This window comes from Channa argus, chromosome 1 (assembly GCF_033026475.1).
Source record: "Channa argus isolate prfri chromosome 1, Channa argus male v1.0, whole genome shotgun sequence".
NCBI lineage: Eukaryota > Metazoa > Chordata > Actinopteri > Anabantiformes > Channidae > Channa > Channa argus.
This window is the reverse complement of record NC_090197.1, coordinates 21999902-22070842: the sequence shown is the minus strand read 5'-3', so window position 1 is coordinate 22070842 and position 70941 is coordinate 21999902. Positions and strand designations below refer to the sequence as shown.

General features: G+C 39.1%; 5 protein-coding genes across 8 annotated transcripts; 3 read left to right on the top strand and 2 right to left on the bottom strand.

The window, feature by feature from the left end:
- The first annotated feature begins 19777 nt into the window (after window positions 1-19777).
- kpna6 (karyopherin alpha 6 (importin alpha 7)) lies at window positions 19778-32032 on the top strand. Of its 3 annotated transcripts, none has more exons than XM_067507471.1 (14): window positions 19778-19936; window positions 22251-22387; window positions 22509-22601; window positions 22712-22811; window positions 22913-23007; window positions 23233-23364; window positions 23461-23549; window positions 23656-23755; window positions 25340-25503; window positions 25589-25667; window positions 25758-25883; window positions 26363-26490; window positions 26746-26930; window positions 27258-32032. In XM_067507471.1, the coding sequence occupies exons 1-14, from the start codon at window positions 19933-19935 to the stop codon at window positions 27443-27445; spliced, it is 1620 nt and encodes a 539-aa protein (XP_067363572.1). In that variant the 5' UTR covers window positions 19778-19932; the 3' UTR covers window positions 27446-32032. The 3 variants fall into 3 exon arrangements, with proteins under 3 accessions (XP_067363572.1, XP_067363563.1, XP_067363579.1); XM_067507462.1 differs by having other exon boundaries at window positions 22709-22811; XM_067507478.1 differs by having other exon boundaries at window positions 19789-19936; window positions 22254-22387; window positions 22709-22811.
- A 765-nt stretch (window positions 32033-32797) lies between these two features.
- Window positions 32798-40207, top strand: txlna (taxilin alpha). Of its 2 annotated transcripts, none has more exons than XM_067507493.1 (11): window positions 32798-32927; window positions 33578-33776; window positions 34135-34392; window positions 35036-35127; window positions 35419-35589; window positions 35707-35901; window positions 36065-36184; window positions 36302-36376; window positions 36466-36558; window positions 36643-36738; window positions 38018-40207. In XM_067507493.1, exons 2-11 carry the CDS (start codon window positions 33593-33595, stop codon window positions 38345-38347), a joined length of 1614 nt encoding a protein of 537 aa, XP_067363594.1. In that variant the 5' UTR covers window positions 32798-32927; window positions 33578-33592; the 3' UTR covers window positions 38348-40207. The 2 variants fall into 2 exon arrangements, with proteins under 2 accessions (XP_067363594.1, XP_067363603.1); XM_067507502.1 differs by having other exon boundaries at window positions 32874-32927; window positions 33531-33776.
- A 569-nt stretch (window positions 40208-40776) lies between these two features.
- Window positions 40777-45918, top strand: eif3i (eukaryotic translation initiation factor 3, subunit I). Its single transcript, XM_067507531.1, has 11 exons — window positions 40777-40927; window positions 41300-41392; window positions 41509-41596; window positions 41733-41798; window positions 41874-42023; window positions 43114-43241; window positions 43333-43443; window positions 43817-43906; window positions 44417-44490; window positions 45328-45420; window positions 45514-45918. The coding sequence occupies exons 1-11, from the start codon at window positions 40925-40927 to the stop codon at window positions 45593-45595; spliced, it is 978 nt and encodes a 325-aa protein (XP_067363632.1). The 5' UTR covers window positions 40777-40924; the 3' UTR covers window positions 45596-45918.
- A 265-nt stretch (window positions 45919-46183) lies between these two features.
- On the bottom strand, window positions 46184-52434 carry LOC137128866 (probable histone deacetylase 1-B). Its single transcript, XM_067507517.1, has 12 exons — window positions 52283-52434; window positions 51286-51398; window positions 50510-50627; window positions 50346-50420; window positions 49945-50083; window positions 49369-49510; window positions 49195-49287; window positions 49000-49108; window positions 48531-48911; window positions 48170-48325; window positions 48043-48088; window positions 46184-47128 (listed from the first exon to the last, which is right to left on the bottom strand). The coding sequence occupies exons 1-12, from the start codon at window positions 52329-52331 to the stop codon at window positions 47101-47103; spliced, it is 1449 nt and encodes a 482-aa protein (XP_067363618.1). The 5' UTR covers window positions 52332-52434; the 3' UTR covers window positions 46184-47100.
- Window positions 52435-54439: 2005 nt separating this feature from the next.
- Window positions 54440-57107, bottom strand: marcksl1b (MARCKS-like 1b). Its single transcript, XM_067507449.1, has 2 exons — window positions 56798-57107; window positions 54440-55822 (listed from the first exon to the last, which is right to left on the bottom strand). The coding sequence occupies exons 1-2, from the start codon at window positions 56882-56884 to the stop codon at window positions 55289-55291; spliced, it is 621 nt and encodes a 206-aa protein (XP_067363550.1). The 5' UTR covers window positions 56885-57107; the 3' UTR covers window positions 54440-55288.
- Window positions 57108-70941: the final 13834 nt, after the last annotated feature.

Below are 70941 nucleotides of genomic sequence, written 5' to 3'. Positions count from 1 at the left end.
AAGAAATGCACGGACAAGGGGACTTTAATTTATTTTTCGCTCAGAGTGTGTGATGTTCTTTTGATAGACTATCAGTCTTGGCGTTTACTGCCAAATCAAGATTGGGGTAAATTGATGTCCCCTTACAGGGCAAAAGCAGATTTTGTGTTCTTGCTGTTGCACTTACATCAAGGAAAGAGTGTTCATTTAAGACCGGCTAAGGTGACTTTGACTGTCCCCTAGAAAGCTCTCAGAGAAAGAAGAGAAGAAATGAGAAAATGGGATAGAGGTAAAAGACGGGAAAGCATACAAAGGAGTGGTAGAGGCCAAAAAGCAGACAGTAAAATCTGTGAATAGCAAAACCTGCAAAGAGGAGTAAATATAAAGAGCTTTTCTCTGCAGCTCTTCATGCAATTGTCCCTGTCACATTCTGCAAAGCTTTGCTCGCCTGTCACAGAAACAAGGTTAGCTGTTTTCCAGGCTTAGTGGCCCCCTTTCTGTGGCAGATACAAAATGTTTTATTAAAACCTGCCTGTTTGGAAAATGTCATGTCTTGCTGTGAAAAGAGGAACTCAAGATAGATGAAAAAATAACACCGGAGGCTGGCATACCATGAGTGACAAGAAGTTCCAGCTCTGAAATTAATTCTAAACAACAGGTTCCCACAGAAATGACCTGCATTCATGAGACAGATCCATCACGTTGATATTTTTCACTATCAATGCTGCCTGCTGCATTTGCCAGTAAAGTCTTGTTGGGTATATATATCCAATCTGCCAGTCTGTTTATAAAAGAAAGTGCCCCAGTTCAATGTGGAAAACAGCAAAATATGACAGAGAGAGACATGCAATGTGATAGTGGATATGAGGATTGGAAGATGAAACATTGTTAAAATCTGTCAAATGCCTGCTTTTAGATTTACCTGCACTGTTTGTAGTGGCAGCTGGCTTGTTGCTGTCGGCCAAAGTTGCCTGCTTACACTGAATTTTACACAAAGTTAATGCCTTTGATACATAAATCAGAACTCTGCAAGTGCTCTGAATTGACCCAGTAAAGTGCCAGGGTATAGATTCGACACTTGGCGTCCCAATTTCTGAATGCACCAGATGTTCAGATGCTTCACACCAGGGGACAGGTAGGAACAAGATCAAACTGGAAAGCTGTCAGATATTTGCACATACATCCGTTTTGTGAAGAAATAATCAATCTGTCGAGAAATAAAAAAAATGCCTCTGGAATATAAAATGCACTTACATAAGGAAATATTTAACATTTCAAAGACCCTGCTTCCCTCAAGCTATAATTCTGTAATAATTTCAATCTCAACCTCCTCAGGGGCCAAGAACTCACACATGCATATGCATGTGGAGGCCTTTTCGGTGTGCACACCCACCAGACCATCCGTCGACATGCTGAAGAATCTCTCTAGAGAGTAGCAGAGCAGTGCAGCTGAACGCCCACAGAGTCTGCTGTAGCCGAGGCGCTGTCTGTTTAGCCAGACGGAGCAGAAAGCTGAGAGTTCCTCCAGCAGAGAGTCAACCTTGTTATCCAGTGGCTGAAAAAGAAAGATTGGCTGCACAGCAACAGGAGCTACAAGTAACATCTAGTCATCCCCCTGAGGAATTGAACACAAAAGAAGGCACACAAAACACAACAGTATAACGGGTCAATACAATGGGGCTAATGTAACTTGTAACAGACAGCCCAGGGAAGGCTGGGGAGCGAGGAGCGTGTCCCAGCATTGGCAGTCCATGTGGGGCCAAAGCGGCTGAACACACACACAAACACACACACTGCTGCAAAGGCTTCACAAGCTGTGACAGGCATGAGAGACAGAGGGAGGATATTATGAAAGCTCTATGGAGTAATATCAGGAAAGGGTGCCCTATTCAATCACAAAGATCCAGAGGCTAAGTCTGTCATGTAATTAGATGCTCTTTCATTTTCGCTTCTCTCTGTCTCATCTTTTTTTTTCTGCTCTTGCATACTCAATGAACACACACACACAATGTTGCACAAAGCTGTATTTTCAAATAAAAAGCTGTACATTAATGAGAGACCCCCTCTCTATTTGTATGAGCATTACACTCACACATTAATGGAACCTCAGTTCTCTGGGTTGTGCATAGAGGGCAATGCCCCCTTCTGTGTAATGTGACAGGCGTGACTGTTGAAATGTCACACGGATCACAGCAGGGACACACACAGACACAGAGGGATAGGAAGAGATTTAGGGAAATGAGATGATGATAGCAGCAGGGTGGGTAGAGATATAGAAGGGAGCCATCAAGGGTCATATGCAACGGAGGGAAGGATGGAAGAAGATGGAGGAGAGGTGCAGGGTCAGGCAGTGGGATTACAAAGTGAGGGAAGGAGATGTGAAGGGGTTAGGCTTCTAGGCAGTGAGAGGCAAAGGAGAGGATGGAGTTGGCAGGTTACAGGAGTTGATTTACTGTCAATTACAACAGAACTGAGTATTCAGCTTATCAGGAATTTTGTAAAAAACAGCTTGTATCTTGGCATTAATTCAGTGTCAATATCCCTTTTTAAAATTTTCTGCCATATTTAACGTTTATAAATATATACATTTCTTTTACTTGAAGCTCTTTAAAATATAAATTAAATTATCACATTTCCTCAACTCATTAAATCCACATGAAAAATGTTTGACAGGTAAAGCTCTTAAAAGATTGTTCTTTTTTTGTAGTTTGAGGGAAGCATTCATACTGGAAACATGTTGTCATCTTTTAATACATTTGAATGAAGTCATAGTTGTTTGTTCCTGATGAAGGTTAGTGTTGAATTCATTTCCTAAACCTTATCTAAGTTACTGGAAGCAGCTAAGTATGATGGTTTGCTACAAACTATTTATCATGTTAGCTGCAGCACTACGATTCATTGTCTCCATTTGCAAATTTTACTCAGATGAACTTGAACTTTCCCCAATGTTTTCAGGTTTTACTAAGAACGTTTAATAGTTTAATGGAAATAAACACAATGTTTACACGAGGGGCAGCAGCGGCTCACTTGGTAGAGTTGGAGGTTCGCGCCCCGCTCTTCCCAGTCACACGCTGAAGTATCTCTAGGCAAGACACTGAACGCCCAAAGGCCCATCCCCATCCTCATCCCCAGTCCCAAGCCCCATGGGGAGGGTTGCATCAGGAAGGGAATCCGGTGTCACACAATAAGCCAAAAGGACAAAAGAAAAACATGTTTACATTATAGACTATTTGAATGAAACTGACATAAATTTTTAAGTTAAAATAACTACATAAGCAGGTCAACACATTAACAACTCTAATGCCAAAGCCAAATTTCAGAGTGTAAGTGTCCATTTAAATATTGTTTTGAGCCAAAAAAAATTTACATATTCTTGTAATAATATACATGTATGACTATTAAAACTCTGATAAAAGGCCTGCTTTTAAAACCAGCTGCAACAAAAGTATAGTTTTAATGAGATTCCATTTTTTACATTTATTTTTCTATTTTTGCAGTACAGCTTTTATTTTTGATGACAGATTTTATCCTCCTGATCATGAATGATATCCATGCTTGACAAATCTGTGGAGAGATGTTCTGCCATTCTTCACAGAGGATTCTTTTCAGCTGCTTTTTGCTGTAGGGGTTTTGTCATTCTATCTTCAACTTTAAAATAAGACCTGCTGGATTCAAGTCAGGGGACATACTTGAGCTTACTGTAGTTTTTCTTTTTTTTAAATTCGTCTCCTGCCAAGGTTCTTGATTTAGTATTTGGGGATACAAACTTAGTGACATCTACAAATATCATCTCCCTAGTGGTCAGGTACATTATAAACCATGCAGAACCCATGTGATCCAAACATATTGATGGTGCTGCCAATATTTGTCAGGCTTCTTAACACGTCCTTTGGCAAATTTTAATTTTGCTGTTGTGAGCAGTTCCTAATGATATAAGCAGAGAGATGGAGAAATGGCAAATGTTTGAAAGCTAGTGAGAAAAGGCAGTGCTTTTCAATCCATAAACACAGTAATTGGCCGAATAAATCAATAAATTCATGTAATGTCACAGAGTAATCTGAGCATGCACATGAGAAATGCCAGGTGTTTCTGAGCCCTGCAGCCTGCCTGTAAAAAGGACGAGCACTGTTTGGATGATAAAAGCCGGAAAGCTGATAATTTTCCTCTGGGAGATGCATGCTTTAACCAGTAATAAAGAAACGTGTGTGTGATCGCCCGCATTCATGCTTGCAGGCATTCACCAATTTATTTCTGTGCATGTGTGTGTATGTGTATGTGTGTGGGTGTGCATATTGTATACTGTAGGTGTGGTGGAAAGCAGCGTGTGGCCTCTGCAGTCATTTGATTTACCATGGCTGTTTTTTATGCTTTGGGGGGGGGGTGTTCCTCCTTTCCTTCTGCACAGTCCTCCCCCACAGAAATGGCTGTCTATTCCTGTGAAGACGCTGGGATAATAACAGTGAAGGTTCCAGAGAAATGGCTTAAGGTATTTTTTTGGTCTCACTGCTCTCTAGCAAGCAGAGTTTCTAGAGGCTAGCTGCCGAGTGTTTTGACTTCTTTGTGTGTCTCCCAGTGGTCCAGTTTTTACTACTGTTGTATGTGTTAGTCTGAATATCTACCAATTTTGCTAAATAACTGATATATTACCAATAAATGAAAAATAATAGCTAATTGAACAGAGAAACATATTTTTGTTTATGTCTCATACTCCTCCGCTCATGGGCTTGAAGCACTTACATATTTTGATGGCATTTAAAAAAATCTGAGCTAAGATCATATACAAAATCTAAAACCACACAGTTTTCTACATTCAGAACAACAGACTGCAAAGCCCAGCAAATATTTTCTAAAAATGTTTAACAACTTAATCAAGGTAACATTGGCAGTAAAATATAACTTCCACATGACAGATGAGGCACCTGCTTCTTCCTCTGGGACCGAATGAAAGCACCCAATACAGGCAATGTGTTTTGACAGTTTTGAGGCAATTTAATGCTTACACAAGTAACAATGTATTGCTCTGTTTGCACTTTTTTTTGTTTGTCTATAATATCCGCAGATCGCCGTAGAAAAACGATTTAGACACTGAAACTGATGTGTTGCAGCCAAGATGTTGGAAAAGCTTAACTTTAAAGCCACAGAGCCCTAAATTTCTAAAAACCTCTTCGAGGATGGCAGTGTACATGTATGTTCATATTTACACTGTATGTAAACTGGTATTGTTTGCCTGCATGTGTGTATGCATGTTGTTAAATGTCTGTAACACAAAGTATTTCCTTTTCGTTCTTTGGAAGATAACACCCAAGTATTACACATGCATGTGTGTGTGTGTGCAAGGCTTAGTGGCTCACTTGGCATGTGGATAGACCAGAATTGCTGCCATGCTGAGCAATTGTATCCTTGCAGTTACTGCAACACAGCAGCACCAGTGGTTCTTTGTCACCTACTAACTGCTAGACTCTGTCCTGCTGAGACTAACTAGAGGTGAGACCCCTTCCTGTGCTGGTTTATCCAGGCCACAGCAATGCAGTCTGGGTCTGACAGTCACACTAATACTCCCACAGCACTGGCATAAGAACCGGAGAGAGCAGGAGAATAGACACACCTGCACACACATGCACACACACACATGCACACACACACCTGCACACACACACACACACACACACACACACACACACACACACACACACACACACACACACACACAAAAGCACTAACAGTAAAAAAGTTTCTCTCAACTTCCCTAGTTAAGGATTGGATGATTCTGTCTTTCATCCCTCTTTCTTTCTCTTCTTCACTCTCAGGGAAGGGGAACAGTGTAGCTATGAGGCAGGTGCAGCAGATACGGTACTGAATTTAGTTTAAGCCTCTGTGGAGTTAAGAGTAATTTTTTTTAACACCTTGCTCCCTCTTTCTGTGCTTGAAAACATAACAAGTGAGCTGTTTTTTAAATGCACTGGTCCAGGCCTTGATGGCACTTTTCTGGAATAAGAACACTTAAGCAGACCTTGACTATTTAAAGGCAACAATTACACCAAAAATAAAAGGTTGCCCTAGAAGAAATGCTAACATACTGCTCAAATATTGCCTTGGTGTAACTTTACTACATTTTACAGCATACCTTTTTTTTCTAAAACCCTGAGAATCTTTCACAGGCGTTGATTACATTTTCCACTCAAGCTTTGTTCAAACCCACAAATTTATCTTAAAATATAATCATGTCACAATGACTAAAGCACAAGACACAAGACATTGTCTACCTGGATTTTTCCAAAGAAGCTGTATCCATTTTATAGCTTAGGTGACTTTATGAAGAAACGGAACAAGCAGGTTTGGATGGATTGATCCCCACATTTGTTATTTCTTAAAAAGTGAAATTTTCCACTTCGATACTTAGTATCAGTATCACTGCCAATCTGGGGATATTTCAAAGAATCCATATAACACACAATAATTTAATCTTACTTACTTACTGCACCAAGCACCAAAACAAAACTAACCTACGCTCTGTACCGTCCCTTGACGCCTCCTAAACACCCCTGCTTGGCCTGCTCACCCAACTTTAGCATGAAGACCACACAGAAATGCAACTTAGAGGTTCACTTACAGCAAGAATAGAGGAAATATCCAATTTATGGAATTCCTCCATGGATATTTTTTGCTAAACCAGGGTTCCAGGTTATCTCTGGTGGCCAAAAAGTTCAAATTTTTTCTTATGAGACCATAAACCTTCTCGCAGTTGACTTAAGAGTCTCCCACATGCCTTCTAGATAAAATCCTCCAAGTGGGGTTAATACTTTTTATAGGCACTGTACGCGCGGTGTACAGTTAGATGAGAAGTTTAATTTGTAGCTGGAAACGACACTGATGGTGCCATTGTGATGTCATCAGGGTTATTTGGTAGGGGGCTATTTATTTCAAATTACTTTCATTCAAATCTGTAGTCAGTAATAAAATCTTCTTGCTGATTGCACTATGGCAAAATATATTCATATTTAACTGCCTCTGTTGCTTAAATTTCCTCTATTCTTTAAAAACCTGTATACTGTATACTATTCCATATGGAAGAACAACACTAGGTTTCATGAACACTCACTTAAGCAAAAAAAAGTTTACACAATTCAAAACAAAATCAACTACTTCACAATGACAGTAATTGCTATTTGCTAACAATGACACATGTCTTGTGTTTTCCCCAGAAAGAGTTCAAAGAAACATATCTTTATTTTAATCTCACATCTCTTCATGAAAAATAAACAATATGTAGTCAACATCTGTTTGGAGGGCTTTCAGTGTTTTGACAGTGACAGATAAAGACAAGGGAGTCCTTTTCAAAGAACCGTTTGAAAGTGATTCCTAAAAAAATGCATATTAAAAATAGATCTTTGTCATTATTTTCAAGCTGTTCTGTCTTTATGTTGACTGTCAAGAATTACTTTTTAATATCTATTTAAAGTGCAGTTTTATCTTGACAAGTATTTTTCTTTTGAGTCTTAAAAAACTGGAGATAAATGTAGCATGAAGCATGACAGAAATAATTCTGCTTATTTCTAATGCATGAGAACTTTTTTTGTGCAATCATCTAACATTTTCTTTGCCTTTTTATATTGTTTGAAGTTTTTGACATGTATTGAAATAAATAAGGCAGAGTTGGCATCACTGATCATGTTAACCTAGAATTTAGCAGCTTTTTCTTACACAGACACAAAGTTTTCCTGTTTCTCACCAATCAGGCCCTAGATGATGAAGGCAACTGCTCTTGGTGCTTCTTCTCTGAGTGTCCTGAGAACATGCTGCTACCATCTGTACATGCTGTTAGTGAGTGGGCGGCCTATCATATTGTGATTCGCTATTGTGATGGAGTCTTTAAATAATTTGATGAACAAGCTCATCACTAATGTGACACTAATTTGGGTTTTCCAAAACATTTGCAGTAACCGAAGCTTTCATTATTGTTCACAGCAGTAGATTCTTTCCTCTGATTTCATGATATAACTGTACCAGCAGCAGGATCCATATAGACATCTGCAAAGGCTGCTGTGCATATTTATGCATGTAGCACAACAGCAGAAACTACATACATTTTAATTTATTATTAATTTCCTCGACAATGAGAGGGGATTAGCCAGACAGTAACAGTAAATGGCATTCTATGCTTTTCCATACTTTAGACGTGTGAGGTGTTACACAGATTCCCCAGGAGATCTCTTGAAATACACACAACAATTGTTTTCATTTTTCTGATGACCAAACTGAAATAAACACATTTTTATATGTTTTACTTTATGAGAAGAAACTTCAAATACCAAAACTATACAGGCCTTTACCATTTTTCTCTATGAAGATTTACTATAAACAAAGCTTAGAATATAAACTGAAATAATGTAGTATTTATTCTACGCTTGTTTTCTGTGACTGCTTGCTCCTCAGGAGAATTGCATGTTTTGTCATATCAACTGCAAAAGCAAGATGACACGTGTCATTTTGGGTCTTGTGTGACAATAAATATATATATATATTGGGCCTCATTCACTAATATTTTGGTGTGTTTTTTGTGTATTTGTCTAAGACCAAGTCATGACATATTCTTAAACCACAGATTTGTTTGCATATGTGTTCTTAAAATTATTAATTATAAAAGCTTAAAAAACTTATATTATAAGAACAGAGGGACAAACAAATCTTTAGTTTAGAAACATAGTTGTGATGTAGAGTTTTCTTAGGAGTATTTTGGACACGATTGGTATTCACAAAGCATTGTCACAGTGTGATGGTGTTTCAGTCTTAATAACTTTATTCGTATTGACTACTGAGAAATAACAGGCACCAAAACAGAATGGAAGAATACTACAAATGAACAGTAGAAGAGAACCAGTATCTGTTTATACATACACACTGTAAAAAAAAAAAAACTGTTGTTTTTATGGAACAAAACTGGCAGCATTTGTTGCTGTTGAATTCTGTAAAAAAAAAACAGTATCCCTGTTAACACATTCAGAGGAAAAACTCTATTTTACAGCTTAAAACTGGTCTACAGAATACAGAAAATTAACATTTTAAACCTGTAAACCTAACTGCCCTTATCTGCTGTATTAACATGACCATGCTGTAAAAACTACAAATTCTTTCAGTAAGATTTACATGCAGTTGTAGCTTATTTTACAGCATGGCAGTGACTTACACACAAAACTGCATTATGGTTAGGGAAAACAGCTTCAGGTTTTAAGCAGTAAACCTTTAGGGTAAGGTTTATTTAAATGACCTCTTAAATAGTTCTTATTCACCCATTCACACACAAGCTCACACTCCAATGGCAATGGCTGCTATGCAAGGTGCTCCGCTGACTCACCAGGAGCAACTTGGGGTTCAGTTTCTTGCCCAAGGACACTCAACACATAGCAAGGAGGGACCGAGGGCCATATTCTTATATAGCACATGATTTTGTAAAATGTAATGTAATTCTTTTTGTAAAAAAAAAAAAGGACAAAAATCCTTATATTAATTCATCAACATTAATTCTAACTGCATTGTATTGTTTTTTTATTACAGTTTGTATGTGTAAAGTACAGTATTCTGTCAATTATACAATAAAATATGACTACTTTAAAATTAACAGCTGTGTTTGATTCACTACTCTACTAAATTTTGCTGTAAATTAAACATTTCATTAGTGTTTTTCTAGTTACATTTTGTACAGTGCATACATTTCCTGTGAATAACTTCTGTATTTGAGTCTTATAATAGCTTTACATCAATAACTGTCCTTAAATCTTTCAATTCACTCACATGAGGCTGCACTGAATCCCAGTATCAGGGAATTCCGACTATCTCTTCAGGCCTTGATGAGAAACCCTCCTCTATAACAGAGTAATAGACTGTGTGTGGTCAAAGCTCTACTCCTCGCTGACTTCTTCCTCTCAAAGGACACATCAGCATTGACTTTTTCAATGTAATAACTCCACTAATTTCCATTTCTGTTCATTTTGCAAATATTTAAAGAAACAACCCTGGAGTACTACTTAATTTCTGACTTTTTGTGTTGACTCTCTTTCAAGGGAAGGATGCCTTTTGAATTAGTTTTGCATTATTTGACCTTGCAGACATTGTCAAACCGCATGTGTATACACACACCATGTTGTTCAATGCCTTACCGTGCCATATGGCTGCAACTGATCAAAGATCCTATATTTGACTTTGAGATTTCTCCAGAGGAAAGCAGAACTGTATTGGAGAGGAATTCACATTAAAAAGTCTCTAGCTGAATCTAATTGCTCCCCAGCTCCCCTCATTTCTTTAAGATGGAACTGCTGCCATGCTGTGTGTGTGTGTGTGTGTGTGTGTGTGAGTGTGTGTGTGTGTTGAAGAAAAGAAAGAAAATGGGGGTAGGGAGAGAGAGACACTCTGAGGAATATTGGCCCTATGGTATAGAGGATATTACACCCCTTAATAAAAGGCGGATGCCACAGGCACAAAGGGGCTGGGCAGAAAAAATGGAAAGAGAAGAAACAGACAGGAAAATGTTCTTCACTTTATAGATGACTTTGTCTGCTATCATCTGGGAGATAGAAAAGACCAGCCTAATCAAATAATTAAATGTAAGCTGGCGACAACATCAGACATTGAACAGAAATCTTTGATGGTGAAATGATGAATTAATTGATTATGGTGCAAACCGGTATAAAGATAAGAGTTTCCAAGATAAAGAAATGCTGTTATTTATCAAACTAAAATATCCTTTTCATCCTTGATATCATAACACAGACTGATGAGTTGAAATAATAATTAATCTGGCAAATGAAAATAGTGCCAACTCATGCTTAGTGCAAACTTTAATTTGAGAGGTGATATCTTTTTTCATATCTTGACATGACCATTATTCCTAACCAGGGCAGGGGAACATTTCCAGGGATGTATCATTTTATTTTAGAGGAACACAAAACTGCTTCATACTGCAATATGTTTTTAATGAATTGGCTTGTATCTCAATTTCTCTTTTTAACAGCTGTAGCCTTTGCAACTCTATTTTTTTTATTTTTTTTTGCATAGAGCAAGATAATTGGGAAAATTACAGGATGGTAAATTCCAAGTGTGAAAGTTGGGAAGATTGCATTTTTGCAAAAAGCAAGAATGAAATCACCAGTTCATTTTGATCACCTTACCCTGATTATAACTACCTCTATAACTACATGTAAGTAACAACGGCTGCAATCGGAATCAGGTGACATTTAAGGTCCTACTGACTTTGGTGATCCATGGATTCCCCCAGTAGGTCATTTGTTTTTACTTGTAAAACAATTTGTGACTATTTAGACATGCACTTTAAACATGAAAAGCATCTGCCCCTAAAGCATTGCCCTGTGCATCTCAAAAGAGCATGAAAATGGACAATTAGAGCTTTTCAGATTTCCCTGGATAGGTTTCTGTTTTGATTTTTGAATCTCTGCAATATTGTTGTTTTCTGTCAATTTTATTATATACACTTCGGCAGATTAACTTCCACACATTAACTTAATATTAACAGTTCCAACTTTATTTTTCACTACTCTTTTCACCATTGATTTCCACCTGAACCATCAACACTTGAACAGCTTTTATTTTGTGACAGCAGCTGGCGTGCTTTTGTAGTTAGAATTATCTACACACTTCTCACTGCCTCCAGGTTTTGATGCAGGTTACTGTCCAGTACCATCTTCTAACAAGCAACATTGTTTTGAGTCTGTCAGTTTGTCAGTCAGTTTGTAGTGTTTTTGTTTGATGATTTCTAATAGACTTTTCAGACTTTAGGCTTCACTGTGTAAAATTCTTCTGCTTAATCGCATTACATTTTAAGGCATTAAATATTCCTACAGAGTAGAACAGGCGGTCCTTTGTGGTGATTTTAGGGCTGTAAATTATGCTAAGGGCTTCTTGTGAACAGGTGTCGCTAATCAGTCTAAAATGAGCGATTTTCAGTTAAGAGGGTTTGGAGAAAGTGATGTGGAAAACTCGTGCAAGCAAGACAAAGAAAAGAGGAATTTATAACAAGAATATGAAAATGTTCTTGCATGAGGACCAGTGTTTTCCGATAAGTTTAATGAGAATTGTGTAAAGTTGGCATTTGTAGTTTTAATAGCAACCATTTGGATGGAGTGCTGTTCATCCTCAGGATGAAGTGTAAAATACCGTATTTGGTGCTCTCCTGAGCTTTTCATCTAATGACATAGAGACATCAATTTTTTTATATTTTTCCACTACTTTCGTTTATCACCTGCAACACTTTTCACTTTTCATAGAGACTTGAGATCAATCTACTCCACTCCTGTTGAGCTGCTGCCATTGCTGTGGTCATTGCTGAGACAAACACGAGACTCTTTAAATACTTTATACATTTGCTTGTGTTTATACAAAAAAGCCAACCTGCGTGAGGGAATGCAACCCCAATTCAAAAAAGTTGGGACGATGTAAAACGTAAAAAAATACAGAATGCAATGATTTGCAAATCTCATCAACCCATATTTTATTTACAACAGAACATAAAAAACATATCAGATGTTGAAACTGAGACATTTTACAATTTCATGGAAAATATTAGCTCATTTTAAATTTGATGGCAGCAACACATCTCAAAACCGCTGAAACGGGCTGATGTTTACCATTGTGTAGCGATCCCTCTTCTTTTAACAACTGTCTGTAAATGTCTGGGAAGTGAGGAGACCAGTTGCTGAAGGTTTAGAAGAGGAATGTTGTCCCATTCTTGTCTGATGCAGGATGCGAGCTGCTCAACTGTCCTGGGCCTTTGTTACCAGATTTTTTGTTTTAGGATGGGGGTGGTTGTAGCTCATTTGGTAAGGCAGTAGTCCATGGACCACAGTGTCAGTGGTTTGATCCCCAGCCCCGGCTATCTGTCAAAGCATCTCTGGGCAAGACACTGAACCCACAACAGCCCTTTCCCATCCCCAGCTGTGCAATGCTGTTTCAAGCCAGGTAGAAATATGGGAGGTTTGTGTCACGAAGGGTATCCGGCATAAAAATTGTGCCAAATCAAAAGCGGACAATAATCCGCTGTGGCGACCCTGAAATCACAGGAAAAGCCAAAAGGGGAAAAAAAGTACCAAATGTTTTTTATTGGTGAGAGGTCTGGACTGCAGGCAGGCCAGTTCAGCACCTGGACTCTTCTCTGACATGCAGTATGTTGGTTTAGCCATAGGCAAGGCCTTACCTGAAAAGCGACATTTTCTGGATGGGATGTTCTCTTTTAGCACTGATGGTGCCTTTCGAGATGTGTAAAGTGCCCTTGCTATGGGCACTAATGCACCCCCTTTCCTTCAGAGATGGAGGCTTTTAAAATGTCTGCTGATAACAAGCTGGATGGTCCCTCTCCTTCTTAGTCCACAGGACACGGCGTCCATGGTTTCCAAAAAGAATTTAAAATTTTGATTCATCTGACCACGGGACAGTTTTATATTTTGCCTCAGACCATTTTAAATGAGATTTGGCAAAGAGAACACGGATCTCGTTTCGGGATCATGTTCACATTTGGCTTCTTCTTTGCATGATACAGCTTTAACATACATTTGTGGATTCCACAGTGAACTGTGTTCACAAACACTGATTTCTAGAAGTGTTCCTGAGCCCATGCAGTGATGTCAAGTAGAGAATCATGTTGTCCCCTGCTAGTCCCTTGTGCACAGAGATTCCTCCTGATTCTCTGAATCTTTTGATGATATTATATACTGTTAATGGTTGATCTTCAAAGTGTTTGCAATTTCACACTGAGGAACATTTTTCTGAAATTGTTCCTCAATTTTCAGTTTGTCACTGATTGGTGAAACTCTGCCCATCTTTACATTCGAGAGGCTCTGCGTCTCTGAAATGCTCCTTTTATACCCAGTCATGTTACTGACCTGTTGCAAATTAACCAAATTAGTTGTCAAATGCTCCTCCATTTGTTTTTTTAATTGCAGCAATTACTTTTCCAGCCTTTTTTTGCTCCCGTTCTAGGTTTTTTGAGATGTTGTGCTGCTATGAAATTCAAAATTAACTAATATTTTCCACGAAATGGTAAATGTCTGTTTCAACATCTGATTTGTTGTTTATATTCTATTGTGAATAAAATCATTGCATTCTGTTTTTATTTACATTTTACACATCGTCCCAAGCTGCATTTCCCATTAACTGATACACAAGCCAACCTTGCAGTATTCAATCTATAAAAATCCTGCTCATGCATTTCGATGACACTCGAACAATGAATGTTGTGCTTGCTGTAATTAAAACCTATTTCTAACAATGTAATGAAGCAAAACCACAGGTAACAAATGCTTGTATCATACACACACACACACACACACAAACTCACACACACAGACAAAACACACCAATAAGAATCTATTGTGTTGAGCATGGCAAGTGCTCACCCATAATTAGGTGGTGATGTGGTGGCTTTTGTTCTCTCTGATTAATTATCAGCATCTTTCAGAGTGTATGGAAACAGCCAATTAACATTATCCAGTTTCTCATTCAATTACTCCAATGCTACATGCGAAAGGTCACTAGAGGTTGGCTTTGGCTTGGTAAGAGTCAAAAAGTAAAGAACAAGAAAAGCACTTTTCAGGCCTGTGAAAGGGCACAGATGCAATTTGCTAATCCACTTATCATCACTGTGCTGTTTTCCCATTTACCACTCACAGTCTGCCTGTTACATCAATAATAGGCCGCTGGAAAAACAAGCAGAGGCAGCGCAGCGTTAGGCACCGTACAGGAATACATCCAGCTAAGTGACATGCTGTCAAAGAACATTCAGCCCTTGTTTTTTAACGTTAACTTAAAAGTCATTTGTCTGCCCAGAACTAAATTGTTTTCTGTGGCCATCAATTCCACACATCCAGCACTTCTGAAAACAACAATTAATACTGTAGAGAAAAGCAAGAACAAAGCAATTTTCACTTTATTCTGTTAATTTTGTGTCCTGTCAGAATCTATTACGCTGCAGTACCCTCTGATTGACTGGGGGGGAGACTTTTAGGTTTCAGCTGTGGAGTTAATTAGAAAGATTTAGTGGGGGAAGGTGATTGTGGCAAGCCAAGATGATCAGACCACTGTCAGGGTCAGTGGTGGTGTTATTTACGGAGATGTATGTGTGTGTATGTGTGTTCCGCTGTCTAAGGGTGTGTGGCCCTATAGTGCACTAGGCCCCTCATTACCTCTCCTCTCCAATCACAGGGTGGATTTATGGCCGCCGCAGGGAGGCTGTGAATGCTTCGTAGTGAGGTAGTTAGGTGCTCCAGCACATCCACAGCCTTACACATCACCTTTACGGTCACTCCTGTCCTATTCTTACATCAGACCCAGCCACAGCGGGACTCAAAATGCTTGAAAGCAAGCATCAAACGGCTTTAATTAAAGTATTCCAGCTGGACTTGAAGCCGAATAATTTAAGGACTATTTTTATTTCTGTGTTACATTTTCTGCAGAGGAAGCATGTCAAGAAGTTGAGAGAGCTGCTATTGCAAGGATTATGCACAGCAGCATGGTCTAATGTTAATCTGAAAGAGCAGAATGTGGTGCATTGTACTGTGAATAGAAAAGGAACAGACATGGCGGAAGCCCTCATGGTAGTCAAGGACTTTAAAAGCACTTTGTTGCTGTGTGTGTTACTTATAAACGGCCTCAATGTTAGGATACAAAAGGTCCTCCAATACCAGTAACGAGCCATATCACAGGTAAATAAATGCAGTTTGAGTTAATAGGCCTTATTGAGCTGGTTCGATTGGGCTGAAATTGGCTTGTAAGATTTAGAGAAGGGAGAGGAAGTCCTCCCAAGCCACATGTTCATCAATTACAGTGTGTGTACAATAATTGTACTATATTGATCTCTTTGCTTCATCTACTCTCTGCTGGCATCCCTAAGTGTTTTCTGATGCAAGACTACCTCTTCACCTCTCTCTGTGTCTACCTTTCTCTCTGGCAATGCAGCGCCACATTACATGACGCCACCTCCGCCCATGCTGTGACACTGCTGTGTCATTTCACAGTATAATTTATCTCATTTGATGAGGAATCCTACAACCAAACATGGGACAGCGATTGGTATGCACAGAAGGAAAGGTGTAGTTGCTGGGACCCTCAGAGAATATTGGTTAGGGCTACATGAATCTAAAACAGTGAAGTTGACGCTGACTGACCTGTTCAGGTAGTTGCCAGGTTCAGTAAATGTGTTGGCCAGTGTTCTAAACTTCTGTGATCCATGAAAGCAGCGGGAAATTTGAAATGCATATGGAAAAGTCATTGCTTCCTCAAATTCCTGGCTAATATCATTTTATATTCTTAAGTTTTTGTATATTTCTTAAACTTAATTTTCAAAAGGATTGAAATTCCATGATATATTTAGGTAAACATTTATATCATTGTAGACGATTAGCAATAACTTTATTATTTAAACTTGTCCATGTGTAAATATTTTTGTAATTAATTTTTTTAATATAAATAAATATTTGTATTTATTTGTGGATGAAAAATGTCATTAGCAAAAAAAATGATTTTTCTTGTTGTAAAATTTTATATCAAATAAAGATTTTTCTTTATTTCGGCTTATCCCGTGAGTTCAGGGTCACCACAGCGGATCATTGTCTGCATGTTGATTTGGCACAGTTTTGTTTTTATGCCGGATGCCCTTCCTGACGCAACCCTCCCATATTTCTACCGGGCTTGGATTGGCACTGCACAGCTGGGGAGGGGAATGGGCTGTTAGGGATTCAGTGTCCTGCCCAGAGACGCTTTGACATATAACGGGGACGGGGGATCAAACCACTGACCCTGTGGTCCGGGGACGACTGCCTTACCAACTGAGCTACAGCCGACCCTTGATAACAAATAATGAATAACCTTTATATTTATATTACCATTACACCTGTAGTTTTCCATACAAAATTGAGTTGACGTCTTGAAGTAGAGAAAGTATTTTTTTAATTTCTTTAAGTTGATCAGAAAGCGCAATGCTGCATAGGAGACATTTACACGAAGAAGTGTTCATATTCTTTACTTAAATGAAAATTTTACCACCTGTAGGGAAATTCAAACCATGTTCTTTTGGCAGCTCCACACTCCTGGCCAATTGCTGTGTTAAGTGGCCATAAATTGCCAATTTCCAAAATTGTCAGATGCAGCCAACCCCTCAAATTAAGACCTTATGTTTGATGATCTGATAAGCTCTTCGATTGAAACATTCAGATCCCTTCACAAAACCAACATATGATACCCTGAAAAACTGACCCTAGTGTAAGAAACATTATCACACCCTGACAACCTATTTACAGAAAAGCTTTACTCTTCTCAAATGAAAAACAATTTCCATATTTGCTCGGCGATAATATCATTTATAGTTCCTGCTTTCAGTTCACGGCTACAGATTTGTCTCTCTGTCCTGGGAGGTAAAAATCATACATCAGTATTCAAATGGCTCCCACAAATCTTCCTCTCACACACAAGGAATGATCGAATGAATGATCCACAAGAATGTTCTAAAATCACCTACTCAGCATCTTACTTATCAGCCCCGCCACCTGGTAGGTGTCAGAAAGCGAGATGGAAAAAGAGAGAGAGGGCCCCGCAGTCGTCAGATAAAAAAGTAAGGAATAGACAGTGCTGAATAGATTTTCAACACTATATTATAAAGATATATCTCCTGTTTTCCATTCATGCCCCATATGCACTGACACTAGTCTCTCCACACACTGTCCTCCTCATGGCGTTATCTCTCTCAGCCTTTATTACTCTCACAAAATGCCTTCAGCACAGAGGCTTGCAGATGTTCCCACTCCCACAAGCAGCCCAACCACATTCTCACATTTCAGCATGTAGCCTTATTATCATATTGGGTGTAATTGAATTAAGGAGCAGTTTAAATTGGGTATATTTTTGCAATCAAATAAGCACAATCAAAACTAAACAGCTTTTGACGCTTCATAATTGAGTTTTTATTCTGTAAACATGCTCCTTGATGTTATTGGGCTGTTTATGTGGTGCTATTTGTTTTTTTTTTCATGTCGTGGTACCAACTTGCAGTGATCTGAGTCCTGATTCGTGTTTTATTTACAGATAAGTTGCCAGGAGCACAATGTAAAACACAGAAATCTGCCTATGAATACACTGCACTGGATGCAAATACCATCTCCATACAAATGAAAAGGATCAACATTCAAAAGGCAAGTTCAGCATACAACCCTGTGCAGATCTGTTGATAAAGCTGTATTAACTATCCCAAAGTCTAAACAAAAGGTGATCAAAAAAATCTGCCAAACAAACACTATTAACAACAGTTCTATCTTCTTTTCAGGCACAACTAAAAGCTCATTTTGACTAAATTAACATCTAGCACTTAATCAACATCTAGTTGTTCTCACTGTGCTGTCCCAGCATTGTTAATTTACTGTACTTGTTGAAAATGCTGTGTGGTTTCCTAATATTGCTGACTCAGTCTGAATGGACAACAGCCACTAATGAGATCCTCTTCTCTCTCTCTCCTTTTTTTTTAATTTGGAGAAGTTTGAATTAGTAGGGAGAAAGAAGTTTTAATTAATTATGCCTAAATTAGTAGCTGAAGTGACCCTCTCTTAGTTTGCTAGTATGCCTCTCTTTGCTCTTATGATTCCATTAGAGATGCAGTCCTTGCTCTATGGCATTGACTAATGGAAAGCCTTTTGCTTCTTTGCAAAATGTAGGCTGCCCTATGATGTGCTTCAGCAGGCCTAGAAATGAGAAAGGTAGCAAACTCACAAAGGAGGCCCTGTCATCACATGCGATGAGTCCCAGCTACAGGCCCTGTGGACTGGATCTGCATTTGAATGCAGCTTCCATAGCACAAATTGGCCCTGTGTGTTGGTGTTAGGCTTATTTGAAGCCATTGCAGAGCTGCTATCCAGAAAGCAACATCTTTTGATTCATCTCTGCGCCAACACACCTGCTGAAGGCTGGGAATTCTCAGTCCTTATGGCTCAGCTGAAAGAAGCTCAATCCAAAGCCCATGGCTACTCTGTGAGAACGTGGATCTATGAACAATTTGTTCTTGTCTGCTAAGAATCTGCTAATCATGAAAACAGTCTCAGTCACGCTGCAATTGACTTGACCTCCCACACCCTTTCTAATAAGGGAACAAGTCAGCATGACAGCACTGTATTCCCCATTGCTTTGTTTCTATTTGTGCAACATTGCCCCCTAAAGTTTTTTTTTTTTTTGGAGTATCTCCCTAAGCCCCCTGTCAGAGGGGGGATATTTATTTATGTATTTATTTGTTTATTTATTTTTTTATCTATCCTTCCAGCTTATCCCGTGAGTTCACCACTACCTGGTCCTAGCAAATTAAGCATGGATACACCCAACCTGTATAACTCTTTCATAATTCAGTCTTAAAAAAAAAAAAGAGACACACACATACTGCAGAATGATGCCTGTACACGCACACACACACATCATTTCGAAACCAGAGGAAGAGGCAAATGGACCACACCAAAAGGGATGCAAAGTGGACTAAGGCTAGAGAAAAGGTGACATAAAAAAAACTGCGGCAAAAAAATTATTAATCCTTTTGCCCCAATCGGTATATAATATCATACTCTAATGATGAATTCATAAATAAAGGTTTCACGTTAAAATGTTGTTAATATGTGTCTGCTTAATTAAAAAAAACGAAATAATTCAAGTCCCAGTTGGATTAAACTTAACTGAATGGGACTGAATTGTGTAAATTGCAGTTATCTCTTCCTGGATGCTGGTAAATGTGAGAATCCAGCATTTTGTGTGGCTGGTGCGTCCCCTGGTGGCAGGAAGTCGGTGTTATATTTTGACGTTTCTGTCTGTGGCAGACATATTGCTTACAGGAGCAAATTCTGGAAAGCTAGAAGAAGGAAAGGAGGAAAGGATTTAAAATTGATATATATCTTGACGACTTGATACACTCAAACTGCATAGGATACAATGGGTAAGTTAATCGGCACTTCGACAGTACCGCTATGTTGTGAGGTGTTTAGATATTTAGCTGTGTCGTCGGGAGAAATGAAATCCTCATCCTGTCACTGTTTAGCCAGCCAGCTAGCTAATCCATTAGCTTGTGTTAAGTAGCTATTTGCTACGCAGTAGCGCAGAGTGAGTTGCTACTTTATGCTAGTTCACGTAGTGTAGCGTATATTAAACTGTTCAAAAACTGTCTGATGTTAGGTCAACGCGTCATCTATTTTCATGTGACCTACAAGGTGCAATTTTCTACTCGAAAAACAACCAGTGCCATTTGTTAACCAACTTCATGAAACTTGTCTAATGGCTAACTATGTTAGCATCCTGCTGTAAGTTACGGCACACGGAGTTACCTGCTAAGTTGGATGAGGAAACACGTATAGTTCAGATCTAAAGTTATTATTAATTATATCCACATATTAGTTTGCCAGCTAATCGGCTGTAGCAATGTTTTATTCACCTGCCACTCCCGTACTTCTCAACAATGGCGTTTATAGCTGTAAGTTGATGCTAGCAAGCTAACCTTACTGAGATGGAAATGCTAGTGCTGTTTGGTGGAAGTTTCAACCCTTATAAAGCTGTTTGTTCTAGGATGTCCTGGGGGTTTGGTCCGTGTTAACCTGGAAGAGCCCTTTAGCGACCGAGAAAATAAATTCACCGAATTAATCTAACATTTAATAGTCATTTGTTAAGCTTAACCACAGGTTTTAGCTATAGCACTAACGCTGGCTTAACTTAGCTACACAGACCAACCTCAACGTCAAAACCACCTGGTGTTTATTTTTTTATATTGAGAGACATTAGTCATCATGAGAAAAATAAAATGCTGGCAATGATCGACAGGTCCCACAGTACAAGTACAAATGCTGATCCCTGTCCACCACACCATTAAAACAATCGAGTAGTGTTAATGGTTTACTCGATTGGTGTATGTTGGTTCTGTCTTTCAGCATAGTTATATAAAGTATAAAATTGTTTGATAATAAAGTTGAACTGTATCTAAAAATTTCCACGCAAAAAGAAAGGTTTTGACTGCTTGTTAACAGCAGTGAGCACTGGGATCTGACATCACACTCATAACCTTGTAGATGGGACTCCAGGGGTGCTCATGTTTTCCATTTTGTTCCCTTACAGGAAGGTGTGTGTTTGTTCCCTCAAACAGGGACATTAATGGTAACTTGGAAATCTAAAAGGAGAAATTAAAAGGGAATAGTCTAGAGGCAAGTCACCCCCCCCCCACCCAAATACCAGATACTATAGCCAGATACGGTGTATAATAACTGCTCTACATTGAAGAGTTTCCATTTTTCACCTTTTGTTGTGGGCTACTGGTTATGGCTAACCCAAAACCTCAGAAAAAAATTAAACTCTAGTATGTCTAGCTCTAAGTAGGAATGGTATGATTTTTTTTTTTTGTGTTGTGTCAACAAATTCATTACTTATTCTGGAGACCATGTCTTGTAGGTAGGGTCTCCTCAGAAATGGTGAGGTAGACAGCCATCAGCCCAAACAGAAGTGACTCTACATACTGCAGTTGATGTAGTAACAGTGAACAGAAATTGGAGCATCCTATTGCAACCTGTGCTCATATGCTGTCCACACCCTGTGGCTTTACCATCTGGACACATTACACACATGCATAAGTTTCATATGAGGCTGCTTGTGTGAATGCCCTTAAACCATACCATGACCTCAATTTGTGCCACTTGTTACAATATTTAACCTGGAAAACCCCCCCTTCTGTTATGACAGGGGGCTTTTGGCACAGAAGGTTGGCACCATTCTGCACCGGTGGCAGGTTTCAGTGTTGCTCCTACCACTCTTCCTCTCTCATGTAGCCCCTGGGTGACTCCGGGATCTGCCCAGTGCCCTGCTCTGGTGGCATGACTGCACAGATGCTGCGAATGGGCCTGTGTGGGCAATTTATGCTAACCCTGCGTTTTAACTCTACTGAATAAATACATTTGTCCTGCCTGCCAGCTGACTGGTCGATGAATAGCTTAGCTGTGTGTGTGTGTTTGTGTATATTTTTAGGCTGTGCAGTCCAGTTTCTTTGAGCGTGTTTATACAAGGACTTTTTATATATAGAGCTGTCAACGTGCTGTTTCATCATTATGACCTATTATTACAGATATAGGAGGAAGCAAACTTTTTGTGCCTCACATCTTCAAGTACTCTTTTCTAACACACGGTGTACTTATTAAGATCAACTTGGGTAAAGTTAGTGCTGCACGACCTTGTTTTTTACTTAGTCACAATGTTTGCCTGTGTCTGTCATCCAGCAGAGCCATCTGCAAGTCCAGCAAAGGATAGCTATAGGATGAATCGTTACAAGAACAAAGCGCTAAACCCAGAAGAGATGAGGCGCAGGAGAGAGGAAGAGGGCATCCAACTCAGGAAACAGAAACGAGAGCAACAGGTATTAAGATAAAGGTGTTCTATCTCTCCATATGAGATTATATGTATTCTGTGTGAAATGAAAACATACTATGTCTGGCTTGACTATTACTCTGTGGCATCTGAAAACTTTGTTATCATAGCTTTTCAAGAGGAGGAATGTGGACATTCTCAGTGAAGAGGAAGCCATGTTTGAGAGCCCACTGGCAGACTCCTACCTCAGCTCTCCAGCAACGGTGAGTGTCTTAAAACCACTTGCCTAACACAGACAATAAGTGGCTCACACAGGGCAAAGTGGATGTTTATTTTAATTCGTACTTCACTCCTATTAATTATTTTCCAGCAGGAAGGAGTCATTACCAGAGACATGGTTGAGATGCTTTTCTCAGAGGATCCAGAGCTTCAGCTTGTAACAACACAGAAGTTCAGAAAACTTCTTTCCAAAGGTACATACTGTATACTTGTGCTGGCAGAGTAATGACAGTCATGCAGTCACAACAGACCAAATAGAAATACTTACAGCCAGTTTTACATTCTCTTGTTTTAGAGCCAAACCCACCAATTGATGAAGTTATAAACACACCTGGGGTTGTGGAGAGGTTTGTGGAGTTTCTCAAGAAGAGTGTCAACTGCACACTACAGGTCAGTTTGTAAAAGCACGTCTGCTCTTTGATGGACTTTGTACATTAGGTCTGAATATCTGAAATCTCTTCTCAAAATCTAGCACAGCATGCATGAAATACAACTGATATTGTTTGATACGGGCCATTATATAATAGTGATGATCCTAAAGGTTTCCCCTCATTTATAAGAACAAGTTAAATGCTTAAACTGCTTCCTTTTTGTATGATAATTTTGCATCTGCAGTTTGAAGCTGCTTGGGCATTGACCAACATTGCATCAGGCACATCCATGCAGACAAAGACGGTGATTGAGGCAGGAGCAGTGCCAATTTTCATAGAACTACTTAACTCAGACTTTGAGGATGTCCAAGAACAGGTAATATGTAGTTTCAGTTTGACTGAATTATGCCCATTTATTTAACCGAAGTTAACGTATTTTTATTTTTATTTGTTTCTCTACGTTTTTCTGCAGGCTGTTTGGGCCTTGGGTAATATTGCAGGGGATAGTGCAGTGTGCAGGGACTATGTGTTAAACTGCAACATCCTTCCACCACTATTAATGTGAGTGTATTATTGTCTTTTGAATAATGACTTTTACTTATTTGAAGCTGTTCAACCTTTTGTATAACTATAATGTGATGGGTTTTGCTTTACTTCATCATTGCAGGCTTCTGACCAAATCCACTCGATTGACCATGACTAGGAATGCAGTGTGGGCTCTGTCTAATCTCTGTAGAGGAAAAAACCCTCCACCTGCTTTTGAGAAGGTACCACTTCATATCATGAAGCTAAATAAAGAAACGTACTTACTTGTCCAAAATGGAAAACACAGGCCTATTTACAAATGAATAAAATCTACATGAATTTGATCAACTAATATAATAATCAATCAACAATAAACAGCATTGACCGATTAGGATAACAATAATTTAAATAATCATGGTGATTAAATGTGTATCTAACACATTAATACAAAAAGCTAATTGATCAAAATACTGAAGGGCCTCTGTCACAAATAAGTTCTGCAGCTTAAAACATTAACATGACATTACTGACAGTAAGGGGACTTTGAATAATGCATAATAAAATACATGCACCCTTTAAGTCTTTACTTTATATGTAAAGTGCCTTGATGACTTGTTTGGAATTGGTGCTATACAAATAAAGTTTAATTGAAATACATCTAAATTATTAAAAATGCATCTTGGTTAAAACAGTTAGCTTTTTTTATTTGCAGATTATTTTTATTATTATTTTTTGTTGTTACAAATGTCAGTAAATGGCAGACGGTCTCTTAATTGACACACCAATATGTGTGTGTTAACAATTAACTAGTTAGTTTATTGGTGATACTTAAAAGTATTATTAAGTAGTAGAGAGTGTTTTCTTGGTGCGTGGATAAAAACTTGTTTACTACTCATTAACATTTACAGCTTTAATGCTTTGGCAGTTTAATAAGAAATGACCTACTTAAAGTCAGTCAGGTTCTTTCAGGTGTGGCAGAGTCTTTTAGAGGGGAGAGGTCTTTATATCCTTTCAGAACCTTTTAGTTCTAGTTTAAACAGAAATCACATTAATCAGTATTAAACAATCAGCAAAATGTGAATCTACTTTGGGAATATTTTCTACACTTTGTCAACACAGAAATTTTGCCTGTAAAAGTTCCAAATCTTTAATCTGTACAAATTGTTGGACAAAGGAGTCTTCATAAAGCAAATGTAAGTTTGTATCACACAGAACAGGGTAAAGACTTGAAGAACGCATTCACATTATTAATGCTTTCTAAAGTTATAAACTCTGCTGGCATCAGTTATTTTTTTACTTGCCTGATCGGGCAAGTGGGCTTTGTCATGCAGTTGCCAATCAAGCAAGTAAAAAAATAACTGCTTATAGAATTTACCTTTCCTGGACAAACAGGAAAACCTTAATGTCAAGGTGTGAAACACACACACACACACACTTGTAAAATATGCTTAAGAAATCTCAGGTTTATGGTTGGATTAATTTTTATACTTGAAACTGAATGTTGTGGTGATGGAAAAATTAGATTTCTTTTCTTAACCTGTTCCCGTTATAAATTGCATTGTTCAGTGTGCAGAAGTACTTCATGTTTTTTTCTTTTCAGTTGGCATAATCGAAAAACAATACTGGCAATACTTGCTGAATTGTTTAAAACATTGTTGACAAAAGATTGCTGCTTGTTTATTTATTTTTTTGGTGGCCTTAAATAAATCACCAAGGGCTCAGCTACTAACCTGCTGAAAATGTTTGACTAGATGTTTCTGTGATACATGGCTGTTAATGTTTCGCTCTGTCTGGTCATAAATATGCAGTTTGTTTGTGCTGTCTAGGTGTCACCCTGTCTGCCAGTACTGTCTAGGCTCTTATTTAGCAGTGACCCAGACTTGTTGGCAGATGCCTGCTGGGCCCTGTCCTACCTCTCAGATGGCCCCAATGACAAGATTCAAGCAGTTATCGACTCTGGTGTCTGCAGGCGCCTTGTAGAATTACTTATGTAAGTTTAGCAACACTTTGACTTATCTTTGTCACTGTGAATATTCCAAACAGTACTTACCCAAATTTTTTTTCTTTCTTTGCAGGCACACTGATTATAAGGTAGCATCTCCTGCATTGAGAGCGGTAGGAAACATAGTCACTGGAGATGACATCCAAACACAGGTCAGACTATATCCAATGTAGTAACCAAAATGGAAAACAATTAAAGTAAACAATTTGTAAACTGTGTATCCTGTGTACTGCTTCGTATAGGTGGTGCTGAACTGCTCAGCCCTACCTTGTCTGCTGCACCTTCTCAGTAGTGCTAAAGAGTCAATTCGCAAAGAAGCTTGCTGGACTATATCTAACATCACAGCAGGAAACAGAGCACAGATACAGGTGAGACACAGACACACACACACTCTCTAACCTTGGAACATCTTGCAGAAAGCCCAACTTATCGGGGAGAAGACAATAAATGAAACAGTTTAAGAATAAACTTTGTCTATCATAATTGGTAGTGTTCTGTGGCGGCAAAGTTTTGCTGCATAGCAAGGGATTATTTACAAACGTAAGTGTTCTTATAGTACGGATTAAATCTATTCAAGTTTGTAAATAGTGATACCATTTTCATGATCTTAACACACAGTTTATACTTCATTTAAAGGTAAAGGGAGTGACATACAGAGAGCCAAAGTGATCAGAATTGTTCTCACTGTCCAAATACTTATGGACCTGACTGTACACAAAGAAGAGTCCTGCTCCATTAATCATGCTCAAACCCAAGTTTTCTTTTTCTGAAGCTGAGTCGAGTCATAACAACATTTGAGTTACTTTATCGACACAATTCTCATTTTGTATGTTCTTCTTGTCCACAGACAGTGATCGATGCCAACATCTTCCCAGTGCTCATCGACATTCTACAGAAAGCAGAGTTTAGGACCAGGAAGGAGGCGGCCTGGGCCATCACCAATGCCACATCGGGAGGAACACCTGAACAGATCAGGTCAGACAGACAAACTACAGTGTACTACACTTTACCCTCGGCTAACACGATTGATTTGTTCTTGTATTTCTCAAAAATAAAAAATAAGAGACTGTTGTACACAAGATGTTGTGCTGAAAATTCTGATTAAAAATGGTAGTTAACCACGAAGAATTATATGCTAAAATGAATCAAATCTGACCGCGTTCTGACCTTGAAATGAACTATCTGCACTCTTCAAACACATGCTGTGTGCACACATCTGTCTGCATATAGATATCTGGTGAATCTGGGCTGCATTAAGCCTCTGTGTGATCTGCTGACGGTGATGGATTCCAAGATTGTTCAGGTGGCCCTCAACGGGCTTGAGAACATCCTGAGGCTGGGTGAGCAGGAGGCCAAGCAGGAAAACAATGGCACTGGAGTCAACCCTTACTGCAGCCTCATTGAAGAAGCCTATGGTAAGATGGCCACACAAACACATCCAAAAGTTTGAGTGTATTTTGCATAGAGGTGTTTTTCCATTACAAATGGTATCGTCTTAAGAATTTGAGTGAAAATTCTACTCTTGTACAGGGATTTGATTAGCTCTACTTTGACTTTAAGAACAGCATGGACTCTGTTTTTAAATGTTAGAAATTGTAGTATCTTGACTGCCAACATAAATTCTTTGTACATGCCCATTGCAGCACAAAAGGCAGCAGGTGTGAAGAAGCACTTTTTTTTGTTTGTTTGTTTTTCCCCTGATAATTTTACAAACACACGCTGACTTTACGTTATTTTCCCAGGTCTGGACAAGATTGAGTTCCTCCAGAGCCATGACAACCAGGAGATCTACCAAAAGGCCTTTGACCTAATCGAGCACTACTTTGGGGTGGAGGATGAGGACAGCAGTCTAGCCCCTCAAGTGGACCAGGCCAACCAGCAGTTCCTTTTCCCCCAGCAGGAAGCTCCCATGGAGGGCTTCCAGCTATAAGTCACCACCACGCTTATCCAAAATACACCCCCCTTAATAACGGTCTTGCAGAGGGCTATTAGATTGCTGAATCATACCTCCACTCCCTCTTTTCTGCTCCACCACTACCCTACAAACATTTATAAACATACAGCTAACCTACGAAGGAAAACTTAAACTGTTCTGCTCTCCAACCTAAATATGCCCCCACCCACTCTCTCTTTCACATACACACACGCACCCCTCCTTCCCCTTTCGTTCTCCTCAGTCGGCAGGCTCTTTAAGGGTAGACTCTTACGTTACCTGATCAGGAGGGAGAGCATGCCACACAAACTCTATTACGCTTAGAAGATGAAGTGATCACCTGATCACCTCAAATAGCCCAAAATGTGAGTCTGCCCTGGCTTCAAATGCACACACAGACATCTTCCTGTCATTTGATAGCTCTTAGATCCTCTCATTGGCAGTAACGATGGTTTGTATGTTGATATCTTTATATACACTTTAACTTTTTTTCCGGTGGGACATTCCTATTGTTAAGGATTACCCATGCATCCCCATGCAAGTCCGCAGACGGGGAGTATGAGGTGACATGTGCCCCGTTATTGATGTCAGTGCAATTCAAAAAGATCTAACATTTTCCCTTTTTTTTTTAGTTGTAGATATTTTTCCACATCCTTTATTTATCTGCTCTTTTTTTGTGCTTGTGAGTTGTTTTTTTTTCCTACAATGTAAAGCGCTTAGTTTGCTGCCAACACTCTCCCTGATCATTGGACTAAAGGCTGGTCTCTGCATATCTGCTGATGGGCAGTCAGGGGAAATCATATCTGTATGGGGTGTTTAGAGGCACAAAATATCCACCCAAAGTTAAGGGCTTTCTACAAAATTTTGGGGAAAGGATTGAGGTAGGAAGAAGTGTTTCAACTTTAGAAAACACAAAATGGAACACAGGAAGGGCTCTGAGTGGAAAAGGGATTGGATTTTACAGGAAACTTTAAAATAACTTTAAAAAGAAATCCAGGTTTTGAGGGTGGTATAGTTAGAGATCCAATGTTCGTTGTGTGCTGTGTTAATAACAATACATTTAAATTATGAAGTGATCTAACTATTAAACAAGGCATAGCTGAGGTGTTGGGAGTTGGCAGGGCTGGCAGTGGCAGCAGCAAACTTTTATTTAAATAAATTGGAAGAGATTGCAGATGTTTAAAGTAGAGTGGCAGATGTGTCTTGGAAATGTCTTAAGTTGCTACGTTTCCATTGAATGATTCCATTTGAATCCCAGCTTGAACTGTTTGTTGCTGACAGTGCTCGCTCACCACCCTCCCCTTCCCCTCAGTTGTATGTGGTAGGGTTTTTGCATGGTGTTATTATTACCCTGCCTCCAGTCACTGAGTATCCCTGGCCAAACACAGAGAGGAGTGTGACATGATGATGTGAAATGTTGCTGCACGCCGCTCAGTGTTCATTTTTTTCAAAACCTGAGTTTAAAAAGCCAGAAGTGGGCCACAGCTAATTGGTTTGGTGGTGTTACAGTGATAGTTTAGTGATGGTGGTGTTTTGTGTAGTGGTAGCATTGATATATAACCTAAGGCATTGTATATCACTATATTATTGAGAAATGGGACTGACACCTGATAATGATTTTTGCATGGGTCCATTGTGATACGTACTGATGTTAAGTAGCCTATTCTCTGCCTGGCTACATGCTTCTAACAACAGCCAGAGTTTGGCTGGGGATATAGCTCAGACTAAGTGACAAGCCTAACTGCAACAAAAAAAAAATTAAAGTATATGTATTTGCATTTTATATATATACATATATATACACACGCACAAGTATTTGCGCACACGTCATGCACACTTGCATACAACACCAGCAGACATTGTACACATACCTCACACAGATAAGTGGTTAGTAGCAAGTAAAGCAGTTTCCATAGTCTTTGGAATGGGGGGAAAAAAAGGCTGAAGTATTTAGTTTTCTTTTGAAAGTTTGCATTTTTCTTCCAAATTGGGCAAATGGCCAGATTGACTTTTTTTTTTTTCCCAGAGCACATAGTATATATTATTTTATTTATAAAAATGTTGCCCTTGCTTCTGTTGTTTGTTAAATCAGAAGCTATTTGGGGCATGCATGCAGAGGTCTTACGGAAACTTGTTTTGGTTGTTTCTAGCCACATGACTAATGATGGTTGATATTTGCCCTGTGAACCCTGAACTGGGATCAGCCTGGCATTTTACAGAAGCTGATGTCTGGTCAGCGTTCAGGCTTTGTGAGTGGATCTTGATGTGTGATGTTTGACTGACAGGCACTGTGTGAGGAAGAGGTTGATTGACTCTATGACTATGTCCCCACCTGAGTTTGGGAGCCCCTGTTCTGTGAATCACTGAAGCAGCCCTAACATTTAATCATGGAATTGTAAAGAGTTATGTTAGTCAATCAGAATGTTAATGCTTAAGTCTGTTGAATATTGTGTATATTCAGAAATACACCTTTATGACCAAAAATGTTCCTAGTATGTTTTTCAAGGCACAGACTTTTATTTTTTAACTTCTGCTTTTGAATTTGTCACTTTAAAATATCATAACGTAAGGGCCCGGATATTACACACCACAGCTAAAGCATTAATTGACAGATGAACATGTATTAATGGGACCTTGCTTCATGGTTTGAAGTTATCCACAGAACATGTGTGCTCCCACTTGACATAAGAGGCAAAATAATGAATTATTGAGCAAGAACTCATCTCTATGTGACAATAGTGGAGCATTTATAATGGAAGTCTAGGATTTCATGGCCATTGCTGTGCTTGGCCTACAAGTAATGCCAGAATTGCAATGTTTAAAAAAAAAAAAAAAAAAAAAAAAAAAAGCAGTGCATTAAGTAGAAACAAGTATTTATATTTCTGAAAAAAATGTAACTGCACTCCTATTCACAAAAGTGCCAATCTGACCAACAAAGACTGGAGGTTCTTGTTTATCTGTGTTTGACTTACAGATTTTTTTTTCTTTATATCTTTAATTTACTTGAATATGCACACATTCTGTGCAAAACATTGCTGCTCTGTTTTCCTTATCTTTAAAGTTAGATTTTGAGCCATTGTTTCTTTTGGAAAAGTGGCATTCTTTACTATGGGCACCTAAGTAAGGAACTGATTTAAGGAAGTGTAGTTTTCTATAGTTCTCAGTTTTATGATTAACTGCATAAAACTGGTCTTTTAAGGGTTTTTTTTTTTTTTTTTTTGTCCATAGGTATGATGGTCCCCACTCTTACAGTCTTCTCATGGCTTTCACTGTGCACAGCTAAGCTGCAAATGTTTTGGAATCAATTAAATGATTTCCTGTGGTGGATACAGTAGAATATAATATTTAGGTTTTTTGTTTGTTTGTTTTGTGATCATGGCCTGTAACAGGTCTATTGTGCAGAAGGAAACTGCGCTGATAGAAATATTTTACTTAAATGTGGCACATGATGCAAATTATGGAAGCGACTATTGTAGCAGGCCATTGCAGGTACTAACCTTACAGTCAGTTAGTTTACCAAAGTATTGTCATCCTGAAGGCTTTTTGAAAGTAATGCTTCAGGCCATTTAAACTTGCTTCTTTTCAGTAGAAGCTGCAATATTTCTCACCCTCTCTTTTCACCTTTCTTTGAACGATGAGTACTGTTTAAGGACATAGAAAATAATCAAAATAACCCAAAAGACTGCAATAAATGTCGTCCAAAATCAAGCAACCCCCGGAGGCAAAGATCCACCTACAAACTGCTCTCAAAGGTGACACTCCTCCCACTAGCTGGAGCTAACAGAAGCAACTACTTGATACGTTTTTTTTCTAAGATAAAATCTGGGATTCAGAAAAAGTGCAGTGATTTACATTAAAAAGTATTATAAGTTGAACTATATGTATGTTCTGATACATTGGCAGGGACTCAGATTCTAATCACTTCTGGGAAGTGGAGAAAAAGGCTCATTGTTAAAACATTTCACAGGAAAAAACAAAACAAAATAGAAGGTGAGGATACAAGCCGCCTTCTTCTCTTGATCTTTTTTCCTGATCAGGATATTCTGGGCTATATTTTTGGGTAATTGTGTTTAAAATAAAAAGTGTTCAGGAATCTTGTTATCTATAAAGGATTGAACAAACATCACAAAATCTCAAATCTGTCTTCCGTCCTAGAAGCTTTCATGTCTTTATCAGAATCTAAAGCCATGTTTGGCTTGGTTAAGTAATGTCTATGCTACAAATGTTTACAATGCTACATGTTTGTAAAATACCTTTCATATGCCATCACTGACCAGTCCTGATGTATTGCTCTGTTCTGGTCCTCTCATTTCCTTTACACATATTTATTTTCTCTATTCTTGTTTATAATTTTTCATTTGCTCAAAATATCCCATTGTAAACTGTGACTTGACTTGACTTTACCGACGGTATGAATGAGTGACAATACACTTTAACTGAACATGACACACGAACATGAACATGGGGGAGAAATACACACAGGAAACAGCAACAATATTAAAAATGTAAAGAAAATATATTGAAATAAAGTTGTTCAGTGGAAATACTGTACAAAACCAATAAAATTATGTTGCGACCCTTTAACGCTATTTTTTTATTTTTTATTTTTTTGCATTACATTGCTTCACAACCTCTATAGAACCTTTAGCTACATCACTTAATAAACATTTAAAAAGCTAATTAAATTAAAAAATAGAAAATGAAAAACAGATTAGTAAGTCAGTGGACGCCTGGTCTATAGCCTCTGTATGAAGTGTGTTTTAACATTTATTAGTCACAGAGCTCAGTTGAAGCTGCTAGATGTTCTAGGATTTATTATTTTTTTGTAGACATATGCTCCAAAATGTATCCTGTTGTGTAGTGGTGTTGCTCATGCCTCCTCTGAAATCAAACTCATTAAACATTGATGGAAGTATGCAAAGATACTTGCTTCTAAAAGTTTCTTAGTTAGGCTTGCCTTGATTTCTTCTTGATCACTAGGCTTTCCATATTGTAGCTCTAAATAAGACTGAATGACCCCAACAAGACTAAAATAGCTTTGTAGCCATTTTCTCTCTGTTGGCCTAAGGGTCATATTTATGTGGGGTGGTGGCAATTTCCTATTAGTGCCCAGGGGCCCATATCTTCACAATCCACGCATGGTGATTATAGATCAGCATCCAATATATTAAAATAGTAATAAGACATTACAACTGGCTCACAATTATACTTAATTGCAGTACATGTACATACTGTCGTCTGCAGATCTTTCCAGACTCTTTCTAATAAAAAAAATTAATAAATAAATAGGACACATTTTCTATTTCATTAATCCTGTGGATGGCGGTAAAGGGTGACGTGGGGATGAAAACTGAACATACCTACAACGAAGAAGAGGACTCTAACGTCACGACCGGAAGTGTTTTTTCTTGTGGCTCACGCAGTTGAGGAAACCTGCAGTTCACACACACTGACTAGCAATTTCTGCTTTAGTGTGAAGGTAAACAGTTCTCTAATCTTTTGCGAAATTGGATGTAATTTGGGCACAAACATATATATAAATTAGCTATAGTCTTAGCCACATATTTTTGCATATGTTAGGCAAATATGTAGTAGACGTGAACGTTAATTTAGCTGCATCTGGAGACTAGAAAGCGTTAGCTTTTGCTAGCTAATGTAATCTTGAAGCTCGACAGTTAGCGAACGTTAGTGGCAAAGCGAAAGCTATTCAGTACAGAGCACGCTTAATAAAAACTATATAATAAACTCAGTACTTATATAACAGTACGTAGTAGGTAACATTTATGCTAGCTAAAGATAACTTACTGAGGGTTGTAGTTGCTGCAGTTTAAAATCTGTACAATTTATCAAACATCATATAATTATATATATAAACAGCAGATGTCTTTTAACTTCTCTAAATAGCAGTATGCCAAAATACCACCGCTAAACGTCAAGTTCAGATTTATATTGATAAATACTCAATTTGCTGGTTCAGCTCGTGAGATTTCACTTTTTCCTTAGTTGATTGGTTGAATTCAAACTGGATAGCTGTAAGTTCCTGTCGTTATTTGTGTATGGCTGTATCTGTTTTTCTTTGTAGCTCTGCCATTGCCACCGAGTCTAGTGTCACAGTTTTGATGCTACTAGTTACAGATACTTGAGATGAAAAAACAAGACAGGGAAGAGTCTGCCACCCATGGCAGTGAAGATGCTTCAACCACAGAGGGAGAAATCCAGTCACCTGCTGCTGCAAAAGAAAGCTCAGACAGCAACAGCCCCAAAGAGTCTGAACCACAGACGCCACAGACAGACACACCTCCACAGGGCGATGAGGCAGGAAGTGATGGTAAAATATTAATTGTATGCTATTAATTACCCTGAGCTTGTGGCTCTCGTGCAGTACACGTTGACCATTTGTAAACAGTTAAAATCATTTGACAGTTGTCACTCAAATTCTGAAGTTATTTTTTAATCCTCTTTGAAAGTTCTTAAGAGCCAGAGTCAAAAAATTCCGGTTCAGCCATTGAAAAAAAAAATACTTTTAGTCAGATTCTCTGTGATGAGTTTCTTCTCCACAACCTAAGTAGAAATGCAAGCTGTACTGTTCTTTGCAGTGTAACTCCTAAATTGTAGTCTACAAAATCACAAAACATTACTTAGTTTTTAATGCCTTTCAATTGTTTTGTTTTTTCTTCTGTATGTAGTTGCAGGCGCTGCATTGTCTCAGTGTGAAATGGCTGAGGCACTGAGTCGGCAGCTTGAAGATATTCTCAGTACCTACTGTCGGGAAAGCATTTCAGATGATGCCAGCACCATGCCCAATGGCCAGTCACACAGCCCAGAGCTAAATGGTCTGACCAATGATCGAGAGGACAAAAAGCCAGAGAACAGAAAGGTCAATGGAGGTGCCATGGAAAAGGAGCAGAAGAAGAGTCAGGAGAAGAAGAAACTGAAGGGACTGGGTAATGAATAGTTCATTTTGTTTTTTAAATCCAGAATTTGGAGTTGTGTAGCCATTGTGCTGAAAATTTTGCATCTCTCACACTCTTCAATCAGGAGATGCTGTGAATATTTTTGTGGATTGTTAATAATGATGTTCATTGTTTTATACAAATGTGTGGAAACAAAGTATGTCATTTTACAAAGGTGAAAGAACAGAATTGGAGATCATCTGAATTTTTTTGCCACTAGTTTATATTTGAAATAATTTATCAGTGTATATAAGTTATTATCAGTGTATTGACTAGCAGTGTAACATTTATCAAACCAATACTGAAACCATGACACAAATGTCCACAAGATTAGGTCGCAGTTCAGTCCTCTGCCCCCAAACCAAACTTGTTGCAGATATGCCAAAACTCCTGAACTTTTTGTGAAAATTTGTAAGCTCCCTAGCTTTGTGCAAGTTGAAAACAGAATTTGAACATCTTTGCTGCAGAAGCACACATCACACTTCATTTGAGGCATTCATGAAAAAGACAACCAACGTATGAAAAAAATAAAAATAAAAATTATGGCCCGGCCTAGTATAAAAAAGGGAAGGAATCAACAGTATCTGCCAAAGAAACTTATTCTGTGGCGTTCCTGTTTTCTGTCTTTGTGCAGGTAAAGAGATCACCCTTCTAATGCAGACTCTAAACACACTGAGCACCCCAGAGGAAAAGCTTGCAGGCCTATGTAAGAAGTATGCTGAACTGGTGAGTGATTCCTGCAAGGGAAATATTATTATTAAAAGCTATTATATGCAAGTTTTGAGAATCAAGCTAGTTGTAGCATGAGACCCAAATTAGCTCACCCATGGCATCAATTACTAATGCTGTGGCGTGTCATTGAGTGAGCAAGTTTGAAGTTAGTAAGTGATATTGAAATATTTTCCTGCATTGAGACTGTGTTTCCGAGTTATACTGTTTTCCAAAGAGACAAGTATCAGCTGCTGCTTTTAGATTGATTCTAGTTTGACAGTGGAACCGTGTGTCTGTGCGTCACAGTTGGAAGAGCACCGTAACACCCAAAAGCAAATGAGGGTGCTGCAGAAGAAGCAGAGCCAGCTCGTCCAGGAGAAGGACAGCCTGAGAAACGAACACAGCAAGGCAATCCTAGCCCGCAGCAAGCTGGAAAGTCTGTGCAGGGAGCTGCAGAGGCACAACCACACGCTCAAGGTACACAACTTTAAATACTGTGAAGCAGCTTATGAATGACCAGCTGGTGCGGAGCAAAACATAAGGTTTCCATGAGCACAATCTGTGTTATCACAAGGTACTTCTTTCCTTCTGCAGGAGGAAGGATTGCAAAGAACCCGGTTGGAGGAGGAGAAAAGGAAGGAAGTCACTTCTCATTTTCAGGTGACACTGAATGACATCCAGACTCAGATGGAGCAACACAACGAGAGGAACGCCAACCTCCGAGAAGAGAATGCAGAGCTGGCTGAGAAACTGAAGAAGCTGTATGAACAATACAAACTACGGGAAGAGGTGTGTGGCCCATTTATGACCACAGCTGTATGGGTCTTTGAGTCAAAGCTGCAAGTGGAATGTACCTCACCAAAATGTTGTTTAAAATGATTTTCTGGATGTGTAAATAGGTGATTTTTTTTATTTATTTATTTTTTTGTCTGATCTTGTGTGCCTGCACCAGCACATTGACAAAGTGGTGAAGCACAAAGACCTGCAACAGCAGTTGGTTGATGCCAAGCTGCACCAGGCTCAGGAGCTGCTGAAAGAGTCAGAGGAACGCCATGACAGAGAGAAAGACTTTGTATGTGATCCCATCACAGCCACACACAAAGTAACAGGAGATAAACCCCAGCTTTGTGTTTTGTTGTGTTGTGTAATGCATTTTCTGTCTTTCCCTTGTATTGTTCTCCCCCGCCAGTTGCTGAAAGAAGCTGTAGAGTCACAAAGGATGTGTGAGCTGATGAAGCAGCAAGAGGTTCACCTCAAACAGCAGGTACATCTTTGTGCTTTCTTCCTCAGCTCCAATTCTTCTGTTGAAACAAGCACCTTCATATAATCAAACCTGTGCTATGCTGTTTGCAGCTGTCACTGTACACAGAAAAGTTTGAAGAGTTTCAGACCACTTTGTCCAAAAGCAATGAAGTCTTCACCACATTCAAACAGGAGATGGAGAAGGTGGGGAGTCTACATGATTGTGAAGTTGTTAAAAAAAAGTGTTGATCTGCTGGTGTGACAGTCTTGTTCCCCTCATCCTCATAGATGACTAAAAAGATCAAGAAGCTGGAGAAGGAGACAGCCATGTATCGCTCCAGGTGGGAGAGCAGCAACAAGGCTCTTCTGGAGATGGCTGAGGAAGTAAGTGCATTTTGGCTTTTATTACTGTCATGCAACTTGAACTTCAATGACACTGGTCAGATCAGTTTACGGTATATTGGGCATTTAGATTCTGCTCTACCAGCTTTCGGGAATTCGACGGACTTTCAATTTTCAGGAACTATTTTTAATGACTGACTGTAGGATGTGCAACTTAAGCTAGCGCAAGCTCTCCCTGCTCTGTTCTGCTTTGTTCTTTATCCTCCGCCACAATCTGCATAGCCTTTATGGTAGTCATAGTTGTCAAATTACAAGAAATAGGGATTCTATTAGACTCAGTAATTAAGTCGAAATCTTTGCTGTTTTTTTTTTTTTTTCTCAATTATTGGTAGGTAGGGTGAGCCTAACTCAGAAACCATTCTTACTATCTCTGCACTAGTGCTAGTTCTGTTCAATGACTCTGGGTCATCAGTATTGGCACGTTTTCATATTGGAAGTGTTATATTTGTGGCATATTTTAATACATTTTAGATTTTAAGAATGTTGGTGGAAAATGGAAAAGTAAAGTTTTTTTTGTTTGTTTGTTTTTTAAATTCTCATTTTGAGATAGAAATGTTAGAATGTTTTGAGGTAGAAATGTTAACATTTCCAGATTAAAGATTTCAAGATTGAACTCAAACAGTCAAAAATTTTATATTTCAGTTTTGCCTTTATTAGTTAGATAAAGTAGTTACGATCAAAGACAGGAATTTTGAGGGGACAGGTTGTGTGTGGGAATATACTGCAATTATGTGGCATGTATTATAACCATTTGGCTGTCAGTGTGCTTCCTTGAAAGTGTTTGAGGAATATTTGCTAGAGAGCAAATAACTTGAAAACCTTTTTTTAATATGGCAGCAATTATTTTGTAGTAGATGAAGCATTTAGTTAAAAATGGCTATATAAAAATGGATGTTACTTAATATTGAGTAATCTAGAATATGGTTTCAGTAACACAATTAATTTCAATTGTCAGAAGCCATAGAAGTAGGTCACGTATAGCAATTAAAGTAAAAACATCACACTTCCATTCAATAACATAAATTGGCAAGGTTTTCCATACATGATGCACTTAAGATAATATGAAGGTAAACTTGTTGCACTGCTAGGCAATGGATTTTAGATGGACCTGGCTTTAGAAACCTGCCCCTAAATGTAGCATATTTTTACTCTGTTGGTATAGAGTAAGGTACTCTATACTCAGGTAGTCAAGAGTTGGTACTCTGTAAAACACAAAAGCGTAAAGGTGCTTGCTATCATAATTTGTATGATTTTTCTACAGAAATCTGTGCGGGACCGGGAGTTTGATGCACTTCAGGGCAAAGTCCAGCGGCTGGAGAAGCTGCGGCGGGCACTAAAAGTTGAACGAAATGAGCTCAACAAGAAGGTCCAGAACCTCAGCGGTCAGCAAGGTGGCACCGCAGGGGCCCCCACCACTGACCCAGGCACTGACTCCCCATCTCCGCCACCTACAGACTCGCTGCTAGAGCACAACACCTCTCCCGTCTCTGATTCCACAGAGTGCTCCCACAACTGCCACTGTGAGCCAGAACTAGACACAGAGTCCCTACTAGAAGAGGCAAGCACTCTGCCCGTTGCTACAGACGAGTGAAGAGACGCTGCTTACACGACTCCTCTTTTTTCTCTAGTAAGCCACCAGCCCGCAAGCCACTACTCCTCTGCTGGATAAAGCTTATGTTAAACACTGGTCCAGGGGCAGATAAGATTGTGTCACCTTTATGTGTCGAATGCCAAATATCTGATCGTCATTTAACAGAAAAGTTTACTAGTGTCCTCGTAGCATCCTCAGTAGGCTTTATCAGGGTGATGCGAAGATTGTGTCTCATCTGTCAGCACATTTACATTCACATCATAACTCAGTTGTTCAAAATAACTATTTAGCCTACGAAGAAGTCTGACTTGTGGTGTAAACGTATCACAGTCCTTTTTAAAGACTAGTGTGTTACCCAGCTCTGTCATATTTGCCCCATTTTAAGTTTTAACAGATATTTGGATAACCCTATTTAGGTGGTAGCTGCAAGAATTAGTATTTACCAAACAATTAATGTGGGTATAAATGTTCTGACTGCCTCAGTGTTTGACTACACATTCCCTTTTTGACGTGCATCAAACGCACAAATGCAATGGCAAGATAAATAACTGCTACTGGGGATAAGGTCAGTGATCAGAGGTTGAATGGTGTGTATGTGTGTTTGTGTGTTCATGCTTTCTTAGGGTCTTTGGAAGGGGTTTTCATGATTAGCAGTACTCTTAAGAACACTTTTAATAAATTGTTTTTCTTTTGGGTGAAGTCTTAACAGAAATGTAAAACCAATCATTTCTGTATGTAATCAGATTCTTAATGACATCTAGCTATAACAAAGCATTCTAATTATTGAAGGAAATGTCTTACTATGGCTTTTCCTTGGGTTTAAGTCAGCTTGAATGATCAGAATAATTTAGGATAAATTGTGTCCTCCTGAGTTTTCATTTGTAGATCATTTTAGGAAAATGGTCTTTGTTTTCCTGTTTTGAATCACATTGCTTCAGTTATAGTATGTATTTATTGTTTGAACCATCATCTGATATTAAAATCTACTATCTTACCGAAGACCATTGTAATAATAAATGTTTATTTTTGATTTATTTAGACAATTTATAAAGGCTTTAAATTTATAATCATTTTCAGTTTCATCTTTCAGAGCTCAGCTGTTCTTAAAGTTGTTTTACATGTTTTGCAGTCTGTCTGGGACGTTGTTATAACAACTACTTAAAACTTGTTTTAGTTCCAATGTTCCATCTCCTCCTTTTGGTATGTATGCTGTGTGTGTGTGTGTGTGTGTGTGGTTCATGTGGCTAAGATTGTTTCCTCCTAGTCCTTGGTAACTTCAGTAGCTTGTACTTTTCATGTTTTAGGACAGGAATGTTCAAAGACCTCTATGCAACAATTGCCTCTTGGTTTTATTCTGTGGCAGGCTGAAATGACAAGCACTTAGCAGAGAATGTATATTCTTGATATTCGCTGTCCTGCATGGATGTACTGTGAAAACAAACATATCTTACAGCAGAACTCTATTTTTGTTTACCTTCACATCCTGTTTGTTGAGCTACTAACAATCCTGTGACTTGGAGCACAATGTAGTACATCTCGCTGATGCTTTTAAAGACGCAGCAATTGACTGAGTGGAAATACCAAGTCAAAAGGCTATTGGACTTAGAAATTATCTGCAGGCATTCTTATCTACTACCTAATATGTAGCATCAATAACAAGGTGGCGCCTAATAGAAAAAGTTCTCTTTAACAAGTAAAAGTGGTTAACCTAATTTCTTCCATGCTACCTCCAGTCCTGTGCTGGATATGGAGATTCATTGACCATGAGAAGGAACCAAAGATGTTTCTTGTTTTTTCTTTTGCAGTACTTTTATCTGGCCCTGTATATTTTGTTTCTTGTTAAATAAAAGCGCAACAACAGGTATTTGACTTCTTGGGTCATTTGAAAGTGTTGTGCATATTTCAGTATGACAAATATTCAGTATATAATATAAATATTTGTCTATCTTCAATTCTATAAGATAAATTTTTCTTAAATTAATTTCAGGTTTTCATACGTTAGACCGACATTCCATTTGAAATAAACAAATATTTGCACATATTAAAGTTAGGTTTGGGGATTTCAGTTTACATTTACATCCCATTTAAAATTAACTGCAAGAAAAATTTTATTCAAATCCTAGATATTTTTAAGCAAACATACTTTTTTTGATGTGTATATTATGTAGTATATGTTTTACATAACTATATGATTTCTTTTAAATGTATTTTTAATGTGAACTTTTAGGGGATGTGGCCCCTTAAAACATCTTACGAAGAATAAAAAGCTTCTAATTTAGCCATTCACTGACTCTCTGAATAGACCTTTTAAAAGTTCATTAAATACAAAACACCGAAATTCCAGTTCTATTGCTCGTTAAATGTATGAAATATAAATACTTGATGTGTGTACTGGTCACATGCTACATTATAGTGTCACAGGTAGAGGGCGCACTAACGCCATCTTTGACACCGGAAGTACGTCACTTTCCTTTTCCGCCGCCGCTCCAGCGCCTGAAACACGAGTGTTCGTTATTTCTGTCCTTACGGGACGGTTAGTGTATATTGTGGACCAAGTGGCAGCGCCTAGGTGAAATAATGGTTAGTATTTTATTTGGTGAAATCTTTCCACAAGTGTTATTTTTTGCAAAACGTTGCTCTTTATGATGCTGAGACAGCTAGCTCCAGGTCAGCTAGTTTAGCCAACATGGCTAACGTTGTCTTAGCTTCAGTCGTTGATAACGGAAAGCTAGCTAGTGTTAGATACATAATTTATCTAATGGTAAATAAGTAAATAATGGTAGAAAGCTAATATTATTGGCTGATTTGACATCAGATACCACAGACCTTATGTAAACACTTGGTTGATTGACCTGCTGTATTAAAGAAAGAAATGTTCTCGATGCAATTTACTGGAGTTAACAGTAATGCTGTTAAACCTTTTGAGATCCTGATTCATGTTCTGCTCTACAGAAACCCATTCTGCTCCAGGGCCATGAGAGGTCCATCACTCAAATTAAGTACAACAGAGAAGGAGACTTGCTCTTCTCTGTAGCTAAAGACACGGTGAGTTGTTCATGGTAATTAAAATATGCTTTGTCATGTGACCATTGCCCCTTTTTTGCATATGCAAAATTTTGTAGTGTCAGGAAATTAGTTTTCTTTGTGATCTCCTAATGTAGGTAACCAATGTGTGGTACTCAGTCAATGGCGAGAGGCTTGGCACATACAATGGACACACAGGAGCTGTGTGGTGTGTTGACTGTGATTGTATCCTTTTCATGAAATTATCATAAATGTTTAACTTAGTCGGATATAATATTTAATCTTGAATACCTCTAATGCAGAGTCTGTAGCTGTTGTTGTTTGTTATATTCATGTTGGGGTCCTTAATGTATTCTCTCAGGGGACACTAAAAATGTATTGACAGGGTCAGCAGACAACAGCTGTCGACTGTGGGACTGTGAGACTGGTAGGTCCTAACTAATTACAATAAAGCCTGTTGGTTACTGATCATAGATTATTGACCTGTATCTGATGTTGACAGGTAAACAGCTGGCCCTGCTCAACACCAATTCGGCTGTCAGAACCTGCGGCTTTGACTTCAGCGGCAACATCATCATGTTCTCCACAGACAAGCAGATGGGTTACCAGTGCTACTTGAACTTCTTTGACCTTAGGGATCCACAGCAGATTGGTAAATATCCCACTCTTTGCACAGAGTAGTGTTTTTATTCCACAGTCATTTTTTTGTGACCAGAATTTTAAAAAGTGGCTACTAGACATGGAAACTTTCACTAGCATTTATTTGTTTAATATGTGTAGAGGCAGGCTTGTGTCGGGTGGTCCAAAAATGATCCACTCCAGTGAACACTGAATATTTATTGAATTCCACATTCCACAATCAAGCTGATAACAAAGTAATTCCAAAGGAAATGTGTCTCAAAATAATTCCAAGAAACACGATAAGAGGGTGTTCTAACCTCTACAGCTACACACTCAACTTCCCAGTACTATCTTGTTGCGCTCACCACCTTGTAATACCTATAACTGTACCTAGTGGCTCCAATAGCTATAAACAATACGTTGGCTCATACAATATGCATTCAATGTTTCCCACCAAAGTTAGTCATACTTGCAGTGTTACATTGTACAAATATTGATTTATGCTATTTACTGCATTTATATATTAACAGCCTACTAATTTCTGCAAATTGTCCAACAGCTACTTGCTTCAAATAGGCTAGCGAACGTCCTGATTCATGACTACAATTTGATGTGTTGATTTTTGAAACATTATTTGTAGAGCAACAAGAATATCTGCTAAAAGTACTTTACTGTATTTTTCAATTATAAAATACACACACTCAGATAGGTATACATAGCCATATATCCATATACTCTGATAAATCCTCACTTCATGAATGTTACAATAAGAGCTGATTCAGCTTGATTATCATTTTAAAGGCTATAGTGCCCGAAGCCATTGAGTTGCGTTGCATTCTACAAACAGCAGTTTCTGTAATTTGTTTTCCACATCTGTATTAGTGAAGCTATATGCAAAGTACAGAGCGACATCTTTGAATAACACAGTTCCAGTCATTATGCAGCAGCTAAGTGAGGGGCGATGGTCATCTAGTTAACTGATGGCAGATGTCATTCTCTTGGACACATTAAAAAATGGGTGGCTTTTAAGAATTCAAACTGGAATCTTGTTAAAAACTGTTGAAGAATGTATAAATAATGATCAGCGGTATAACAAGCAGATCTTCCTTTCTTCTTTGCAGAAGACAACCAGCCCTATCTGTCAGTACCATGCAGTGAGCACAAGATTACCAGTGCAGTTTGGGGACCTCTGGGAGAATTTGTCATTGCTGGCCATGAGAATGGAGAGTTCAACCAGTTCAGCGCTAAGGTTGGGCATTCAGATACAGACTTCTAGTTTTTTTTTGTTTGTTTGTTTGTTTGTTTTTGCATTTCCTAATGACTGTGTTGTTTGTGCACAGACTGGAGAAATCCTGAAGAAGGCAAAGGAGCACACCAAGCAGATCAATGACATACAGACATCGTTGGATCTAACAATGTTCATTTCTGCCTCAAAGGACAACACTGCCAAAGTAAAACTCTTTCTACTTTCACAACAAAAGAATATCTGCATTTTCCCGACATTATAATTAAAGTAATTTTGTCTGTCTGATTTAGACTAGACGCATATAGTTAATCATTTTATTTACAACTGCAGTAACAACAATGCTGTCAACTTATAAACTGAATCAGCACAACTGTTAACTGTTTTGAGACTTTGAAAATATGCTATTTGTTGTGCTTGTGTATGTTATCTGTACGAAAAATTTATTACCCATAGCCATAATGTTTGGTTTTTCTACTTTTTAGTACTTGACTAGATCTATAATCTTTTGATCTGATTTTTATCTTCCCACTGCCTGATATAAGACTCTGTTACTGATTGACATCTGTGTTTTCTCTCAGCTGTTTGACTCTACTTCTCTGGATCACATCAAGTCTTTCAAAACAGAGAGACCTGTCAATTCTGCAGCCATCTCCCCCATCATGGATCATGTAAGCGAAGACTCTTGCAGTACCGTGTGTGTTCCAGGTGCTTTGTCGTAGTAGAAAAGCACATGGAATACAAACGTATCCATATACAAAGGATATGGAGCAACACATTTGGTTACGAAGTAGTTGGCTAAAGCTGAGCTCTTTAATTCTGGGGTTGTTTGTGCTGAGTGTGTTTATATGCATCCTCCACTGCCAAGCACAACATTCCCTTTTTTTCCCTTTATCTTTAAATTACGGTAAATAACCTTTTAAATGCATGTATGAAGTATGTTTTTCCTATGTTTTGTTTAAAATTATTTTGTGCACTACTATTCAGCTCAATTCCACTTTATTTACTACTGCTCTAATTTCTATTGGCATTGGCATTATCCTAATTGGCTCTTGCCATGCTATTGCTGAAATCTTTTTAGAGTATATTTGTATATAGTTTTTGACAATAAATGTGCAGTGTGATAGAAGATGATATCCTTCCACTAAGATTTAATGCGTTCTGTTTTTTTTGTGATTTAGGTGGTGATGGGAGGTGGACAGGAAGCAATGGAGGTCACCACAACCTCCACCCGGATTGGCAAATTTGAGGCCAGGTGAGGTCAAATGTGGCAGAATTGATGAGGTCAAGAAGGCAGTCCCTCCAACATTGTATTTTTTTACTCATTAAAAGTTAAAGGGAATTTGTTCGAGTGAGAATAAACATCAGTAACACGCACGCGCGCACAGTTTTTCATATGGACTAGCACACATCTGCATCACTTACTACACTAGAGTGCGTTTTTACCTCACATTGATTTAAAACAGCCTGTATCACAGTGAGTTGTTTGTTGCTGTACATTTGAGCTATTCTCCAGATGTGTTTTGGAGTAGAAACATATTTTTAAATTAATGACTTTTGTTAGTATTCCACCGGATGCTGTATTTGGTTTAAAATCCTCTCGCCCTGCTTTCGTGCAAAACATCAGGGGATAGCGTTGCCTGGTTTGCTGGCACTAAATTGTAGTTCTAGGGGTCTTCTGCATATTAATAACAGATCCCTGATTCCACAATATATATACAGTATCCTGTAAAGTGGACATTCCTTCTTATTGTACTAATTAGACCTATTTTTTTCCTTTGTACTTAATTTACCTTCACCTTCACACCTAGTAAAATTAGCAAGCACTTTTCAGCAGCTCCAGTGCCAGGCATTCAGTACAAATTCATTCAAATCTTGCAGAAACGAGACAAAATGCAACATTGTGTGAAATCTATAGGGATTGGCTGAGTTATTGTTAAACGTTAACTGCTGGACGGTCTGAGAAGGATAACTTCCTGTACACAAATTTCCATCATGTTTTTCAATGTTAACATTGCATTTCATATCTAAGAACCCAGTTCTATGTTCTATGATTTGGATTTTTGTTACATTGTTTCTTTTTTATACTTAGGTTCTTCCATGCTGCTTATGAAGAGGAATTTGGCAGGGTCAAAGGTCATTTTGGTCCAATCAACTGTGTGGCATTCCACCCTGATGGAAAGAGGTATGATTACCTTAACACAGCCCTAGTAGTAGTCTGCTTCAAAGTCTCGGTTACTGACTGTCCTAATATTTCTCCTATGGTTACTATCTACAGTTACAGCAGTGGAGGAGAAGATGGATACGTGAGGATTCATTACTTTGACCCACAGTACTTTGACTTTGAGCTGGAGGCATAAGCCTTACAGCTACAACTACCATCACAAAGTCCATAAGGAAGAGGATGGACACATAATACTTCAAATAAAGGCAGAGCAAAAAAAGCGCTCATCGTTGGTGACTGCATCTCAGTGAAAAGAGCAGTTGTTAAAGGAAATTTTGTGACATGACTTGGAAATTGCGTCGGATGACCAGCATATAGGTCAAATTTTGTTATGCAATGATAATTTGACTGGACTTTAACTCAGTGGTCCCTGAAGTTTATTTAATCTCAATAGTTTCATATGATGCATTTTCTGTTCATTGGTTCCATCGAGAATAACCTTATAAATACTTATTCATTCCTGTGTCATCTATATACTTTTATTTTTTGCACTTAACCACACCAATGATGTAGTATCAAACTCTTAAATGTGAACTGAAACTAAAGAACTTGTGATGGGCTGTGTAGTGGATTTAAAATAGATTAGAGGCCATATGGTGGTTGTTTACTAATCATTTGACTTTGTCCATTCCCCATTTAGGACACAAACACTTAAGTGTTTAGGTTTAAGATAATTTTGTATTACATAATGTTGTACAAGGAACACTGCAAATGACACTTGAGATGAACCTGAAAAGTGGCTCCTTTTAATTTTATAACAAAGTTATGATAATGAACATTGCACAAGGATAAAATGCCAAACAACCACATGTACCAGCCGACTTCACATTTAAGTATAATGGTACAAAATATCTAAAACAAGTCACTCACTTCCCAACAGAACCCTCTCAAAAGGTCCACACCCATTCACACAGTAACATCCAAACCATAAAAAAAAAAAATTACACTGACCAGAAAATTCATAGGAAGACAGGCTGAAGGGACTGACTGTATTAGTGGTTTAAAATAATTTACTGAGAATACAATATTGGAGATGGTCTGGGCAAGGGGATAGTAATATATACATGCTAAAGGCAAGGTCATTCTAAACATGCACTCACTGATAAATTACCACAGCTCGCCAAACAACAGTTTTGCCAAATGCTGGTTATTGGTTATAACAGTATCTTAAATAGATGTTTAAAAAACTAACATAAAAACCTTTTTGCATGTGAGCACTAAACTTAAATCTACACCTCTGCAGGTAATGTAGCTTGACCCCCAAAAATGGTTTGGTGCTATGATAGGAACAGCAACACTGGATGGTTTCTTAACATTAAAGCAGACCTGGTTCACACAAGAGCCGGAAAGGATTGATGTCATTCGTTTTATTCAACGTAGAGTTTCGTGTGGGTGGGATTTAAAACTCGACACACAGAAGTGAATAAATTCATGCTTTGTCAATTTTATGACAAATAATCAACACCCACTCACTTAGTGTTGCCCCGGGCAACAAACACCGGTAACTGTAAACCAGGTTTACTTTAAGAGCACACAATAAAACAGGAATACAAAAAAAAAAAAAAAGGGTCCTATCACAGCAGCAGAAGAAATTAATGGGGTCTGAGGACAACAGTGCAACCTTTCAGCCCAGGGCAGACTTCAAGTTGTCTTCACTTCTTCTTTTGGTCTGAAACACAAATAGCTGAACTATAACAGTCTGTGAGGAAATCTCTTTTTTTCAGGAAAAGTGTTTCATAGGAACTACATTTATGCTTTGTACAAAAATCATTACACACACACAAGTATCCTACAACTTTAAAAACATTTGTAAAATGACTACTAATAAGTGGTTATATTATAATGGAACACTTTAACTGTATAAGCAAGACTGAGCTTGTTCCACATCCAACTGAAATTGTCCCACATCTTGGGTCTAAGAGGACCAAACTAGAGCCTCTTTTACACGGGCTGGAACCCTGATCTCCAGACTTTATCCAGAGGCAGTGCACGTGAAAACAAAAATGTCTGAGTAAGGTACTCTTGAGATTTAACCAAAGTTTATCCTACTCCAAACTCTGAATTATGAGTTTGAGACTTTGCGTGGATAGAAAGGTGCTGTCTCAAATTGGGACAATTTAAGGCGAGTAAAAGGGTGTGTTGACAAAGTTTCCAATAGGCGACAGCGAAAGCATCTTTTTTCAATGCAAAGCTTTGTTGTGCTGTAGACAAAACAGTATTTGTCGGAGCATCATTTTTCTTTTCTGGCATCAAGAACACTTCTAAATAACAATCTTCCATTGTATTACATATTGGGAAACGACTCTGTGGACACTGTCCAAAGGTCTTAGGTGAAAGAGGCTTAATTAATGTACATTTAAAGCTACCTGGGTTACAGCTTTTAATGGATGGGTGACGCCTATACTACTGTAGTCCTTTTGTTGTTTCAAAGGGGCTCAATAGAAGTTTCACTACATTGGTGCAAAGAGAAAGTGAAAACCAGCATGACATAGGACTGGTAAATTTGGTACTATCTTACAAGGTCTCACAATCCCAGGATTGTTAGAATGTTAATCAAAATGTAAATGTAAAACATTTTCTTACCCTGACATGTCCATCTTTTCATCCTCCTTCTCTTCCTCCTTCACTTCTAGGAAGCAAAGAAGCAGGACAGATAAATATAGTGTTGATGTCATCTGCAAGGACTAGTTTGTCTTGTGAATGGTCTCACCTTTCTTTTCCTCTCCTTCCTTTTCTTCCTCCTTCTTTACTCGTTTAGCCTTTTTGTGGTTGGCAGCATTCCTGCGGCCTCCTCCCTGACCCTCTGCCTCATCCTCAGAGTCAGAAAACTCCTCCTCGCAGGCTATCCTCTTGTCATGAGCCCGGACTAAGAAACACACAACAGAACAAGTGTAGCTCATTACCATCTACAACTTGACCAGTGTGTGTGTGTGTGTGTGTGTGTGTGTGTACACACACACACACACACACACACACACATATATATATATATATTTTTTTTTTTTTTTTTTCCCCCAATCGTTCCCATGACCCTGTTTTAAGGGAAATGTATGTCCTGAGACAGCTCTTACTAGAGATGCGTTTGTCAGGATCCTCCTCGTCCTCATCTCCACTGTCAGGGTGGGGAGCATCCTCAGGGATCGCCTGCATCTGGACACCAGGGGCATGAGGAAGCATACGGAGGTTCTCAAACAGACGCTGCTTGATTTTCTCCAAGTATTCATTGGTGTTCTGGTTGGTCATATTGGACGGGCTGATGTGCAGCTTAAAATCAGGCCCAAAGTACTCAAAGTAATCATTATAGGGCAGCTCATTGGGAATGGAGCAGTCCAGAGCAACAGCGGTTTCAAAGGTCCAGCAACGGGCCACATTACGAATGGTGTAGCCTCCACCACCCAGCATCAATAAAGGCAGGTTAAAACTTTTGATGTACTCAACACATTTGGCATGCCCTAGAAAACAAAACACGAAGTACAATAAATTCTCTATATTGCAAATAAATTATTTGTTTCATCTTCGGAGTGTAAGGTGTCACTATACCTTTGATGGTTAGATTGAAACAGCCCAGTCTGTCTCCAGAGAGAGAATCAGCTCCACACTGCAGCACCACAGCACTCGGCTGGTACATTTCCATGACTTTAGCCATGATCTAACATACACAAAGTACGTTAACTCTCTCTTGAACAAAGAGTCTAATTCTAAGTTTTACACTGCATCTAATAAAAATATACTTACAGGTTTGAAGATTGCTTCATAAGACTCATCATCAATTCCATCTCTAAGAGGGTAGTTAACTGCGTAGTATTTGCCCTTGCCCGCTCCAATGTCCTGAACGCATTGGACATATCGATGAATTATTAATCACATACACACAAGTACTTTACAGAAGTAAAATGACTAGACACTAACCCTGAGGTCTCCAGTGCCAGGAAAGTACTCCCCATACTTGTGGAAAGACACGGTCATGACTCTGTCTGTGGTGTAGAAGGCCTCCTCCACTCCATCACCATGGTGGATATCAATGTCTATGTATAACACCCTCTGGTGATACCTAGCCAAAAGGAAAAATTCAATAGCCAGGCAAGAGGTGATTACATACTATGTAAAAGTGCATTCAGCCCCTAAATAATAAAGTGATGCAGTGCATCTATCAAAATATAACCATACCCATGAACATTACACTTGACTGATGGGGCGTGAGCTAACAAAGCACTCGAAAAAGGGCATCAAGAAACATGACATGTCAAGGCTTTGCACAGTTATACCAAATTGCTGGTGTTTGGAAAGAATGGTCTGTGGTCACATCTACACTAGCAAGTGTAGATGTGACCACAGACCATTCTAGCAAGTGTAGATGTGATCCATCTAACTATTTTGAAAATGTACAAGCACATTGATTTTGGGCTCCAGAAGAACTAATAACTTGAAAGATAAAGGATTTGTTAAAAATAAATAAATAAATAAAAACAGTGATTGTCAGCTTACTTAAGCAGCTCAAGGATAGCGAGGACAATGTCGTTGACATAGCAGAAACCAGAGGCCTCAGATTTCTTAGCGTGGTGTAGTCCACCTGCCCAGTTAATGGCGATGTCAGTCTGTTGCTTGTTCAGCTTTACTGCTCCAGCTACATGACAGAATGAACAGAGTAAAAAATGCAGAATTAGCTCAATAGGTTTGGTGAGTTGATCCAACCAGGGCTGTTGGCTGTAACACTTTAATAAAAACACTGTGTAGATGATTAAATTGTCAAAAATGAAGTAGTAGGAGTGTTGTAGTTTAGGGCCTGTATTCTAGATTTCTAACCTCTCTGCGAAACTGTTATTTATGTTCTTCCTTTGTGAGGACAGTACATCAGAACGGTAAAACGAAGCATGGTTGTAACATACCAACAGAGCCACCTGTTGAAAGCTGGCAAAACTCGAACAGACCATCAAAAACTGGACAGTCTTCTCCAACATTAACTGTGAACAAAAGGACAGGACAGGAAGCTTCAACAGAAGTAGACAGCAACAATATGACAGTGTAGTGTTCGCTGGAAGCAGACACTCACATCTCTGCATCTGTTTGCTGTACTCAGACATGTTGTCTGGTCGGATGGACCGAAGAAACTTAATGTAGTCATCACTGTGGTACTTTGTCATCTCTTCACCGCTGGCTTTGTGTGGTCTCTGGAATCAGAAAGAAAACATTGTATAAAGTGAGAATTGCAACTTCTTCGATCTGCATTCAGTGTTTTGATTACAGTCTTGAATTGTCTCTATTCCCTGATGTGTACGAGATCTAATACATAATATAAATCCTGTCTTATTTTTTTTCAGATCTAAAAATAGCCAGTGAAAACAACTGTAGCAAAATTGGGAACTAGTGAAAAAAATGCTCTCAGTCAACAACTAATTGTTTCAGTGGAATTGCTTTTGAATTTATGTTCCACAAACAATACCTCAGAACTCTATGCACAAGACTATAAACATGGCTTAGTGTAGCTGATGTTACTAACTCTGCAAATACCCATCCCTTCATTAGGGGATCAACTATTTTTGAGAATTCTATTTTTGGTTCACGTCATTTCAACAATTATAACTAATGATATCAGACTAGCAGAACATGTTAATTCCCTTAGCCGAATTTGTTACTTCCTTTTCTCAAGTAAAGTGGCTATGGTCAAGCATATCAATCATAATAATTCAGCAGATAGATATTCGGATATCCCTGTCTTTATAGATTACGATGTAGTTTTGATCAAATGTTTCCACTCAAATACAAAAAATACTGACATATAACAAAGTGTGTAACTGAATTTTCGGAGGGTGCAGTGGTTTTACTCACATAGATCTCCATTTTCCGGTAGAGTCCATAGTTGAGAAGGAGGTTGTGTGTCATGCGGATCCTGTGGGGTTTCATGGGATGGCCCTGGCCATAGTAATAATTCCCCACATCACCTTAGAGAATAAGGATTAGACAGAACGGTTTATGTAAAATAACATCTCCTAAAACCTACTACTCTCTTGTATGAAAAGAACTTTCAAAAGAACAAATTTCATTTAAAATCTGCTCATAGATAGGGATCAACCTATCTCAATTAATCCAGTGAGAAGCTGTTACAACAAAATTAAATGATACTCACACAATCATTAATTGTACAATACTTACTCTACACAAATATAAGCTGGTCCTAATTTCTGGGAGAAACATTTGTCTGGACTGTAACTCTTAACATGTCATCTGACTCTTATCTTAACCGCCTCTACATTAAGTTAATAGCGTTATTCTTTTCCACTGATAAATTGTCCACACTTAAATGTCTACGCTTACACTTGTGTTTTTTCTAAAGACAACATGCAATGTAACATAATGATATCACACCAACTTGCAACCAAATCCTTAAGGTAAATAATCAAATTGTTAACTGATGAATCTGTCCCCACTTCACGGAAGTTGAGGGGAGCACTGACGTGATTAGCGCCGGATAGCTTAAAACGTTTATGTTCCTTAAATGATCACATTATTTCACATATATTAATTATTACCCCATGAAATGCTTCAAGATATTCAGCGAAAGCGAATTATTTGATGGATTATTTTAAAATAAAATGGAAACCGGATAGTATAATTTGTGCAATTGCAAGCCAACAACTAACGAAGCGTACTGTGTAGCTAAGGCTAGTTAGCTAATCGAACAAGCTAACGTTAGCCTAATATACCGGCTAGCTAGCTTGGTTGCATAGTAAACTTCCCATAAAATAAGTACAAATACAATCTTTGAAACGTATTCAGTGCTACTTTACCCATCACAGAAATTAAAATGTCCAAGTTAAAAATTTACCATCATAGTAATAGCAAACTTTTTTCTTTGTTCCTTGAGACAGCGCCATTTTACACCAATTACCCCACTGAATCGTGCTCACCGGTTCCTCTCTCGCTTCCACCAGGCAGCTCGCACTGAAACCTCGTCAACCAATCACGGACGACCTGCCGCCCGGCTCGGGAGGCGCCGGTTTTACAAACCGAATAAACCCCAGGCTGCAGCTACAACCAGACATGTCTAGACCGGGGGTCGGCAACCTTTACTGTCTGAAGACGTGTAAGGAGCCATTTCTAGTCAGAAAGAGAAACAAAATCTCTTTTTGTAAAACTATTCTACCCTGTACATTCCGACACTACCCCATTGCTCTAAGTTAATCTATGAGCATTAGTATTAGAAAATATTTTAAGAAAATGATCTGAAACAGCATGTATAAAGGTGATATAAAGAATGTTTATCACTGAATCGGCTCACTGTCATGTTGAACTGTAGTGTATAGACTGACTGCGTGTGTGTAGATGCAGGCACAAGTCACTGCAGACAACACATTGATCGTTCAATCTACTGGCCACCAGGTGACAGTGTAAGTTCACGCGCGGTTGTAACTTCCGAATCTCTGCAGACCCTGATTCTGCTGTAAGAGAAATGCAGCACCTCCGAAGTGACCACCCACAGACTCTCATGGATAGTATGCAGTGCAAACAGAGTAATGATATAGAGATTAAACAACCACTGCAGCGCTTGACACGGTCCACAGTGTAGTGCACCTGTGCTACACATCTACCTTGCCATGATAGTGCATGCTATTTAAAGACCATCAGTGGAGGAAAAATCTGCTGTTTGGGATTAACAAATGCTTTTGTCACACGAGAGAACCTGCATCAAGTGGGAACTCCAGCTTTGTTCAAATAATTCATAATTCTTTGTGAAAAATCGGTCCAAATGTACTGTAGCTCACATCTCAGTCCATCACATCACCATGTGAACTAGGTCAGTTCACCCAGAACAGGACGGCTACGTTCATTTCCCCACATCCAGGGCCACCCTCCCCGTCAAATGGAAGTAATTCTGTAGACGTGAAGGAGGGAGGCGGGCAGAGGCGAGTTTGACCGCCTTTACAGGAAGGACTTAAGTAACCGGGGTACTCGTGGAAATACGCTTTCTTGGTTGTTTACATGCACGTAGGTAACCTGGTTACAAGAAATCTGCGTATAACCTGATTTCTCCTCCAACTCGGACTTATTTTAGAAGCTTGGCGCGCACATGTTTACTCTATAGAGACAGGAAACGCTGCTTTCTAACTTGTCTCTCTGTCTGCGTGTGCCCGTGTGTTTGTGTCGCAGCAGAGCGACGGCGCAGGGGGAGAGAAAAGAAAGACACACGCAGCTGATCCACAAGTCTGAATTTTAAAAATCCACGGAAAGTTACTTTTTTAGTCTTCTACGAGACGCTTTGTGTAAATTAAAGATTCTGTCGGACCTTACGCGGACTTTGTTTTAAAAATGAGGCTTCATTTCCCCGTAACTCCTTAACAATCTCAGCTGCGTGCAGCTTACTGTCTGCAGCCTTTGGTTACGCACATGCGCAATTGGAGAAGATCAGATTAGAAACCTGGTTACGCGTATACATAGCAGTTTTCAGACAGAAATCTATCTGGGGAAACCAGTTTTCCCTTTTCCCTCCCTCGGTTTCGGAAACCAGCTTTTCCGTAGACATGAGACTTCCTGAAAAAGCCGACTGTAACCCGCTTACTGAAGTCCAGTGTTGAACTCAAGGCCACAGTAGAGGAGCAAGGGGTCAAAAGAGTTTATACTTTAGCGTTAGTGTGTTCCAATCAGCTGACAACGTTGCTTTTTCATATGCTCATCACAGAATGACCCATGTGACATGTTAACAGAATGCACTTGGAATCGTCTGACTTTCATGTGAATTTAGAATACTTACAATTTGTCTGTGATGCCAGTTGTGCATCAGTGTTTTGAACCACTGCTGTGTTTGTTTAAAGCTGCAATTAATTACACAAATGCGTAAAATATTATTTTAATAATGTCTGAGTGTCAGGCATTTAGAATTTCCTCGTTTGGATATGGATACATACCATACCAGCTTATTAACATACATTGATCTGGAATAACAAATGTAATGTGTGATGTGAATGACCATAAAGACACATAAACGGGCAGGTAACCAACATTTATTTACCATTATCAACTTTACAATAAAACCAGTAACATCTGTCAACATTAGCAAAATAAAGAACAGAAATCAATCCAATGTATTTACAGAGACAAAGCAGATTCAGGCTCACACACGACAGATAAACAACTCTGCTTCATATCAAACCGCAACAGTGAACATAGCAAGCTTAAGTGTTCTTTTTTTTTCATAGTAAGGTAAAAATCAAAATTGTTTTTTCTCTTAAAACAAACAAGACATTTTTTCTCAGAATCTTAAGATGGTTCTCTATATTACACCACAAAATACTTCAAATTTAGGTTAAAATATAGGAATGTAAAAAGTTGACGAGTCTCTTATTGTCTGATTTCATTTCATGTTTTTTTTTCTCTAACAGTCATTTCAAGTGGTGGTGGTGTCCTAGTATCTTATTTAGCTTCAATCAAGGAGGCATCGTCATCTGTAGATTGTTATGGGAAAGATGCTTCAGCTCCATCGTCCTCCATCCATCCAGCGTCTATACTTCATGGTGTCATTAGCTCAAACACTAGCAATTAAAATCCATTTTCCACATAGCGACCGACCTGTAGCTAAAACTCAGTCAAGGTCCAGATGTCAAGCAGTAACCAGGGAAGTGATCTAGTGAATCTAGTCTGTCGTCTTGTTATCATGACGAAAAGTGGCACGTCGAAGGAGTCTCTCACATACATGTGTATATATTTACATATACATATATCCATATACATATGTATACATATACACATATATATATAAATATATATATACTCTTAAATTTTCTCTCTCTCTCTTGAAAAACAGTTCACCCAGTTCATTGTGAGCTAGAGGTACCAATCACTCTTTCTTTTCAGAGGGAGCGGGGGTCGAGCTGCTCTCCTCTGTTGGTTTCGTGGCCTCAGGGGCTGGAGCAGCAGCCTCTTTGGCCTCCTCCTTGGGGGCCTCCTCTTTAGCTGGAGCCTCCTCTGCCTTTGGAGCCTCGGCCACAGCAACAGCCTCTTCCTTCACCTCCTCCTTCTTCTCTTCAGCAGGAGCAGCGTCTCCGTTCTCTGCGGGCTTCTCTTCAGAGGGGGCAGCAGCAGCTGCTTCCTCCTTGACAGCCTCGTTCTTCTTACTCTTCTTTAGGTTCAGTTTGAAGTTGAAGGACTTCTTCAGGGAGAATTTCTTCTTCTTCTTCTTGGGGGTCTCCTTAGCTGCAGCCTCACCTTCAGCTTTGGCTGCCTCTCCATCTGCAGCAGGCGCAGGCTCAATGGCATCGCCTCCTGCGCCAGCGTCAGGCTCCTTTGCTGCCTCAGCGGAGCCATTGGTGGCGGCAGCATCCCCATCAGGCTTTGTCGAAACATCACCGTTGGTTTTCACGTGGCCATTCTCCTGTAAAAAGGTTGAAAGATCAAAATGTAAAAAAAAAAATCATGTGCTTCAAAGCTTGACCACATGTCAAAAATACTACATGTCAAAATCATATTTATATTGAAAAACACGCATGCACATGCATAATATACAGAGAGGGTGGATTTCTATTGCGTATTTATCATTTATTTCCAGAGCATCGTCGTGCTCATCAATTAACCACCGTGTCGCCTGGCTCAGAGGCGACGCCTTGCAGTACACTAATCAGGCGATAGGCGGCGGTTGCTCCACGCAGACCGCCGGAGGTACCAGACAGACATCAGCTCAACAAAGACAAGACAGAATCTCGTGGACTAAATTATAAAAAGACTTGTTGTTATTTCTTTTCAAATACTGACGTTAAAATATCTTAACTTATGCAATTGACCCTTAAAGCGGGGTTGAATTGTGTCTATATTTCACATTCATAATTAGTCAATAATGGACTTCAGTATCGCATTCATGACTAAATATGACTCATCCCACTCCAGAATTGCAAACCACCTCAATATCAGTATTTTGGAAAGTCCCAGTTTGTAAAATATGGGTCCAGACAACCAGGCTGGTATTTTAAAAAAGGGAGGAGTAGTAGACTGCCTACGTGCGCTCAAGCCGCCCCCCCCCCTTTATGCCAGGCACTATCGCACGCGTCGTGGGGATTTTTTGGGTTAGACCCCAGTCACAAATAAACATATACTCACTTCAACTAAATAAGAGCAACATGTTGGCATTTTTTACAAATATACTTTGCGGTGCTCTGTGAGGAGAGCACCAGCAGGAGCCAGCGATGCTCACATCCCCACCTGACTTACCCCCAAATGTCCTCACATTCACGATTAATCATATCAGTTTGGTCAACTGATATTTTCGTTCGCGAAATTCAACTTTTATCAATTTCTATTCACCTCCCCCATTGAGAAAAAAAAGTGTAAAAGCGAGTTAATGGAGCGTGATTACCTGCCCGTTGGTTTTGACAGCTGCAGCATCAGCGGCAGCAGCGTTTGCCTCCGCGGCCACCTCTCCCTTGGATGACTGGGATCCCATTGTCTTCGGTGAGTTGCGGTGTCTTCTAAACCAAATTAAAAACAAAAACTAAAAAATAGTGATCTTGAGTTAATCCAACTCCAGTGCGAGTTACTTATCCTGCTATGAAAAGATAAAAAGTGTGTGTTTTTCTTCGAACGGCGGATATGTTCCCACTTGTCGGCTCCTGTGTTACGACTTGTCACCCCGGCAGACACAGACCCTCTAAACTCAACACTGGTTGAGCGCAAGCCTTCAACATAGAGCAAGGTCCGAGGCTCCGCCTATGGGCGGGAGCACGAGCCCAGGACACGTCTGGCCAATCAGCGTTGACTCTTGTCGGCTCTGACCAATCAACGCTTTAGTCCCCAGTCGTATCCGCCCTCACAGAAAGACCCCCAGCAATGACATCAACTCTGCTTAACTGTATTCACTATTTTATGGTAAAAGCAAAACAAATATGGCATAAACTTTTAAATAAATCTGATCACTTGGTGTCAGTGCATCTGTTTCTTGAAGTGTGTGTTCATTTACAAATTTTAAGATGATGTTGTGTAGTGCAAGAGCGTCAGGTATAAGATGAAGAATGTCTAATAAACATATAAGTCATTATTGGGAAAATAATTATTTCAATATTGCATGTGTGGTTAGGCAAGTTTCAGCCATTGTTAGAGGATAAATCCAGTTAAAAACTTTTTAGAGCTCTGAGATGTTTTCAAACTCTTTGTTAAACTCAAAGAGAGTAAATGTTGTATGTGACTTCGTAATTTATTTGGTTTTAAATGGTTATGGATAAATGGTCAGAAATTATTTAGATTGGGTTTCTGTTTATCAGCTATCCTAATAGTTTCACTTCTAGTTTCCAGATATCTCTGTTAGTGATATGAAGTAATACACTCTAGAGTCTTACGTTTCTGCATTATTTAAGCAAGCAGGGAAATTTCTGAGTGTGTCACTTTTGGTTTCAGTGTAACTAAAGATGCTTACAGATGCACACCTTTAATTACAATCTGATTCAGCACTTACCGTTTCTCTAAAATATTACAAAACAGGTGTTGCCAGAAGCCGATTAGTGGCATGTTACGACTTGACAGTTTGTAGCTAATAACACAAACACCAAGAAATATTTCACTGCTTCCATTGATTGGAAGTGTTAAAAAAATCCTGCATGCTGACAAGACTGAAACTCATAACACCTACTGTAAGTGTTAGTCATAGCAATCCCGTTAGCATTTCAATGATATAAAAATAAGTAAATTGTAATGTCATGGGATCACAGTCACTGTGACTTAGAAATAGTGGTAGATATGTGGCAGATGACATGAGTTTTTTTTGTGTGTGTTTCTCTTGGTCTTCCTTTCATGCACATCCTTCCCTTAGTAGGTAAAGCTGAATATTATAAAATGACGCCACTTTTGTCATCAGAAAGTGAATGATAATTTTAATCTATAGTCAATGTATATCCCCCCTTATAGATATATTTTTGTGTTGATCCAACTGGGATCAGCATTGAGGCTGTCACGCTGTGTCCTCGTGGCTCCATGACTGAATTTGTTGTTCACTTCCACTTGTCAACAACATACCAGGAGCAAAATATGTCAATGTGATGATCATGCACATTTCACCTGACCATTTTCTGCCACACACATTCCTTGCAACAGCTGATAAAGGCACAAATCTTACTTATAGGAGGAAAAGACTTAGTGTTCAATGTCACAAATTGATCTTTACTGGGACCAGCGATCAGCTTAATTAATTTAGGAAGACTTGGAGCCATTGGAATGCATGTCAGCAGGCTGTCTTGAAGCTAAATCCACCAGTTCTCTTGTTCACATTTAAATTACAACACTAGGTGAAGTATGTAAATCCGATCAGTCGGACATAATTTACTCTTGCATAATATTAAAACTCTTGTATACATGTAAAAAATGCATTTCTAATAGAGCATTTAGACTATGACCTGAGTAATGCGCTGCCATGCAAATACCAAATTGTAAAAAATACATTATTTTAAACTGAATATATTGCATATTTAATATAAATACATAATATATAACTTTACATTTACATTTACATTTAAACTATCTTGAATATTACATTTATTAGAAATGTGCCCCTAAACTTATCTTAATGTGCAGATGGGCCATCAGTGAATCCGAGATACAGATTTACTGAGCAGTAGTTCAGAGATATTCGCGTCTAAAAGCTGTTGAGCTTCCCTTTCGAACCAGACAGCTTCCATTATTACTTGAGTATTAATTTTCGGTGTATTCAGGTTTAATGTGTTTTTATAGTGACAACTACCTGAAGCACTGGGCCCAGTGTGGAAGAGCATGGAAAGAGAGGGCAGGGCAGTACATAGATTATGAACCACGTCTTAGTATCACTTTAAGTTGCATTGGTAAATGTTAATGGCCACTTATATGACCCTTTACAATGTTGACTCCCATTCCCCCATTCACACACACTTCCACACATCACCGATGGTGGTGGCCTCCATGCAAGGTGCTCACCTTGGGGTTCAGTGTCTTGCCCAAGGACTCTTCCACACGTAGCCGGGACTGGGGATCGAACCACTGACCCTGGGGTAGAGTTTAGGGTTAGATCAACTGATCTATGCTATCAGTATTCTATAGGTATTTTACTTTAATTTCTCTTTCTGGTTTACATTTATAGCCCAGTGTAGGCATGTACCTGATCATTCCAACCATTTAGTATGTGATTTTTGGAATATCTCATACAAAACCATGAACATCAATACACAGTAACTGGCTGTATAGTGCGAATGGTGTGTTGAACTGTTGTCTAATTTACTTCCTTTCCTCTGACTGATTTTGAATACCTCTCGCTTTTGTTTGAACTTCTTTAGAGCATATTTGCATAAAGTTGAGCCATTTTCAAGTTTCCCTGTAGGGTTAGGGCAGATCAATTGCTTTTGAATCTCTCTAGCTTTAAAGCCAGCTCTCGTTAACAATGAATGACAATTAGCTGTGAATGGCCCACCTTTTGAATCTGCATGTGAGAACGACTCATTGGACCACTGATACCATTCCTTTCTGGCAAACAGAAACCACCGCGACCAGTTAACTTAGCTTTTCTTAGCAGAAAGACTAGAAATAGGGGGAAACAGTGAACCTTGCTCAGTCAAAAGGTAAAATCAATCAAACTGCCTGTATGATCTAAATCTCACTAACACATCACCCCCTGTAAGTTGTGTGCACTGGAGCATTATTGGGGGTGCCGTGATGTCACGGTGAAGGTGCCAGGAAGTCACTACTACTAATAGGTGGATTTTGTTGCCTTTGGGCTGTTGTTTTTTTATACTAAGCTAACCATCTCCGTGCTGAAAAGACATAGTATCAAGCAGTTTTATCTGACTCTCAGCAAGAAAGCAAATGTATATTATTTTGCAGTTTTATTTCATGATTATAATTTTTAAATGTTGTTTCTCCAAATCTTCCCTTTATATGTTGCTGTAGCAACATGTGTGCTGTATGGAAGTCTTTTAACAAAAAATGTAGAGGCCATTTTTTTGGACCACATTTCAACCACAAAGTTGGAAGCAAGCTATTTTCTGAAATATAATTGTATTCTAAAGCAATAAGAGTTCCACAAATAGCAGTTTCTAAAGTACAGAGCAGTATATGGACAGAGGTGCTAGCCTTTTTTTCAGGCATTTATTATTCCTTTTTCCGAACTGTGGAAAAGTACTCCACATTTTTCATGGGGAGGCTGAAGTGAAGCAGTGAAGTGCAAAATGGCAGCAGGAATCACTGCTAGGAATTTGGACGATATGGACCTGTTGATGTTGTAATAGGGCAACAAACAAATGTCTTATGTCACGAGGCTCTGTAATTCCCAGTTTCCCTGAGGATTTAAACAAGTATCAGTAGTAGGATTATTTTGCAGGGCTGGATTTTTCTTTGCATCTGAATGTGAAAAAACAGTGCAGTGCACATACATTCTGTTTTTGTACTGTACTACACCACATGCTTTTCTGGCTTCATTTACTTTGTGTTAACTCTGTGGTCTGCCCTCTCTGTGCTTGTTTCATAGCAGTCACACTGAGAGGACAACCTTTTCTCACACACGTGTCACACTGTATCTATCTAGTTGGCCTTGTAAATGTCATAATAATGTGTCCACTGTGTACTGTGGAATGCCTGGCACACAGGCCCTCCCGTCTCCTTAAGCCATGCTTTTTTAGTGAATGGGCTTCTTCAGGTTGTCTGAGGTAAGTCAGCCTTGTGGGGACAGGCAGCAAGAGACAGATGCCATAATGGTTACCTCTTGCAGATGGAACTACATCAAGTGCTCCTTTCTTCTTCTTCTTCTTCTTCTTCTTCTTCTTCATCTTCTTCTTCTTCTTCTTTTTTCATAAAACCCCCATCCATTTGCGACAGTAATGACGGCACAGTGCTTTGCATCTCTTTATCAATCCACTTTGTAAGCTCTGTGTAATGTTTGTCTGTGTTTGCATGTCTGTGTACTGTGTTCTAATAAGGGAATCATTGTCTTGGGAGCAGTGAGCATGAAGGAATGAAAGGCACTAAAATGCAATCACTGCAATCCAACCTATAGATACACATTATGCACATACACATAAAGTATGAAGGGCATGCTTTGTCCATTTGAATAAGTCTAGAGTCCACCTGTGGTAAACTGAATCGTATGGATATGGTTTTCAAAAAGCAAATGCCTTTTTATATAAGGCCACACTGCATGTCAGGACAACAACTGTAAATGTGCAGAGGGTAAGAATGCAGAGGGGATGAGAATGGGGAGGAGGAGGGTGTCTGATCTGTACGATAGAGTTGAGGCCTTAAGAGAGAAACAGTGGGAGAGGGAGAAGACAGCCAGAGGCAGTCACATCTTTGTTTGGGTGTGACTGGGAAAGGAATGACAAGCTGATAGTTCAGTAATAGCATTAGTTGTGGCCGGGGGATGTGATAAGAGGTCATCAAACAGTCGTTAAACCCACAGCCACATGTACACTCTTCCACTGGGTGATGGCTCTGACTGTACTATTAAGGTATTTGTTGTTCTTCACCATTGATAGTACAGTGAAAATGACTGTGTGAAATGCTGCCAAATTTTCAGTGACCAGTCAGTTCTGTAAATTTACAGAATTACAAATACTCAGGGACATTTTGTTTTCTTCATAGGAAGTCACCTAACTCTCATGACTGAGTGGATTGTTTGTTTTCCACTGAATCAGGACACGTGAGAAAGGTAATTTCCAATCAAACAGCAGTGTTATAATAAAATAGAAGGTAAGGGGAAGTGAAAGTATGATGTCACCTTCATAAAGGTAAGCACCCAGCATTAACAAATGAATCACTGAGATCAAAACTGGACTACAAAAAGCCCTGGCTTTATCACTTTGATACTAGGTAGAATGATTTACGGTATAATTGATGGTCGAGATTTATATGATGGAATAATTGTCCATATCTCCATAAAAGCTTCAAAGGGCAGATTTCAGATCAGGGTTTCAGACTGGACCGACCATTCACCACCAATCACCACCTCAAACTGCCATAAAAGGATTATGGTAAACTTGAGGTGTTCCATTTACCTCCAAAATCACAAGTCAGAGCCAAGAATGATGTCACACCTGAGCTGACAGTGTTCCAGTACAATACATACCAATATCAGATTACTGTATTTGGGGGCCGTTCCATATAAAAATTTAAAGTGGAAATCAGAAATGCTAGTTCTGATGGAATGCACCGTTATTACTTCAACAAAGTTCCAAGTAAATCTAATGTAGACATGTACTGTAATTTCAAACTTACCTAGACTTTACCTGGAGAAGCTGTATGTTCAAATGATTTTAACCTGGCATGGGATGTGCTGCACCCTGCCAGTTCCACAGCTTGTAAGACCATATGATCACAGAACTGGAGAACTGGAGGTCCCCTCTTGAGGCTCTACCTTGAATGGTACCCAAGAATGTTGGTGTCATGTCTTGGCTACCGTTACCTGCCCCATGTCTTTCATTCCACAGCAGCCATAATTTATTTTCATGTCAGCTATGTTCTTTAAGTATGTATAATGCCAAACCACACCCTCTTTCACTCGTCTGGCTGCAGTAAATGAAGCAATGTATTCCTGCATGTTGGGCTGTGGGTGATCTCCGTCTCCCAAAGGCTCCATTGTTCTGTGTCTCGTCACCCTATAGATGAATACCACGAGTCTGGCTGGAGGGGGAGAAAAGAGGTAGCACTGTGTTGGTGAAGATGGTTAAGGGAGGACAAAGGATTATGGGTATTAAACTAGGAGAAACATGAATAACTCCTTCCATTTGAGCATTATTCAGGCTTGCCATCCGAAACATGCAATTTTTAGAAGATCAAGCCAAATTCTTTGAAAAGCATACAGTCACTACCCCAGATTATAATCAGCCATTTTATTTAAAGCCAGCCTAGCTGTTGTCAATATTTTCTAAGTGCTCACTCAATCATAGTATAAGCACGGATTCCTCGTGGAGAGACAAATCACAGCATATGGCTTAGTGTTTGAGCTGGCAGATGTCTGCACTGGACAAAGAGAGAACAGAAAAAAAAAAACTTTAGCTTTGAGCTGATTCAGTTGCTGGGGGTCAAAGGGGGAGGGGGGCAAACAACAATAGTGCAAGGAAATGAGGAGGTGAATTGTTGTGTTAAATACCATCTAAGTAGGTCACATTACCATGTTGTTTACAATGACCAAGAAGCAGTTTGATTTTATATTTCAAAAGTGGATACGTTTTCTCATTTGTTATGTACAATAGTTGATTGAGAGGTTTCATTGTTGACAGAGACTCAACAATGAACATATGTAAAAAAGTCAACAAACAGTTTCCGATGAATTGCTTGGGACTTTCCGTGTACTCATGGACAATTTCAATGCTACCATTGATCCACTTGCACCGATGATTATGCTTAAAACATTCATGACGTTTTACTTTCACTTTCTGTCAGCTTCTTCTTTCCCCATCTCTTTGTAATTTATGATCAAGGAGGGGGAATCCCTGTGGGGATTTCCCTAGAGTAAGTGTTCATGTGTAACAATCTGTGTAAATATACACTGCAGGGATTAGAGACCATTTTTTTAAATGCTGCAACGGGTGCTTTTTGAACAATGAGAATATTTCCAGTATTTGTAATTAAACATTGTTATGAGTCTTAATTTTGAAATAGCCTTTCATTTTTGAGAAAGATTGTCCTAAATATGGAATCTTTAACCAACCAAGAAATTAACACACACACACACACACACACACACACAGACACACGCTTTGCACATGCAGTACTGGAAATGGTGTCACCCCAGTATAAATCCCTTTTGACATATGAGCATGCCAGTGACCTTATTACCATGACAACAGTTTCTACAGGATAATAACGCTGTGGCAATGCTGACACAATATGACACAACAACACATACACTCATTGTGCGATGTGTTGCTGAGAGGTGACCAACTCGCAGTTTATTTTCCTTATATTCCTTTGCCATCCCCCCTCCCCCACCCACTCTCATCTCTTGTGTGCTTTTGCTTTTCTTCACAGGGTCTGATGTTTGTGTGTATGTGTATGTGCATGTATGTGTGTCCATGTTGGGTAATGTGTAATGCATTTGGAGAATTCAGGTATATGGAAAAGTCTTGCCACGACAGAGAAAAGCATCCTCCCAGCAGCTTTCAAAACAAGATTGATGCAGAGGTAGGTCAGTCCTATCTCTGGGCTTCTGAGCACTCACTTCCCCTGTGTGTGTGTGTGTGTGTTTCAAATCTGTGTACACCCACACAACAGTCTTAAAATAAATGCTTCTTCTTTCATACATGTGAGCGCATTCAGCAGAACTGAACACATCCACCCCCTCCCTTTTTCTTCATCTCGCCTCCTGTTTCCTCCATCCATCCTGGGAGAGAGTGAGAATTTAAAAGGAAAGTAAGGAAATGGGAAGGCAAGGAAAGAGAGAAAAATCTCTTCCGCATGCTATTTTGACCACAAATGTGAGAGTCTTGAGAACGCCTGGCTTGTCTTTTTGTGTTTATCTCACAAAGACACAGAGGACAGGCAGCTTCGAGGAAAGGGAGAGTAAAATAGAAATGAAAAAAAAAAAATGTTAGACATCTATGGAAATTCTTTAAGTTCAAAAGCTGGGTTTCCACTCAACTTTGAGGGCATTTTTTAAATTTATTTTGATTTATTTATTTTTTTGTATTAGAAGGGCATCAAAGTTTAAAAAAGTAACCCTGATAATCTTATCGCCATGGTAAATGATACCAAACTGTTGCATTACAGGAAATGAAATACCCAGTATTTTTGGAGCTTGCTTTCTGCATCAACATGGCAACATGTCAGCCCAGTTTGTCTGTCGTCCATTTCACGTGATTCTGATAAAACATGTACACCTCTGCTGCATTGATTCCAGTGTTCCGAGGCACAATGGTTTGTGTTTTACATATGATATACACGCAAAAATTGAACCATACATTTTAATCAGTTTTTGTAGTGCTGGTCAAACTGCTCAAAGATTGATGGTAACCATTCCTATTCCTCAGTGTAGGAGTGTCCACAATGACAGCATTTATATCACTGATGCGCGCAATTTCACTTTTTTCACTCACTATTGGAGCTGCAAGCCGCTAGCCTCCATAACACCATAAAAACTTTCTTGTGCATGACCTGCTTTCACTTTATAAAGTTAGGTTTCCTGTGGATGTTCACGGTGTTATATTTAAAAAAAGTCAAAATTACCAGTCAGCAAATACTGCAATGTTGAAATTGCTGTGTTGCACATTTCTAATAAGACTAAACATTCAAATCTTAATATTACATTATCGTAAGAGTTTGCAAAGCCATTTTCACATGAATTAAAAGAACCACCTGCACATTTCTGTCTGTCAGAGGCTTGCCTTGAAGTCTGTTTACTTTTGCACCGATTGCATGCATGTACCTTATCAGCTGACTCCATTTAGCCACCTCATTTGGTGTCTTAAATCCATTCAGGACATACAAATTCTATGTGTGTGGATACTTAAGTGAGTAGCAGAGGGAGGTAGTGGGCATGGATGGATGGGTGGTGAGTCAGAAGGGAGACAGACAGGAGGGAGGGAAAAGTGCTGATGAATGGGTTGATGGCACACTGACCCACTAATGTTGCAGCTGCATTGCCAGTGGCTCTGCCTGGCCTGGTGAGACCCACACACACTTACACAGCTACATGCACGTTCAAACACAAATGAGTAAACCCCTTTGACTGCACTTTTTGATGAAAATTATAAACACGTTTATCATGTTCATTGTTTTTGCTGGTGGATGTTTGCCGCTGAATTAAACACAGAAACCACTGAAAACACACTGAAATACTTCTGCTAATCACTCTGCTGGTAAAGGTCATGAAATGGGGGAAGCAGTGCAGGAAACATATATACACATCAGGTTTCACAACTTTTGCCCCCACAGGGTTTCTAAATCTGTCAAGAGTATTTTTGGGTTATAATGCCCAATGCCTTTCAGACTAGAGCCTTTTGTCTTGACAGCGTTGGCGAGAGGAACTTTAGTTCAAATTATCATGTGATGTTTTCAAGTAATGTTTAAAGGTCCTTAACATTTTACAGCCCTGTTGCCATTAGATTTGTTTAAAGGTAATAAAGTTAAATTTCTTTATTGTTTTGTGGCCTGCTACATGAAAAATGCTAAATCCAAACTGTACTATTTGAATTGCACTTAACAATAAAGTTGGCCAATCATTAGTTACTGTAACTGCAAATGTCCCATAGAGGCCAGTTTATCTCTCTCCTTTTGCTTCATCCTCCTCCCCTTCCTGTTTTGTTCCATTTGTTTAGACATCTGGTCTTCTTCTTTCTTTCATTTCTATTGACAACAGCAATGAACATAACAGCAGTGTCCTTGTTCTTATCTTTAGAGTCACTTTTAAAGTTGAGGACTGCCTACATGCAATTGTCATTCTCTGCAGCCAGTGGAGGAACTGCTATCAGTGGACTAACAGTCTGCAATCAAAAGCCATGGGCTGCAGTAGGCAGTGTGTTCCAGCACTGTTTAACGTTAGATAGACTCAGTGTTAGAGAAAGTGCTGTGGTGTGTGTGAACAAAAGACAACATCCATCCATCCATTTTTTGTAACAGTTTATTCTTCTCAGGGTCACGGGGGCTGGAGCCTATCCCAGGTGTCATTGGCCAAGAGGAGGGGTACACCCTGGGACAGAATGCCAGTCTATCTCAGTGCCAACACAGAGAGACTTACAAAGATAAACAACCATTCACACTCGCATTCACACTTAAAGGCAATTTAGAGTCACCAAAGCCCCTTTCAGACATGCACTGGAATTCAGACATTGTCCAGACTTTCTTTGGGGTGGGTGTATGTCTGAACGCAAACACCCAAGTCTGTTGGCTCTGACATTACTCTGATTTTACCCCGCCAGCTCCCTGGTGCAAAGTCCAGATTATCTTCACCTGAGCTCATTTGTGAAAAGAGGAAGTAATACCACCATAAGTGGGTGAGCATGTAGATGACTTCCATTTCCTGCGACTGTTGTGAAACCGGGCAAGTACTAACAGGCGAGGAAGGTGAAGAACTAATTCATTCATTATTTGATCACAACATCAAACTGGAAAGACAATGAAATTTGGGAACTTCTGTCGTTAAAGACAGACCTGGAAATGGTCAAACAAATACAAGGAACAGTACAAGTTTTGTGTGTCATATCCCGCCCTGCTCGAAGTGCCCAAGCACCACCCCTTGCCCAATTACACGGAGTATTTCTTCACAAGTGAGAACACAGCTCATCATGGAGTATCTCCCAATGTTGGCTACATGTCTGAAAGGGACACTCCTGACAATGTCAGGACCTGATCCTCATGACATTCTCTAGACTTCATGTCTGAAACAGGCTCAGTTAACCTAACATGCATGTCTTTGGACTGTGGGAGGAAACCAGAGTAGTGGGTGAAAACCCACGCAAGCACACAGTCACACCACAGCTGGCCAGGGATTCCAACCGGGGACTTTCTAGATGTGGGGGATCACCATTCTGCCCCCACTGACAACAAATGAATAAAAATTACTCTTATTCATATGTTACTGTACAGAGTCCAGAAGTGAATATGAGATCATATGCATTAACAGACCAATAACATTTTATTTTTTTTATTAATCATAGCCAGAATCTTTCAGCACAATGTGTCCAATGCAATTCTGGAAAAAAGTAAAAGCTACAATTTGCAGGTTTAGCTGGCACTAGCATGAGACTGGGAATCAATGCAGTCTGCTCCACCTAGTCCTCCCTCTTCCTCACTGTATTACACTCTGCCTTGAGCTTCAGGTAGTCGTCATAATAATTCTCCAAAATGCAGAAGGGTGATCTCTCTGAAAAACCTTTAGGCAAGAATATCTCTGCACAGATGCCTCTGCTGCCGAATGCGTTTGGGCCACATGATCTTCAACACCACCTCTCCACATTACGATTGGGTGCATATTTCAACTAGAATATATTGAAAGTAAGTTACAAACTGTATTTAAAATTTTAATGAGTTAGTTCTTGGAGTTGTGTGACTCTGCTATCAGACATTACCCTATTGAGTGGAAAAATATGAAACAGGACTGGAATAAAGTTAAAATTATTTCATTTCATTTTCTAAATTAAAATTTTTTTCATTTTATCTTTAAGCAGACACTAAAAACACATGCTCACAGGTACTGTTCATCTGTCTGCAAGCTAGATTAGTTTAATTTGTTTGTTGCATAGACTAATTTAGTTACTCTTTATGCTACACTCTACATTGCACAAACTACATGCAGTTACACACCACATTAAACCTTTAACCATTCTTTCACTACAGTTCATTTGCAACAGCCAAATTGGAACTAAACCTACATTCATCAAACTTAATACAGGGATTTTCAAAATGTTTTCTGGGCTTGGAACCTTTTCTGGGCTTGGAACCTCATCATTAGTCCATATGACTCATACCCAGTCAACATATTATTTACATTAGTTAGTTTATTGTTAACCAAAACTGTGTATAGCTGACTAAATAACTCAATCTGCAAGACTGTGTGTTAGATATAGGTCTAATTAAAAGCTTAACACCTTCCAAGGACATCAGTGCCGCCAGTAATAGATGTGTCTCTAGAATATTTTTTTTTTACACAAATTAACACCAAAATTGCTCCAGGGAGAGGATTTACATACTCACACACATGCATGTACATGCCATGCAGTATTAGGAAGTAATGTGACCGATAGCTAGTGACAAGTCTGCTGATGTGTTGGCTGGATGTGTGCTCTTTCAGGGTATCTCAACCCTACCCCTTTAATATCCACATTAGAGACCTTCCACAATAAAAATACACTAGCAGGATGCCTTAATCATTCTAGGAAAAAGATAGGCCAGACAACTTGTTGAATGCTGGGTTTTTGTTTGTATTTGTAAGCACCGCAAATTCTTTCACCATCCCATTCGGTGTGAATAAACAGAGGAGGAAGGTGAGACAGGTCCTCTGCTGGCCATATGGGGGTTCAGCCTACAGTGCTGCTTATGTAAGATAAGGCAGTCAGCTGGTCAGGGGGAGATAAAGGTCCACTATGTAAACCCAAGACCATAAACCACACCACACACACAGACCGCCGGCAGGTCACATCGTCTCTCAAAGAATGTGGAGAATCTGTTTTATTCTCAGTATGAGAGGAATTTGTTTAGCATGTGGTCTGTGTGATGGTGAGGTAATGAGGTCAAGTATGAGTGAGTGAAGAAGGCTAAATTGGAAGTAAAATCTAAACCTATAAGAAAAGGGCCGTGTCGCTCAGATACTAGCAGCATGAAAAGCTATGGCAGAAAAGCTGCCCTTGAAACCCCCCCCCCCTACACACACACACACACACACGCAAACACACACACAAACACACATGTATTGGCTTTGCCCTCCCAGCACACCCTCTAGGCTGGCACATGGAGCAGTGGGGGAGGGGAAATGCATGCCCAAGGATGAGGCTGAAAAGACAGAGCAATCCAAGGATGGCAAGATGGCTGCTCAGCCTGCCTCTCGCACTCCCATTAAACTAAAGACTGTATGTGAGCCAGGCTGCAAAACTACACGCAGTATGTAGAATATTTCATCTGCTGAGATCAGAACATCTGCAGCTTCACCATCAGCAATGACAGACAGAGCTTTTGAAAAATTTTCATTAAAGACACAGGACATATTGGGCAAATCTCTAACTGATTCCTGGTGGATCATTTTGAGTGGAAATGCTTTCAAGCCTTTACGCAGACTGAGAACCTTTTGAAATGTCATCTGAAAGTCATCTAGAATTTACATTACACAAATTATGAGCAGAGTACTGCATATTTTAGGGGTGGGGCAGCTAATTATATAAATTACAGTAAAGAAAATTGATATCCAGAAACCAGGAAGTTGGTAATCACCAAAGACAGAGAAAGAGAGGAGGGGTACTGTGCTGACCTGATTTTGTTTAAATGGCAGGTCAAGCAGAGAGAATCGTTGGTGCTGTACAGTGTATTGTAATGCCTGAAAGGGTATGAGCCACTTATGTGTATTTTGTTGTACCGCATATGTACGTATGTGTTCAAATATGACATTGCGCTTTTTTTGCCATGCTGTTTGAAAAATTATCTATTCGGTTAATGGGGGCGGAGAGGCAATGATACAAAAAGGAGTATGGAGAAAATCGAAAAACATTTATACATCTAGTTGAGAATTTAGGTTATTGAATTTTAGGAATAAAATGGTATATCGAGAAATGTAAACCATATGGTACAAGGCAGGCATTTTGCTAAATTCTTTGGATTGTAATACAGAAAATATTAAAAGCTAAATATTTTGCTGAAATGTAGTATTTTTTGTTGATATCCGTACAAAATTGTGGTAGGTGAAAATTTTACATGAGCAAACCCTTGGGAAAATACATTTTTAAGTCACAATGGATTTTAATTTTTCACTAAAGCCCTTTAAAATAAATATATTTTTGTCATTCCCTTTATTTAGGTCTCTCTGTCTTTTGTCATATGTTGTCTAAGTTGACGGAATATATGTGGAACCTA

Coding starts and splice junctions, on each gene's coding strand:
- eif3i (XM_067507531.1), top strand. Junction 43,444..43,816: donor CAAAGGACAACACTGCCAAA/GTAAAACTCTTT, acceptor GTTTTCTCTCAG/CTGTTTGACTCTACTTCTCT. Junction 43,907..44,416: donor TCTCCCCCATCATGGATCAT/GTAAGCGAAGAC, acceptor TTTGTGATTTAG/GTGGTGATGGGAGGTGGACA.
- LOC137128866 (XM_067507517.1), bottom strand. CDS start 52,331: ATGGCGCTGTCTCAAGGAACAAAGAAAAAAGTTTGCTATTACTATGAT. Junction 50,628..51,285: donor ACCGGAAAATGGAGATCTAT/GTGAGTAAAACC, acceptor TTCTGATTCCAG/AGACCACACAAAGCCAGCGG. Junction 48,912..48,999: donor TTTCAATCTAACCATCAAAG/GTATAGTGACAC, acceptor TTTGTTTTCTAG/GGCATGCCAAATGTGTTGAG.
- kpna6 (XM_067507462.1), top strand. Junction 22,602..22,708: donor ACCTCAGCTCTCCAGCAACG/GTGAGTGTCTTA, acceptor ATTATTTTCCAG/CAGGAAGGAGTCATTACCAG. Junction 23,756..25,339: donor CTCCACCTGCTTTTGAGAAG/GTACCACTTCAT, acceptor TGTGCTGTCTAG/GTGTCACCCTGTCTGCCAGT.
- marcksl1b (XM_067507449.1), bottom strand. CDS start 56,884: ATGGGATCCCAGTCATCCAAGGGAGAGGTGGCCGCGGAGGCAAACGCT. Junction 55,823..56,797: donor CTGTCAAAACCAACGGGCAG/GTAATCACGCTC, acceptor ACCTTTTTACAG/GAGAATGGCCACGTGAAAAC.
- txlna (XM_067507493.1), top strand. CDS start 33,593: ATGAAAAAACAAGACAGGGAAGAGTCTGCCACCCATGGCAGTGAAGAT. Junction 35,128..35,418: donor GTAAGAAGTATGCTGAACTG/GTGAGTGATTCC, acceptor TGTGCGTCACAG/TTGGAAGAGCACCGTAACAC. Junction 35,902..36,064: donor AATACAAACTACGGGAAGAG/GTGTGTGGCCCA, acceptor TGCCTGCACCAG/CACATTGACAAAGTGGTGAA.